Source organism: Bos javanicus, chromosome 10 (assembly GCF_032452875.1).
Source record: "Bos javanicus breed banteng chromosome 10, ARS-OSU_banteng_1.0, whole genome shotgun sequence".
In the NCBI taxonomy this organism is placed as follows: Eukaryota; Metazoa; Chordata; class Mammalia; order Artiodactyla; family Bovidae; genus Bos; species Bos javanicus.
Window position 1 is genome coordinate 26,995,099 of NC_083877.1, and position 72,089 is coordinate 27,067,187.

The window sequence follows — 72,089 nt, forward strand, 5'->3', positions numbered from 1 at the left end:
TCCCTTTTAGCTCAGATGGTAAAGAATCCACCTGCAATGCAGCAGACTCTGGTTTGATTCCTGGGCGGGGAAGGTCTGCTGGAGAAGGGATAGGCTACCCTCTCCAGTATTCTTGGGCTTCCCCGGTGGCTCAGCTAGTAAAGAATCTGCCTGCAATAATGAAGACCTGGATTCAGTTCCTGGGTTGGGAAGATCCCCTGGAGAAGGGAAAGGCTACCCACTCCAGTATTCTGGCCTGGAGAATTCCATGGACTGTATAGTCCATGGAGTCACAAAGAGTTGGACATTTTGGAGATGATAAATTTGTGGTTCAGAGGTGTCTTGTGATACATTTTGGAACTTTAGAGGTGTGTACTTAGGGCTCTTTCTTATAAAGGTGTAAAGTTACTTAAATGTATTAATCACCCAGCAGGAGACCCTAAGGAGAAAATGATTCCAAATGACAGACTTTGGGAGATTATCTACAGGACAAGGATAGTAGAAAGGATAGATATCAAGGGTCCTAGGAAGTGCTTGTCAACAAAACGTTTAGGCGTGCTTTGGATGCATGTGTCTGGGAAGAGATGAAGAGTCAGTTTAGCTCTAATCATGAAATCAACATGTTCCAAACTGGAAGAGGCATCATGGTAGAGAAGAAAGGATATTAGGCCAGGGGTTAGAAAGTGGTATTGGTCAGTATCAACTGTATCAAACAATAATTCTTTGAGAGCTCTTTCAACCAATGTATAAATTTAAGATGTTGGACTAGTTGACTTTAGTGTCCACACTAATTTCAAAATTCTATGTTATAATAAGGAATTCCTTTCTTCATCATTTTATATTTTGTCCTTTCTCCCTGGGGAGGAGAACATCATAGCTTCACTTAGCTTTGGTTTCCCTAAAAACTTGAACTAAAAAGTTTAGATTTCTGGAAATTACTTTAAGTTTCTTTACTAAAATCTATTCAGCATGATACAGTGTTTCCATTATAAAAGATCTTCCCCTACCTTACCTACCTTCCCCTACCTTGGTTTCCTTGAAACCAAGCACATGGCTCTTCTAGAGCTATTAACATACCAAGATGGTGCCTCCTACAGCTATTAACATACCACTGTTGTGTAGTACACAGAGGCAAAAAATGGCTCCTCATCAATTTTTGACACCCCCAATGGCCCTGTTCTAAAACTCTCCTGAAGCAGAAAGGACTAGCTAACAAAACTATTCATTGCTCTTCTTTCCACCTTGTTGCATTTTCTCCAAAGGACAAAGCATTTCCATGAGTCCTCCTGCTTTGTCCATTTGTGAATCCTCAAGGTGATGTACTGTAATCCTTGTGAGCAAACGAGCTCTCATGCAGTCAGCCCTAATGAAGGTAATTTCTGTTATTTACAAGTCTCTGTCTCCTGGTCAGTACAATCTAGTGACGTCAAATCACTAATTAGCTTCTCACACTTGTGATGGTTTTTCTTATATCTGTGTTGAGGACAATGATACTTGAAAGTGTAAATGGTGAAGACTGAAGTCCATAAAGACATGGGTTCAGTGCATTTGCCCCCATCCAGTGGATCCTGAAGAATGTTGTTTTTTTCCTGGTAGGTACAAATATTTTTGTACCTAGAGGTACAAAATAGAGGCTACTCTAGAGGCTAGGCACTAGAAGAGTGCTTTTTTTTCTCAGCCTTCTAATTCAGTAAGAAAAGAAAACAAAGAGAAGCAATCATACTCTACTCTTTCAATCTTGGATTATTCTATGTCCATTTTGCTTATTATTCTTGTCCAAATATCTGTATCTGAAAAGTAATAGACAGCTGTATTTCTTTGCTAAAACCAGGATGGATTTACTTTTTTGATTGAATATGCTTTTATTTTAATACCACATTTTGTAATAATTTTTATAATGGAACTAGCACAATTTGGGGATTATGCTTTCAAAAGGCAGAGAATTATAGAATCATAAAGATTAGGAAGGAGAGTTCTTATCCTCTTTTGAAAAGAAATGGTGTACCTTCATAGCGGTAAATTGCCTAAAATTGCAGTTATTTAGTGAGAGGTAGAATCAGAACATACATTTCAGTGACTCAGGCTACTTCTTGTATAGTCCATGATATCGTTGGACATCACCTGCTGATTTGGGTTTCAGGTTATTTTAAAGCTTATAATTTAGGATGGCTTTTGTTGATTCATGACAAAGAAATACCAATATAAATAAATTATGAAAATCAAAATATCCTGCTGAATATATGCCCTACTTGTGAAAAAGAAGATATGTCATATATGAGTACTATATTTTAGAATTTTACTACTACTATGATAAATTTATTACATCATAAATTCATTATGGCACAAAATGTTTGCTTCAAATATTTGATAATTATATATCTCTGAGAAGCAGGGTAAAAGTTACCTACACTTTGAATCAAGGGAAAGTAAGATAAGGGAAAGAAAAAGCCTAAATATTCCCTAAACATGGTTCTGATAAATGACACTATATTCTTGACATTTCAATATTTTTACAGACCCAAAATTATATAATAATCACTCTCATTGGTGATGCTTCCTAAAAATATTCTTGCTAATTAAAAACAAAGTTTATATGAAATTGTAGATTAAGTTCACTAAGAGCTTCTCCTTGAGAACAGTGTTTGAATCCTTCAAAAATTTCATCTATTCTCTGGACCTGTCAGATGAGGTTAAGTTGAAAGAAAGCATTCTCCTAGAATATGTGGGTAAATAATTCTATACTTAAAACTTCATTGGAGACTAAAAACCACTTCTCTTCATGTATGCTCATTGACATTTAATTGGTTTTAATTTCTGGAGATCTTTGAAAGTCATTTGTGCTAAATTCTTTGAAAAATTGTAAAATAGCATTTTTTTTTTTTTGCATTTCTTCCTTTTTATCTATTGCTTTGTCTTTTAGATTCCTGACTGCTCCAAGTACTCCCCCAGTTACTTAAGACCTACATTAGGACACAGCATCCAGGTCGATGTCCCCTTAAACAGCTCATCCTGGCTACAGACATCTTGAGTCTATTTCCTACTTATTTTAAAGTAAACTTCTTTATAACTCATTTATTCAAGGCCAGGTTTGTTTTCTTAGAAGATGTATAAGTAACAACTAAATTTGATCCATGAATTAATGGCTATAGATTATAAGCTTTCTCCACACTTTTCACTTCATCTTAGGTAAATGAAAGCATTTTGTCAATATCCTTTTAAAGATGACACACAAGCTTTCTCTCCACAGAGTTGGTTAAATCTCTGATCTGGATTTACACAGAGAAGGTAAAGGCAGCAGAAATGTTGGAAAGCTTCTAAAAGATTTATCTTTGACTGGTAGAGTTTGGTGGCCTCTGTAAACTATACTCAATTAATTTACTTCATGTACCAGTATTAAGTTCTGAGATAGAAGTATTAGAGAAATAATAATTTGATAGAATTTCATATAGAAGGGGACTGAGGGTCACCTAGTAAATCTTACATGCATGTTAATTTATCTTTAATTATTATAAGAAATGAAAAATTGGTGTTTACATGAACACATCTACTAATTGGAACTCATTCTTAAACGAGACAGATAACACCATCTTTCACGAGTAAAATAATCTGAAAATAGTAATAATTAGTTATTCTGGTCTGAAACAATACATTATTCGGAACATTTGCATATATTTAATCATTACAATTGATTAAAGATGTGTCACTGATGTAATTGGTTAAGAAATATTTGCAGTGTCTCCTTGAGAGCAACATCATTTTCAATATTTGATATTTGAGGATAATGAACCCTGAAAGACTAAATATTCAGTGTCATATAGCTGCCCAACGACAACTGTTTTTATTCCAACAGCTTTATATTTCCACTAGTACAGTAGTTTTATTTGATGTAAAAAGACAGTCTAATTCCTCTAAAAAGGAATATTGTAGGGAATGAAGGGAAATGAGGATTCATCAACTTCTCTAAATGAAAAAAGGGATTATAAATATTAATAAATGAGCTTCAGGGAGGCGAGTTATAAACCTAAGTGATCTATCACCAGCTCATGGCACAGAGCCTTGGGGAGAATGGACAGTATGTGCTTAGAGAATAAATGAACTAAAAAAGAAGGAACTTCATTAGAAGTAAAGGATTTATACTTAGAGTAATTAATTTAGTTTCTTTTGCTCACCACTTTGATCTTGTGTAATAAGGTCAGATGTTGATTGAATCAGTTTTACCAATATTCTCTCTGGAAAGCGGTATCCTTTCTTTCTCTGGGAACCCCCAAGAAGCCAACGACAGTGAAGAATACACGTATGCAAAAGATTCAATGGGAGGGTAACTCTTAGGATGATTGTCTCACATAATAGATTTTATTCTAAAGATGCCAGAATGTCTTCTCTACTCACAATGACTCCTGCTGCCCCTTTCTGTTCTAGCACCAAAAGATCTCCCTTGGAGGCTCCCTGTGCTTTGCTTTTTCTAATAGGGCAGATATGAACCCTTATTTGCTGGTTTTGTTAGATATTAAGTCCTGCCCTCTATCTAGGGGTTCAGTGCAGGATTCATGTCAGGGGTGTAAGAGTCAGGGTGTTTTCCAGGGAGGACACATCAAGGTGGGTTCCTGGAGTTGACTTGCTAATACGAAACTCCCGAGGAATGATAAGGAGGGGAGAATGGCACTGAAGAGAATGTGGTGGCTCCTTAAGTATAAAGTTGTTTCCATGTGTAGTTTTACTGGCCACCTGTTCTGACTTCAACCTCTACTTGTTAGCTTTTCGAACAGCCTGGGATCATATATTTTGATATAATCTGGGATAAAATGTGAATTAATTCTTTGGTAGATTTTCTAGAGAATTAGAGATTTGAAATATACAGGTGAGTCCCTGAACTTGGTTCCTGGGGATTGAAATTATTCATTATATACTCTGTCTTTATGTGTAAACCTTCCAGTGAAACTCAAAGAATGCTAGGAAATTTTTAATTATAATCTAAGAAGACATTAATTTAAAAAATTGCAGATGCATAGAAATCAGTAAAATGTACTCTTTCCCAAGACCTAATTTAGATCCAGAGAAAGGTTCTTCAAAATCATATGCTTCATTACATTTAATCACACAACTTTTCCAAGTTTTTTTAAAGTTAAAATAGCATAAAAGGGAGAAAGTTCTGATAAAATAGAATATAAAATAACTGAATAGGAAAGAAAAAAGAATTTTCCTATGATACAAATTTCTTACTGACTACTCTTATGCAATATAATTTTTAAGTCTTGCCAAATCAAATAAAATATCAATAATAATTCAATAATAAGTCTACATTACTAACACCAATGGCTGAGTTTAAAGAAGCTTAATATCTTTGGGGAATAGCTGGAGGAACTAACAGTATATTCTTTCTTATGATAGAACTGCATGAAGAGATGAATCACAGCTCTAGGAGGACTTACAATAAACTCTGGATTTTTAAGTTTTGCTGTGGTTTTGTGTTTTAGTTGGGATAATTTGTAACTCAATAGGGAAAGGAATAAGATTTAATTATTCAAGGCAATGAGTTCCTATGAGCTCTCTCACATAATGTAATGCCATCTTTTCTTCTCCTGTTTAATTTTTTGAACATATATCACATACACTCAAATGTACATGGAGCAGAAGTACATATCTTGATAATTTTTCACAAAGTGAATACTCCTATGTAACTATCAACATCAAGAAAGAGAACATCACCAGCAGTTCAGAAGGCCCTTCCTATCCTTTCTGTCCCCAGTTTCCCTTTAAGTATGGGGAAGGAGGAGGGTTCAGGATGGGGAACACATGTATGCCTGTGGCGGATTCATTTCAATATACGGCAGAACCAATACAATATTGTAAAGTTTAAAAATAAAATAAAATTAAAAAAAAAGAAAATAGAAAACCATAAAAAAAGAATAATCATTATTGAAGCTTTTTCAACCTTAGAGATTAGTTTCACCTGTTTTTGAACTTTATTTTAAAAGGTTAGCACAGTATACACCTCTTTGTATCTAACTGTCTTGGTCAATATTAAGTCTATGAAATTATCTTCCTTTGTATTAGCAGTTTAAAAAGAATTTACTCCCTTTACTGCAGAAAAATGATTTAGTCTCTGTAGATTCTTAGACTGGATTTCTGTGATGTCAAAAAAATTTCAGATACTCAATTTCATTGTTAAATTAGTTTATTACATTTATTAAATTTATGTAATTGGTGCCAGTTGGTTGAACATCTCTCCCCTCCATCCTTCTTGAATAGTGTTGTTATGCTCTCTATATGATCTTTGATAATATGTGAAAACTTAGATACAAATATAAACAGAAACTAGAATCCTAGGGTATGAAGCAGAGCTGGGAAATCAAACCCATGCTCAGTTCACTGATTGATTTCTGTTTCTCTCACATTCAGGTGACTAAAGAGAAGTCCTTTCCAAAGTCAATGAATGAGACAAATCATTCTCAGGTGACCGAATTTGTGTTGATGGGACTCTCTAATTCCCAGGAGCTCCAACCTTTCCTGTTTCTCATATTTTCACTACTGTATCTACTAATACTGCTGGGCAATTTTCTCATCATCCTCACTGTGACCTCAGATTCCCGCCTTCATACCCCTATGTACTTTCTCCTTGCAAACCTCTCTTTTATAGATATATGTGTTGCCTCCTTTGCTACCCCCAAAATGATTGCAGACTTTTTGGTTCAACGCAAGACTATTTCTTTTGATGCTTGTCTGGCCCAGATTTTTTTTGTTCATCTTTTCACTGGCAGTGAGATGGTGATTCTTGTATCCATGGCTTATGATCGTTATGTTGCTATATGCAAACCTCTTCACTATATGACGATCATGAGCCGTCGTGTATGTATTATTCTTGTACTCATCTCCTGGTATGTGGGTTTCATCCATACTACTAGCCAGCTGGCATTTACTGTTAACTTGCCTTTTTGTGGGCCTAATCAAGTGGATAGATCTTTCTGTGACCTGCCTCTGGTGACTAAGTTGGCCTGCATCGACACTTATGTCATCAGCCTACTCATAGTTGCAGACAGTGGCTTTCTTTCTTTGAGTTCCTTCCTGCTGTTGGTTCTCTCCTACACTGTGATACTCGTCACAGTTAGGAGCCACTCCTCTGCTAGCATGGCCAAGGCCCGCTCCACACTGACTGCTCATATCACTGTGGTCACACTCTTCTTTGGACCATGCATCTTCATCTATGTGTGGCCCTTCAGCAGTTATTCAATTGACAAAGTCCTTGCAGTGTTCTACACCATCTTTACTCCCATTTTAAACCCTGTTATCTATACTCTAAGGAATAAAGAAATGAAGGCAGCTATGTCAAAACTGAAGAGTCGCTATTTGAAGTCTGGCCAGGTTCTTCAGTCATAAGAAATATTGTATTTCTGGAAACAAAGTAAATTCACTGGACTATTAACACTGTAGCTGTGTCTCTACGTATTTACAAATGGAATCACTGTCATGTTAAAACCAATCATTTTAACCAGTGGGAAGTGTTGACTAAGTTGAAGTAAAGGTTAATGGTGATAATGAAAAATACAACAAACCTTAGTAATTTTCATCTTTTCTTCCTTCTATTATGTTTACTTGCCTTTTTTACTTCCTTTCTCCTTAATTTTTAAAACTTATATTTGTTTTAAGATAAACAGCTACTGACTGTGATATCAATGGTACAACATCTTTAACTTTATAAAGTGTAAATACATCGGGCCTTGTTTGGGTGGAAAAATTATTGTTTATACCACAACGAACAGAATTATTTTTACTGTGTATAAATAAGGCAATGCACTGTTTTAAAACAACTTTTCAAAATTGGAAGAATAGTGACGTGTACTTTCTGTTTTGTCGTTTTATGTTCGCTCTCCTGCTATCGCAGGAGAATATTGTGAATACTGTTCCAAGTCATTTGTTTGGTGACATCATTGGATTGTTAGTTTTCAAGGGGTTCCTCCACCAGCTCCATTATTCCTTGTAAACTTCCCTGCCATTTGGGTCATATGGGCAATGAATTCCAATTAAATGGAAGTATTCACAAGACACAAGGTCATTATGGGATTCACTAACAGGGTCAAATAGATGAGCAGCAATGATAACTCTAAGGATTCTGGAGGAAAATTCTTTACTCTGCAACTGAGCACCACCCACCATTTGAAAAGCAGATCATAGGACCCTCTTGGGACTTATTCTGAATTGAGTTCCTGACCATGAGTTAAGTGACTATGTGACTAGGATTTCCCACCATTTAAAAAATCACAATTTCTGTCATTCACTGTTCTTACATCAATGTCCATTATACACCATTCTCCATAGAGGACGCAGTTAAGGTCTGGGAAAAGGATAATCTGTTAGCCCACTTTGGTTCTGTATCCCCTCAGTACTTACATAATGGAGACATGAATCAGCTGAAATTTAGGCTATGGATCAGATGGTAAAGAATCTCCCTGGAATGCAGGATACCCGGGTTCTATCCTTGGGTTGGGAAGATCTCCTGGAGACGGGAATGGCTACCCACTCCAGTATTCTTGCCTGGAAAATTCCATGGACAGGGGACCCTGGAAGGCTGCAGTCTATGAGTTTGCAAAGAGCTGGACACAACTAAGCAACCCACATACACCTGAAGCATTGGATTCCCTTTCATTAAGGTTTTTTGACTATAACTACTCTTAAAACTTTACCTATAAGTAGAAGAGATTGATATTGAGAACTTGCCAATCGGTGGCAAGTATATTACATCAGACCTCCTCCTCCACAGGTGGCAGTGACTTGTCTTTACAGGAATGAAATTTTACTCTAGATATGAATTTTCTCTCTCTGCTTTTATTTCTTCTTCCAAGATCACTATCCAAGGCCTCAGAAAGGGTCTGATTTATGAATTTAGGATTCTACAAAGATGACCTGTGCAACACATTTTACTCTGAAAAATATTGTGGCAATAGATACAGGACCATGAGATCAATTTTCCTGAACAAGTCCAGGCTCAAAGAACAATTGAATGTACAATGAAATGCTCAGAAAAGAGTCTAGCATTATGATTATACCTACTTGGAAACAATGAACTCTAAGATATGATATATACATTGAATGCTGAGTGCTCAGTCATATCTGACTCTTAGCAAGCCCATGGACTATAGCCCATGAGGCTCTTCTGTCCATGGGATTTCCCAGGCAAGAATACTGGAATGGGTTGCCATTTCCTTCTCCAAGGGATCTTACTAACCTAGGGGTCAAATCCATATCTCCTGCATTGGCAGGTAGATTTTTTTTTTTTTTTTTACCAATGAGCCACTAGGGAACCTATATGCACTGAACTAGCAGTTATTTGTAACACTTTGCTGTTAACTTTTAATATACAGTTTTGAAAAGTATAGAGTAGAAATAAGAGTGTTCCTCTTTCCATCATTCTTAGTGACCTATTTATGAATTTTTTGCTTCTTGCCACTGGAATTCCAGGCTTTGCTATACTGAAGATTCTGATTGCCAGAAGAACAACACTATTGAGAAATACACTGTGATTTCCACTCAACCAAATCTTTGCCAACTGCTTGACCACATTGGGATTTTCATGTTAATAGACAAGCAGCCCACAAAAGGGGAGTCACTGCATTAACTAGAATAGATGACGTAGTTAACATGAGGAGCTAAATAATGCTAATGAGTTCAGTCTCTCAGTCATGTCTGATTCCTTGTGACCCTATGGACTGAGGCATTCCAGATTTCCCTGTCCATCACCAACTGCCAGAGCTTGCTCAAACTCATGTTAATAATGCAGACTGCAAAAACATATCAAAGTAAGACATAGAAGAAGGAAACCTATAAGAAGTTAATTAATGATCAGGTTACCAGTATAGGAACTGGGCCTTGATGTTCCTAGAAGCCTTTGATGAACCACATGTCCCAGTTCCCTGTTGATTTGATTACTATAGCTTTGTAATATAAGAAAGGAGAGGGAAATTTATTGAAAGAAATAATGACAGAAAATTTCCCAAATATGAGGAGGAAAATGTACATCCATTTCCATGATACCTAAAGAACCCAAATAAGCTGAACATCAAGAGATCTTCACTAACACATATTATAATCAAATTGTCAAAAGTTAAAGACAGAGGCAATTTTGAGAATGGCAAGAGAAAAAATACTCAAGACATAAAAGGGAATTCTTATAAGTCTATCTGCAGATTCCTTTGCAGACCAGGAAATAGTGAGACAATCTATTCAAAATACCTGAGAGAGAAAAGCTTCCAGTCAAGCTGAGGACCTTATCCCTGATCATCTTGCTGAATGTCACTCCACTCCATATTTATGTGTTTGTTCAGCCTCAGCATACATGCAAGTCAGTTTCAGAATTATCAGTATATACTCCCTGAGAAACAACTTTACCAACTGTAGTGCAGTGCTAATGTATAATTATTTTTATCTTTAAACTTTCAGGTTAAAATTGGAATGCTCCAGTTATGTAGGGTGGTTCCTTTCCCCCTTCCTCCTTCAGTGCAGTTATGTCATACATTTCTAATACAGTTAGAGCTGTTTTTCAGATTCTGAATTCTAGGAGGGATGCCCTTACAACCTGGTTGATGTTTTGCTTGTTTGCTTATTTGTTTATGTTTGCTACTAAAATTAAACACTTATTTACATGTCTATGAGTTTTGAAAAATACATAAAGTCATTTATCCACCAGACTTGTAACATATAGAACAGTATGAGGGCCTTTTTAATGTAAAACAATAAAGACATAAAGAAAAGAATAGGGAAAAAATTTTAAATACATTTACATTTCCTCCCACAGATATCAAATGTTGGTATTGTACCATAGCTGCTTCAGATCTTTAAAAGTATATATAGTATCACTGATCCAGTTGAAACAAGTTTCAGCTTACTTCCTGACTATTTCTCTTATCTTTCATTCAAATAGTACTCAGAATTTGGTGTTTATCACTTCCTTGGATGTTTTGGAACGTTTATTGTCCATAATTATTTAAACCTGTGAAAACGTGATCATTTAAATTGTGTAATTTCATTTTTAAACTTGCTTAATGTTTATATATAAAATTCGATTTTAATTGTAGGTAGTATGCCACTGTGTTAAAATATTATAATTGTTTTCATTTCCCCATTTTTATTTATTTTTAATTTATTTTAATTTATTTTTTTTAAACTTTACATAATTATATTAGTTTTGCCAAATATCAAAATGAATCCACCACAGGTATACCTGTGTTCCCCATCCTGAACCCTCCTCCCTCCTCCCTCCCCATACCATCCCTCTGGGTCGTCCCAGTGCACCAGCCCCAAGCATCCAGTATCGTGCATCGATCAAACCCAGACTGGCATCTCGTTTCATACATGATATTTTACTTGTTTCAATGCCATTCTCCCAAATCTTCCCACCCTCTCCCTCTCCCACAAAGTCCATAAGACTGTTCTATACATCAGCGTCTCTTTTGCTGTCTCGTACACCGGGTTATTGTTACCATCTTTCTAAATTCCATATATATGCGTTAGTATACTGTATTGGTGTTTTTCCATCTGGTTACTTCACTCTGTATAATAGGCTCCAGTTTCATCCACCTCATTAGAACTGATTCAAATGTATTCTTTTTAATGACTGAGTAATACTCCATTGTGTATATGTACCATAGCTTTCTTATCCATTCATCTGCTGACGGACATCTAGGTTGCTTCCATGTCCTGGCTATTATAAACAGTGCTGCGATGAACATTGGGGTACACGTGTCTCTTTCCCTTCTGGTTTCAATCCCTATCAAGCTACCAATAGTATTCTTCACAGAGCTAGAACAAATAATTTCACAATTTGTATGGAAATACAAAAAACCTCGAGTAGCCAAAGCTATCTTGAGAAAGAAGAATGGAACTGGAGGAATCAACCTACCTGACTTCAGGCTCTACTACAAAGCCACAGTTATCAAGACAGTATGGTACTGGCACAAAGACAGAAATATAGATCAATGGAACAAAATAGAAAGCCCAGAGATAAATACACGCACATATGGACACCTTATCTTTGACAAAGGAGGCAAGAATATGCAATGGATTAAAGACAATCTCTTTAACAAGTGGTGCTGGGAAATCTGGTCAACCACTTGTAAAAGAATGAAACTAGAACACTTTCTAACACCATACACAAAAATAAACTCAAAATGGATTAAAGATCTAAACATAAGACCAGAAACTATAAAACTCCTAGAGGAGAACATAGGCAAAACACTCTCTGACATACATCACAGCAGGATCCTCTATGACCCACCTCCCAGAATATTGGAAATAAAAGCAAAAATAAACAGATGGGACCTAATTAACCTTAAAAGCTTCTGCACATCAAAGGAAACTATACGCAAGGTGAAAAGACAGCCTTCAGAATGGGAGAAAATAATAGCAAATGAAGCAACTGACAAACAACTAATCTCAAAAATATACAAGCAACTCCTACAGCTCAACTCCAGAAAAATAAATGACCCAATCAAAAAATGGGCCAAAGAACTAAATAGACATTTCTCCAAAGAAGACATACAGATGGCTAACAAACACATGAAAAGATGCTCAACATCACTCATTATCAGAGAAATGCAAATCAAAACCACTATGAGGTACCATTTCACACCAGTCAGAATGGCTGTGATCCAAAAGTCTACAAATAACAAATGCTGGAGAGGGTGTGGAGAAAAGGGAACCCTCTTACACTGTTGGTGGGAATGCAAACTAGTACAGCCACTATGGAGAACAGTGTGGAGATTCCTTAAAAAACTGGAAATAGAACTGCCTTATGATCCATTTCCCCATTTATAAATACTTAGATTACCCTCTTAGTTGAAAATGTTTTAACAGAGACATTGTGCATATATCCTCATGCATGTAAAATTTTTACTAGAGTATACAGAAAACAAGGTTGATGAATGGTACAGAATCCCATCTTCCACTTTAAAAATGACCAGTTATAAATTACAGCAGAATCTCTGAGGACAGTCAGGGATGTAACACATATAAAATATCTAAAATATGGTCTAATAGACTACAGGTGTATTTGTCCAGGAAATAGAAGATTCGTCATGGAGAAAAAATGTAAGCATCTTCAAATATTTGAATAACAAATATGTTGAAGGAGGAGATTTCTTCAACTACAGGTGGTAGAACCAGTTGAACATTATAACAACAAACTAAACTGTCTTGCTGGAGAAGGCAATGGCACCCCACTTCAGTACTTTTGCCTAGAAAATCCCATGGATGGAGGAGCCTGGTAGGCTGCAGTCCACGGGGTTGTTAGAGTTGGACACAACTGAACGACTTCACTTTCCCTTTTTTTTTTAACTTTCACTTTTCACTTTCATGCATTGGAGAAGAAAATGGCAACCCACTCCAGTGTTCTTGCCTGGAGAATCCCAGGGACAGGGGAGCCTAGTGGGCTATCGTCTATGGGGTCGCACAGAGTCGGACACGACTGAAGCGACTTAGCAGCAGCAGCAGCAAACTGTCTTGCAAAGCAGTGAGCTCCTTGTGACTGGAGAAAACCTTCCCAAAAGTTGGTGATCATTTATAAGACTGTATGATGTCTCTAATGATAGTCAGAAAGTTGGGGGTCAGAAAGATTACTCACTAGGAGTTTGAGTGATAATCAAACAATATTTTGCTTTCATATATACCACTTGGTTGAAGTTTTTTTTGTTTCAGCTTCTGTTAAAATTATTATGTAAAGTATAATTATTCCCACTGCAGGATGACTTCACAGTTTTATAAAGGGTGATATTTCACTTCTCCAATGAGATCAATTTCCTGGCATCCTGGTAATATAAAATGTCTTATCTTAGGATACTGAAATTATATGGTTGAAAGAAAGAGGAGCAGAGCCTGCACTAGCTTGGCACAGAACCTGAGAGGCTTAGCACATTTCAGTTCAGAGACCAATTTAAAATCATGTCAAGAGTCTATTGAAAATGCATTCGACATGAAAATTCATGGGTTATTGGAAATTTAGAAGAGTCAGAGAAACAAGGACTAGGAGAGTTATTAGAACATCTAAGTATCATAAGTACATTTTGAACAGATTTGCTTGGAATAGAGAAATAAATAATAAGCTGTTTTCTAGATGCAAAATTAACAACTAGAATTCAGCAAAAGAAAGTCACTGTTGTCTCAAACTGAAAACTCCATCTAGAAAAAGCAAATTTCTGTTCTTTTCTCTCTGCCTATAACATAGACTCTCCTACTGCACTGGCTTTAGGGATAGCCCTGATAGGGATAGGATTAAAATTTGACGAATTGAGGGAAGTATGTTATAACCATTATCTGTGCCTTCTTTGCTCCTTTTACGCTTTCTATTCAAAGGATATTTAGACACTAGTAGCCTGGTGGGCTACAGTCCATGGGGTCACAAAGAATCGGACACGATTGAATGACTTCACTTAAGTCTATATTTACTGCCTATCAAAATTTACCTGGAATGAAGACAGGAATTGCTGTTCTTTATTTCATTTTGCTTTTAATCTTATAGGAAAGTAAGTTTTATAAGATACATTATGGACAAGAAGAATTATGCATACTCATGTTCTCAGAGTTCTATTGATATGTTCTAGAGAAATATATTAATGTAAGATTAATTCCCTAAGTATCAAACTTCACCTAAAACCAGGAGGGAAAATTTATTTTATGATCGCTTTGCAGTCTGAAAATATTTTTATGCCTGAGATTTATTGGCAGTGAGAAAATACATAATTCATTAACTAAAATGCTGCTGGACTTTCTAAGGAAATTCTAAGAAATTTGAGCGATTTTTCTGAAATTCACATGTTCCCATTACATAACTGCCTCTACATTTCTAATTTTAGAAATGAAAATAGCCTTGGAGATTATCTAGTCTTATTTTCTAAGCTAATAAATGGAAGAAGTTTATTTATCTATACTAATATATGCCTATCTAAATTATTAAAAAAGAATGCAAAATATTATATTGACCTGGTCTGTAACACTTGTGTTAATAGTAAAGTCAATGTGGAGAGGATATTCTAGTTACTTCTTTTGTTTTGAAAAGTAACTGACAATTCTATTGGGGAGATGGATATTATATGAAATTGGGAAGTTTCAGGAAATTTTTTAGAGATAAGACAATCTGTACAATAGATAATGAGTGATAACACTTCCTTGTGTAACATTATAAAACCTCGGGCTTTCTTCTCTCTTCAACTCCATCCCTGCCCTTGTCCCTCTCTCCAAACCTTGTCTCTGAGTGTCTATTATGTTCCGCATACATATCTCTCATCACTCATTACTATAGTCTCCTAATGTCAAATCCCCAATTAGTTTCTAATCATTGTAAAGGCTTTCCTTCTATCTGTATGCTGAGGGCAATAATGTTTCAGAGTGTAAATGGTTAGAGTGAAGTCTTAGAAGACTTGTAGTCTCTATTTTGGCCTTTATGTAAAGGCTTCTGCAAAATTTTGTTTCACTTGTCAAATGTAAATGCTACAAGGCATAGCACAAAGAGGGAGTTGTGCTGCCCTAGACTCTTGATTCAGTCAGAAGAGCAGAGAAGGCAATTTTTCTTTACCTTCTTCTTGGATCTTCTTAGGTTCTATGTCCATTTTACCTATTAACAAATGTCTGAATACCTGACCCTGCAGAGTAATTGATGCCTAAATTTCTTTGATGAAACCATCATGATTTTACCTTTTCTTTTTTTAAATCATATATACTGTTTCCATCAGTGTAACCAGTTACTTTTTTTTTTTTTTTTTTTACATTTAAGCAATTTGCTCTCTGGGGATTATTTTCAAATGCCGGAGAATCATAGGCTATTATGGTTAAAGAAGAATAGTGCTCATCTGCCTCCTTTTTTCAAAGAGAAACTGAGTACCTGAAAGGTTGTGTGATTTGCCTAAAGCTTGGTAAGATAGTGGAAAAGAAGTAGAAAAGATTTTATCCTAGGCTAATGCTCTGTCTACATCATATGATACTTTTGGACGTCTTTTCTTGATGTTCCTTTCAGGCTATTTTAAAGCCTGTAATTTAGAATGGTTTGCTTATTCAATCAAGAAAATATTAGTAGATATAAAATATATTTATAGCTACTAGATATAGTTATTAGATATAAATAACTAATGAAAGTAAGAATCAGTTGTACTTAATTGTGAAAAAAAAATGTACTGGAGTGACTTTAACTTTCACTTTTACCTTCCTATATGATGCCTGTGTTTGAGAATATTATCACTAATGCTTTCATTCATGTGTTCTCATTCATGTCCAAGTCTTTGCAACCCTATGGACTGTAGCCCACCTGGCTCCTCTGTCCATGGGATTTTCCAGGCAAGAATACTGGAGTGGGTTGCCATTTCCTTCTTAGGGGATCTTCCTAATCCAGGGATCAAACCCATGTCTCTTACATTGGCCGGCAGGTTCTTCACTGCTTACATCATCAGAGAAGCTCCACTAATATGGTTAAACCTATTATATTGTTACAGGATAAAATGTCTAATTCAATTATATGAAGATCATACATATCTCTGAGGAGGGAAAATTAATATGTACTTTAAAATTAAGGAGAGTAGGAAAAGAAGGAAGAAGTCTAAAATTTTTCTAAGCATTATTTTGAGAAAATGATTAAATTTCCAGACAATTCAGGAACTTGACAAAATCTAAATTTCATGGCAATAACTATAATTGATTGTGCTTCAAAAAAAATTTGGAGTGGATTTGATTAATATTTCTGACTAAAATTTTTTCTGATCAGAAAAAGAAGGCTTACATTAAAAAATTATATCTGGAATGTTTTGAGTTCCTCCTGGATATCAATGTTTTAACTATTTGATTAATTCCATTCATATCTCTGGAGGCTAAGTTGGAAGGTCACATTTCCCAAGAATATGTGGCTGGAATGTAGGTCAGGATTCAATATTCTTTATGTGACCTTTAGTGAAGTTTTATTGATTTTAATTTCTAGAAGTCTCTACAAATTGCTGTGATTGCCAACATATTTTCTTATTTACTGCTATCATGAAGAAAGCAATGTAGCAACAACTAGGCTAAATTCTGTACAACATTTGAAAATATCTTTTCATCACTTCTTTGCTTCTTTTTACTACCTCTTTTACCACTCTCAGATTTCTGAGAGCTCCAAGTGCTCCCCCAGCTACGAAGGACTTCCATCAGGATACAGCATCCAGCCCTGTCCCACATCCTTGGAGACAAGTCCATCCCAGGTACAGGCACTGTGCCTCCGACCTTCTTTAGAAGTAAAGCTGTTTTATGGCTCATCATCTGAGGGCCATGTCAGTTTTTCTTGGTAACTTGTGCCTGACAACTAAATCCTTTCCAAGACTTAATGACCATAGATAAAGATGTGTGCACACTCTTCATTTTATCTTAGAGAGGCAGCATTTTATTTGTGTCTTTCTGAGGACCATACAACAGTGACAGACCAGGAAAGGAGAAGAGCATGGAAAAAGTAGACCGTCACTGGTAGAGTTTATTGGCATCTGTAAATTATACTCATGCCTACTTTATCTTACCTATCAGGCATAATTTTTCAGCAATAAAAAGTATTGGAAAGAGGCTTTATCTCATAAGATTTAGGGAAAGGAGGAATCTGCAAGCCTCCTAGCAAAAATGCCTATGATTGCATGAATTCACTCTAAAGTATTAAAAAAAAAAAAAAAGAATTTACATGAGCCCATCCAGTAGAGTAAACTTGTTCTTTGAAAAGTTAGATAACACCATCCTTGAAAAGGCTTTATTGTCAGAAAGAAAATACTCTGATATGAAATAACACATTATTAAGAATGCTCACATAGGCGTGGTTTTCACACTTGATTAAAGATTTATCATTTATAAATTTTTTTCTTTTAACAAACGTTTTTCCATGTCTCTTTCAGGACAACATTATTCTCAATGTTTTATTTCTGAGAATAATGAGCCCTGCACAGTTAAATGACTTGTTCAATGTCATACAGCTGCCTGATGACACAGTTGTGATCTTAACCTAAAATATTTTCCCAATAGATTTATGTTTCCATTATTTTTATTGGTTATAAAAATTGTGTCTTTTTATTAAGTGATAAAGCTATTCTTATTTCATTTAATAAAGAATGTACTGGAGACGGATAGAAAAAGGTCCATCACCTTCTTTAAAAGGAGTAAAGATTATAATGTTAATAAAGAATTTTCAGGAGGGAAAGTTTTAAATCTAACTACTCTATCACCATCCTACCTAGCTCAGTGTTCTGGGAAATTATTATAAATTATTATAAAACAAGTTTACTAAAAGTAAGAATGGATTTATATTGCAAAAAACTTAGAGCTTTGTTTGCCCAAACTCTTCATCCTACATTCTTAAGAATGGAGGTATTGATTTAAGAGCTTTTCTGAGGTCAATGAGCTACTCTGTAACAGAAGAGGAAATAGATATAATCTATATGTTTATCCTTCACAGTTTTTTCCCCCACTTTGGAGCAAAGATGAGAAAGCTTAACTTTCTTCTTCTTATGTCCATAGCCCCCTATCATAAGAGAAAAAACTGAAAAGATGAAAACATTCATGTATTATGCAAATCTCAATGATTTATGACATAAAATATACAATCATCTTCCACTAATGCTGAATTGTGAAAGATAGTTTCTGAAGAAGCCAATGCCCCAAACTATCTTACTAGCAATGAGAAAATAATTTTAACTGTTACAGCAGGAGGAGGTTTTTAGAATCCACAAGGGACAGAAAAAGAAAGCCCCCTTTTTTCTGGACATCCTAAGAAGCCACTCAGCTGAATCAAAATCAGACCATTACTAGCAAACCAAAAGCCCCTCCAATGTTTCCTTCTGTCCCTTTAATCTCATCAAGGAAAACTGCTATCCTAACTTCAAATACTATAGACTTGCTTGTCTGTCTTTAAATTTCATTTAAATAGAGCAATAGAGTATTGACTCTTTTGTGTCTAATGTCTTTTGTACATTAATTTTGTGAAAATGTATTTCCTTCTGGTAGCAGTTCACACATTTTTCTCTTTTTAAGAGTTCTTATTTTATTTAGTGAAGAAAAAGTGACATTTTGTCTCTGTAGATAATAATAGTGGATTTCTGTAATGTATAAACAACTTTTCAGATATTTATTTGTAACACTCATTTGTAAATCTCACTTGCAAATTAGCTTACTTAACTTACTAAACTTAAGCAATTAATGAATCAATTGGTTGAAATTCTCTCCACCAACCTCCCAACCACCACCCTCCTCTTCCAGAAAACTTTTGGCTCAAAATCCCATCCTGACTCTGTTCTCCTTTTGATTACTAGGGCACTGTCTGTATTTAGACATGTCTGGGTCTAACAAGTACATTTGAGTAGAAACTAGACTCTCTAACTGAACTGGAAAATTAAACCATCATTAGTTCATTCACTGATTTCTATTTCTCTCCTATTCAAGTGACTGAAGAAAAGTCCTTTGCAAAGTCAATGAATGAAACAAATCATTCTCGGGTGACCGAATTTGTGTTGCTGGGTTTATCTAGTTCCCAGAAGCTCCAACCTTTCTTGTTTCTCATATTTTCAATGCTCTACCTAGCAATACTACTGGGAAACTTTCTCATCATCCTCACTGTAACCTCAGATCCCTGCCTTCATACCCCTATGTACTTTCTGCTTGCAAACCTCTCTCTTATAGATATATGTGTTGCCTCCTTTGCTACCCCCAAAATGATTGCAGACTTTCTGGTTGAACGCAAGACTATTTCTTTTGAAGCCTGCCTGGCCCAGATTTTCTTTGTTCATCTATTTGCTGGGGGTGAAATGGTGCTCCTTGTATCCATGGCTTATGACTGTTACATTGCTATATGCAAACCTCTCCACTACACGACAATCATGAGCTGGCGTGTGTGTATTACTCTCGTCCTCATTCCATGGTGTGTGGGTTTCATCCATACTACTAGCCAGCTGGCATTTACTGTTAACTTGCCTTTTTGTGGGCCTAATCAAGTGGATAGTTTTTTCTGTGACCTCCCTTTAGTGACCAAACTGGCCTGCACAGACACTTATGTTATCAGTTTACTAATAGTTGCAGACAGTGGCCTTCTTTCTTTGAGTTCCTTCCTCCTGTTGGTTGTCTCTTACTCTGTGATACTCATCACAGTTAGGAGCCACTCCTCTGCTAGCACGGCCAAGGCCCGCTCCACACTGACTGCTCATATCACTGTGGTCATATTATTCTTTGGACCATGCATCTTCATCTATGTGTGGCCCTTCAGCAGTTATTCAGTTGACAAAGTCCTTGCAGTGTTCTACACCATCTTTACTCCCATTTTAAACCCTGTTATCTATACTCTAAGGAATAAAGAAATGAAGGCAGCTATGTCAAAACTGAACAGTCGCTATCTGAAGTCTGGCCAGGTTTCTGCAGTCATAAGAAATGTTATTTTCCTAGAAACAAAGTAAATTTATAGAACTGTTATTACCACTGTAGCCTGTGGCTAGACGTTTACAAATTGAATATCTGTGATATTAAAGCAAATCATTTTTACCAATAAGGAGGACTGATTAACTTGAATTAAAGAGTAATGATGATAAAAAAAAATTGAATGAATTTTACTTATTTTTATACTTTCTTCCTCCAAATATGTGCTTTTATTCCTTTTTTTTCTATTTCCTACTTTTTGTTTAACCTCTTTAAGATACAGCCTTTGAAAACATTGAGAATGGAATTTATGTTTAAGTGATAATTAAACTGTATCTATCTCTCTCAAGATAGTACTGCTCAGATGCCAATTTTAGAGTAATAATAGGTACATAACACTTTATCATAGAGATAATAAATATATTTGCATATATAATGTATGATATACTTAAGTAAGACTGCATTTCTCACTGTACTATGTAACTGACAGCATGAAGGCAATTCTAATTATCTAGTAAGGTGTAAAATGGCCTGGTTATACAGCAGAAGGCATTTATCTTCAACATTTTCACAAATCCTTCTCCAATGTTGTTGCTTAATATGCATTATTTATGGAAAACAATTCAGAGGATAAATGTACCAGTGTGTTCTGTGTCTGGTTATCTTAATTTCTGTTTAATACTGATAAAATAATCTGGAGAATTTCAGAGATAAATTACAATTCTCTACCTCTTGTCTTCACAATGATGAGAGACTGAGTCTAAGATAGAACATACTCTCTCCCTCAGGTCTTCATGATTTCTGTATTTTCAGATAGGAGTGAAAGTCACTCAGTCATGTCCAACTCTCTGCAACTGCATGGACTATGCAGTCCATGGAATTCTCTCGGCCAGAACACTGGAGTGGGTAGCCTTTCCCTTCTCCAGGGGATCTTTCCAATCCAGGGATTGAACCCAGATTTCCCACATTACGGGAAGATTCTTTATCAGCCGAGCCACAATGGAAGCCCAAGAATACTGGAATGGGTAGCCTTTCCCTTCTCCAGTGGATCTTCATGACCCAGGAATTGAACCAGAGTATCCTGCATTGCAGGTGGATTCTTTACCAACTGAGCTATCAGGGAAGCCCTTCAGATAGGTAAGGTAGTTTTCAAATAGATACTTGGTAGAAACTATCATATTTCTATGTGGACTTTTTCTTTAGTTAACATCTTATTTTTATATTGCCTAATGCATGTCCAGAAAATGACAGAAACTTATTTCAAGGCCTTAGGAATAGTCATGAATTTATCCTCCCCAGTCACAAAATCAATATTTATTAAGGATTTCTTACTATATGCTATTTTCAGTTTTTCCTCTTGTATTGAATTCGAGACTTCTATATTTCATACTGTGTTTGATTCTACCATATGTTATAATGTTAATGGACTATTTTCTAGTCTTACCCTTTAGAGTCTCTAATTGCAGCCATGAAATTAAAAGACACTCCTTGGAAGGAAAGTTATGATCAACCTAGACAGCATATTAAAAAGCAGAGATATTACTTTGCCAACAAAGGTCCGTCTAGTCAAGGCTATGGTTTTTCCAGTGGTCATGTATGGATGTGAGAGTTGGACTGTGAAGAAGCTGAGCGCCGAAGAATTGATGCTTTTGAACTGTGGTGTTGGAGAAGACTCTTGAGAGTCTCTTGGACTGCAAGGAGATCCAACCAGTCCATTCTAAAGGAGATCAGCCCTGGGTGTTCATTGGAAGGACTGATGCTAAAGCTGAAACTCCAATACTTTGGCACCTCATGCGAAGAGTTGACCCATTGGAAAAACCCTGATGCTGGGAGGGATTGGGGGCAGGAGGAGAAGGGGACGACAGAGGATGAGATGGCAGGAGGGTATCACTGACTTGATGGACATGAGTTTGGGTGAACTCTGGGAGTTGGTGATGGACAAGGAGGCCTGGTGTGCTGTGATTCGTGGAGTCGCAGAGTCAGACATGACTGAGCAACTGAACTGAACTGAAATACTAAAGGATATTTTCACTAAGTCTCATCGAGAAACTGGGAATAAATATAATTATAATAAATCAATTTTTATTAGAAAGTGGATACAGCTTGTCATATTTTAATAGATACAATAACATTTAAATGTTGTTTTATAAATTTAGCATGTATAATTATTGACTCACTTGAAAAAATTTTGTAGTAAACTTTAGTATAGGATAGATTGTATGTGTATGTGTGTGATATTGGTAGCAAAGTATTAACTAGCATTCAATCAGAATGCTAACAAGTTGACTAGTAGTTTATTTTTATGATTATTTTTATTTGCCTGAAAAATTTTACTATAACTGCAAATTTTTCTCTAATAAAAGAACAAATAAACACAGCTTTATTAACATTTTATTAATTGAATTAGTTCTTCCTCCTCCAGAAAGTTATTTTTCTACTTCGGTTAATACAGTTGAATATTAATACTTTATTTATCTTCCATACATTATTTCAGCTGTCAACACAAGTTCTTCAAAGATTTCTTCCAGGTCTTTGATTAAATCTTACAGTCCTAAGTAATTTTATTAGATCTGCCTTCATCTCTTTATTCTAGAGATATACTATAGATCAAGTGGTTGAATACTGAAGTTAACATGGACTAGAACAGACTCAAACTTTTCTGGTTCTCTTGGATTCCCTGCTCTTGGACTCACATATACAATCACAATAGAGCCATAGAATAGGGACATCACAGTCAGATGGGAGGCACACGTAGAGAAAGCCTTAAACCACCTGTCTGCTGAGAGGACCCTAAACCAAGCTCTGATCACCAGGGTATAGGAGCTGGTAATGAAGAGTAAGGTAGAAAAAATGATGACTGAGTTACAGGTAGCACAGATGATCTCAGTGACAGGAGTTGGCATAAGGACAACTTTATAAGGAGATCTGGTTCACATAGGAAGTGATCAGTCTTATTGAGACAACAGAACTGGAGCTGAGAGATTAGGTAAATAGACAAGAGGAAGTATAAGAAGCAACACACGCAGCAGCAGGCTCCCATATTGATATAGCATTGTACCGTCATGACAGTGAGGTAGTGCAGGGGCCGGCAGATGGCAAGGTACCTGGCAAAGTCCATGGCAGACAAGCAGGTCTCGGTGGTGCCCATGGAGAAAAAGTAGAACTTCAGGAAGCAGCCAGAGAAAGAGATGGTGTTGGTCTCAGAGAGGTTAGTGAGCATATTGGACACAGAAGTGACATACCACATACCACAGAGTTTAGGTTTCTAATTGAATTTCACAAGTTTCTTTACACAACTAGAAGCATTTAAATTGTAAAATTCCAAAGAGCTGTATAACTTACATGATATTTTCTAGAAAACCATGCCTCCTATATAAGTACTAGATTCTTTTTAGTGTGGTGGCTCAGATGGTAAAGAATCTGCCTGCAATGCAGGAGACCCAGGTTCAATCCCTGGGTCATGAAGATTGTCTGGAGGAGGGTATGGCAACCCACTCCAGTATTCTTGCCTGGAGAATCCCATGGACAGAGGAGCCAGGTGGGCTACAGTCCATGGGGTCACAAAGAGTTGGACACGACTGAGCGACTATACTTTTTTTTCACTTTCAATCCTTTATCAGCAGCATTCTGAAGGAAGATTTAAAGGATGGAGTCTTTTCTTTTTTTTTGCCCCAGGAAAACACCTTTACTGGATTACTGGATTTACCTGGAGTCTAGTCGCTAAGGAATTTAGTGTGTTTCCCCTGTCTTCTTTTCTTTACCCCAAGGGATTTCCTCATGTGAAAGAAGTGAACGGATAGTTGAATAGCCACTGTAATTTCTTTTTATCCTGCATTAGTAAGCACATTTTTTGCTGCAATTTGGTCACCATCAAAATTGCCCTTATTATAACTTCTTAACTATTTAGCCATAGTTAAGTCTTTTTTCTAAACAATTTGATATTTTATATGTATTTAAAGAAAAGAATTTATTACCACACATTATTTATTTAATTATTATAGTCATTTCATTAATTCTCCATTTTCCACAATATGCCTATTTTCTTTTATATAGGTAATTTATTTTTCATTCTTTTTTCCTATCCTAGATAATGCTTGAAATGTCACTGAAAGGTACTATTTAATTATAAATTATATGAATAATTTATTTTTAAATGATTAGATAAAGATTTTATAATCTCAGGGACATAATCAAAAAGATTTCTTTTGAAAATGTGTGATAGAAAGCAATATTTTCAGGAATATCAAGACGGCAAAACAAAAAATAAGTAAGTATGCTTGTGACTCATATTGCCCCATAAATTTTGTGACAGATTTGGATATACCATAAAATACTTGAGAAACTTTTATTTTAAAGTAGTGATTTGGAGTTTGTGTTTGATCTCTGGTCTTGACAAATACTTATTAAAATATAAAATGAATATAAAAGTTGGAAAAATCATCTATAATAAAGAATAAATATATAAATAAGCATAGTAGTACGTTTTGTGACCTTCGATTAGGTAAAGATTTCTTAGATATGAAACCAGCATCACAAGTGATAAGGTAAAAAGATAAGTTGGATTTCATTAAAATTCAAAACTTCAAAGGACAATCATAAAAGTAAAAATGTAACTCACAGATTGATAAAAGATATTTGCAAATTATTTATCTAATAAGTGACTTATATCCAGAGTATATGTAAAGACCTTTACAGTTGAGAATTAGAAAGATGAATAGGCTAATGATTTTAAAAATTATCAAGGATTTGAATATATATTTCCCAGTGAAGACATGGAAGTGGCCAATAAGCACACTGAAAGATAATCAGCATCCTTATCATTAGGGAAATGCAAGTGAGCACCATAATAAGATACCTCTTCGTATATACAAGGATAGCTAAAGGACAAAAAAAAAAAAAAGAAAGAGCAAACAAGTGTTGGTGAGGATAGAGAGAAACTGAACCCATACATTTCATACTATGCTGATATGATAGTAAAGATGGCACAGTCACTTCGGAAAATAGTCTGACAATTCCTCAAAATGTTAAATAGTTAACATATGACACAACGATTCCTTTCCCTGGAGTAAATCCCCCAAAGTGAAAATATATGTTCATAGAAAAACTTGTTCATGTATAACTCATAATAGACCAATGATGGAAACAACTCAAACATCCATCAACTATTGAAAAGATAAAATGTGGGTATATCCATACTAAGAAATGCTATTCAGCCATAAAAAGGAATAAAGTACAGATAAACATGCCCAGCAAAAATGAATCTTGTACACATTATGTTAAGTGAAAGAAGTTGGTCACAAAAGGTCACATATATTGTATGATTCCATTTATATGAAATTTGGAGAATTAACAAATCTATAGAACAGAAAGTAGATCAGTTGTTTCCAAGGACTGGAGAGAGGAAGGATGGGGGAGTAATAACTAATGGATTCATGGTCTTTTTGTGGAATGAGGAAAATCTGGCTGGCAGTATGAGATGCTATTGTTCTTGACATAGTTAGCAAAGCAAATCTAGCAATTTCTGTAATCGCAACAAAACCTGAGGGTCACTGGTTGTTATCTCTAGCTTGTAGAATACACAAATGATGTATAAACAAAAGGCAGTGTATGGTTTATTTTATAGAGAATTTATTTTAAAAATAATTATTAGATTAAACATATAATGGAGAAATAACGGCAACCATCTGGATCCAAATTCTGAGTATTTAAACTAAATCTTGGTGAGAAAGTGGGAAGTACAATTATGATAAATGAACTTTTATAAAGAGGTTAATTAATCTTGTCATGTCTTTAATATTGACATAGAAATTAAAATTTAAATGTTGTTTTGTAAATTTAGCATGCCTTTTGACTTACCAGAGAAATATCAGTAATAAATATTTGATTATTGTGTATACATGTGTAACTGATATGCTAACATCAAAATTTTAATATTAAGTCTGAATGCCAGGAAGAAGATTGATTATTTTTTCTTTGATTATTTTTATTTGAATATGAAAAAATTTTACTATTAATGTAAATTTTCTCAAACAATAAAAAAATGGACAGATGGCCACAGTTAATTTAATAAACATTTCATTACATTTGACTATGTTCTTCTCCCTCCCTCAAATATATTTGTCTAATGTGGTTAATACAATTGAATGCTAATCTTTCAATCATTTGTTTCACATATATTATTTCAGTTGCACACACAAGTTCTTCAAAGATTTCTGCCAGGCCTCTGCCTAAATCTCACAGTCTTAAATAATTTTCTCAGAGCCTCCTTCATCTCTTTATTCCGGAGACTATAGATCAAGGGGTTGAAGAGTGGAGTTAGCACAGAATAAAACAAAGTCACATATTTCTGAATCCCAGCTGGATTGCCTGCTGTTGGGCTCACATATACGACCATAATAGAGCCATAGAACAGAGACACTACAGACAGATGGGAGCCACATGTAGAGAAAGCCTTATGCCGGCCTTCTGCTGAGGGGACCCTAAGCACAGCTCTGATCACCAGGGTGTAGGAGCTGGTAATGAAGAGTAAGGTGGAGAAAATGAGGACTGAATTGTAGATGGCACAGATAATCTCAGTGACAGGAGCTGGTGCACAAGACAGCTTTATAAGGGGTCCTGGATCACATAGGAAGTGATCAATTTTATTGAGACAACAAAAGGGGAGTTGAGAGATTAGATATATAGGCAAGAGGAAGTACAAGAAGCCACACGCCCAGCGGCAGGCTCCCATCCTGATGCAGCGTTGCACTGGCATGACAGCGGGGTAGTGAAGGGGCCTGCAGATGGCAAGGCACCTGTCAAAGGCCATGGCAGACAGGAAGAAGGTCTCAGTGGTGCCAATGGAGAAGAAGAAGTAGAATTGCAGAAAGCAGCCAGAGAAGGAGATGGTGTTGGTCTCAGAAAGAAAGTTGGCTAGCATATTAGGGACAGTGGAGGTGACAAACCAGATCTCCAGGAAGGAAAAATTGGCCAGCAGGATGTACATTGGAGTTTGCAGTTGATGGTCGCACCTCACAGCACAAATAATGCACAGATTTCCAATGAGTGTCAGAATATATGTCCCAGAAAAAACTGAGAAACAGAGGATCCGAATTTCCCAAGTATAAGGGAAGCCTAAAAGGAAGAATTTACTCACAGAGCTAGAGCAATTCTCTACATGGGTATACTTATTTGTTTTCAAAGCTGCAAAAGAAAGACAGAGTTCCATATTAGAATTGGCCTTACAAAACATTACTCATTAGGGCAGATGACTTGCTTTGAGCCACGTTACTTTGTGCTGTACTTAGTTGCATCCAGCTCTTTGGTACCCCATGGACTGTAGCCCACCAGGCTCATCTGTCCATGTGATTCTCCAGTCTAGAATACTGGGGTGGACATGCCCTCCTCCAGGAGAGCTTCCCAACCCAGGGATCGAACACACATCTCCCACATTGCAGGCAGATTCTTTACTGTCTGAGCCACCAGGGAAGCTCAAGAATACTGGAGTGGGAAGCCTATCCCTTCTCCAGTGGATCTTCCTGACCCAGGAATTGAATCGTGGTCTCCTGCATTGCAGGCAAATTCTTTACCAGCGGAGCTACCTACCATACACAGAGATGTTACCATGATTTTCAAGTATTCATATTCCTATTCTGGATATAATAAAAACAAAGTGAACAAAGAGCTTTCCTAATTTCCTACAGCTAACAAAGTGTTGACAATAAGTAAATATGTATAAGGACTTACCATTTTAAATAATACTGAAAAAAACACAGATTCCCTCCCCCCACCAAAAAAAAAAACAAACAAAAACACAGCTAAGTTAACTCAGTGTTTGTGACGTACAAAGACGTTAAAGATAATGCTATTCTTTGTTCTTCTGGTGAGAAATGCTTTGAGTTGAATTAAGGACAATATCAATAAATCTAAATCCTTTATACAACTTTAAATTTCTTTGAGTTAGGTTATGAGAAATATTCCTATATCTTTTTAAGAATAGATTATAAGTTAATATTAAAATGAAAATTTACAAGAGTTCACATTTCAATTCCTCCCTTCAGTAAAAACACACTATCGAAAATACATGTTAAAATTAAGTAGTATCAGTTATTAAAACATGTTTAATAATTAAACTTTATGTTTAATAATTAAAACATGACTTTAATAATAAAGTCATGTTTACTTATGCTCATAAAAAATGTCCTAAATTTTGAAATCTCGAGCACAAATAAAATTCCTTGCCTGCTACTTATTAAAAGTAACAGAAAGTACAGGGGATAGACTTTTCTGAAAGAAGGTGTATCCATTCATTTTCTGGAATTTTCCCTGATTTAGGATCAGAAAACCGTTATATAGAGTGGGAATAAAAAGGAGCACCTGGCAAGATCCTTTAAGAGTTTTAGCAAATGTTTGAAGTAACACTTTTTATAAGCTCTCATACAAAATCTCAGCTATGATTCTGGAGAAATAGTACTTTTCTAATTCGCATATTAAGTTATAAAATGAGAAGGGGTAGAAGAAAGAAATAAGGAGAGCTTAGACACATGTGAGCTTTACCTTACCTGAAGATACAAGGTGAATATCATAGAATTCTGTAGAGTTGAATGCCATTTTCCACATCTGAGTATACAGAAAAACAAAATACAACAGTTTTCTCATATCTCAGAAACACCAGATATAGTAGTGCTCCATGAATTATTATGGGAATTCATATGAATTGCTGAATAGGCTTTTAGGAACAACCTTATGGGATTAAGAAGTCAGTCTTAGGTACTCTTCAGGTTTCCCCTCTGTAGGTCTCCCTTTTTATATAAACTGTAAAGGCAAGGTGACAGCGGGAAAGAAAATCATGGTCTAGACAGAATCAAAAGGAGAATTTAAATATTGTTCCCTTTTATGTTCTGTAGAGGCCATCTTTGGAAATTGGCCCTCTAGAGAGGGAATTCATAACACAGTAGTTCTGTTGAACCTGGTTTCTTATTTTGGTCTTTATTCAGCATGCTGGATTAAGTTTCAGATTCTTACATATATTTTATTCTAATTGAAGATTTCTCTTTTGTAATAATGAGGAGGAATGGAAACAAAAAAGAATCGCAGGGAAAGTTTGCTGTTTTAGCTATGATGGAAAGTAAATTTATCTCTAGTGATTAGAAGAAAGTTGTGACTGGCAAGGAGACTTGATTTTACACTTGAAGAAAAGTCTCTGGAATAAAAGTTAGCATAGAGATTAGGAGTCTGTGTATTTAACTGTATTGAAGACCCTTTTGCATGTGTTAATTCCATCTTTGATGCCCTACCCCAAGCTCACTACTACCACCACATTGAGAGACACATTCTTTAGCTATGAATATGATATTTTAAAATAAAACGTAATTTATAAAAATTTACCATGCAGTTCAGTTCAGTCACTCAGTTGTGTCCGACTTTTTGCAACCCCATGAATCGCAGCACACCAGGCCTCCCTGTCCATCACTAACTCCCAGAGTTCACTCAGACTCACGTCCATCGAGTCAGTGATGCCATCCAGCCATCTCATCCTCTATCGTCCCCTTCTCCTCCTGACCCCAATCCCTCCCAGCATCAGTGTCTTTTCCAATGAGTCAACTCTTCGCATGAGGTGGCCAAAGTACTGGTGTTTCAGCTTCAGCATCATTCCCTCCAAAGAAATCCCAGGGCTGATCTCCTTCAGAATGGACTGGTTGGATCTCCTTGCAGTCCAAGGGACTCTCCAGAGTCTTTTCCAACATCACAGTTCAAAAGCATCAATTCTTCGGTGCTCAGCCTTCTTCACAGTCCAACTCTCACATCCATACATGACCACAGGAAAAAGCATAGCCTTGACTAGACTGACCTTTGTTGGCAAAGTAATGTCTCTGCTTTTGAATATGCTATCTAGGTTGGTCATAACTTTCCTTCTAAAGAGGAAGAGTCTTTTAATTTCATGGCTGCAATCACCATCTGCAGTGATTTTGGAGACCCCCAAAATAAAGTGAGTCACTGTTTCCACTGTTTCCCATCTATTTCCCATGAAGTGATGGGACCAGATGCCATGATCTTCGTTTTCTGAATGTTGAGCTTTAAGCCAACTTTTTCACTGTCCTCTTTCACTTTCATCAAGAGGCTTTTTAGTTTCCCTTCACTTTCTGCCATAAGGGTGTGGTGTCCAAGCCAGGCTTCAGCAATATGTGAATCATGAACTTCCTGATGTTCAACCTGGTTTTAGAAAAGGCAGAGGAACCAGAGATCAAATTGCCAACATCTGCTGGAATATGGAAAAAGCAAGAGAGTTCCAGAGAAACATCTATTTCTGCTTTATTGACTATGCCAAAGCCTTTGACTGTGTGGATCACAACAAACTGTGGAAAATTCTGAAAGAGATGGGAATACCAGACCACTTGACCTGCCTCTTGAGAAATCTGTATGCAGGTCAGGAAGCAACAGTTAGAACTGGACATGGAACAACAGACTGGTTCCAAATAGGAAAAGGAGTACGTCAAGGCTGTATATTATCACCCTGCTTATTTAACTTATATGCAGAGTACATCATGAGAAACACTGGACTGGAAGAAACACAAGCTGCAATCAAGATTGCTGAGAGAAATATCAAGAATCTCAGATATGCAGATGACACCACCATGCAGTTAGCCACTTTAATAACATTTTTGAATGATTCTGTACTAAAATATTAGTATTATTATATGGATATATATGATTTTACACAATGACTACCTAATTGTTGAGCCCTGGGAGTTGGTGATGGACAGAGAGGCCCGGCATGCTGCAATTCATGGGGTTGCAAAGAGTTGGACACAACTGAGTGACTGAACTGAACTAAGTGTGATAACCAGAGTTACAAAGATTATATTATATTAAGCCACATTCTAGAGTAAAATATTTCCAAATAATATAATATTATAAAGTAAGATGTATACCTTAAGGGCTATCCCTAATTGTATCATATGTTAATATAATATATAAATATAACATAATTTTTAATTAATAGAAGTAACATAAGAATGTCTTGATAGATGTAGAAGCAAAAATAGAAAAAATTGAAACCCGTTTTTGACAAAGCAAACCAGAAAAAGACATAGATAATTTAACTGGGTAGAAAAAAACCTCTTCATCAGAAATAATTTGCAAAATCATACTTTAGTAGTAAAACACAAAAACATTACAATTAAAATCAAGGACAAAACAAAATATTCATATGACAGAGTTATTGTTCTAACTGATTCATTTTCCTTTTTTACTAGAGGATAATATTTCTATTATAGCAAACACCCTTTTCCAACAACACAAGCAAAGACTCTACACATGGACATCACCAGATGGTCAACACTGAAATCAGACTGATTATACTCTTTGCAGCCAAAGATGGAGAAGCTCTATACAGTCAGCAAAAACAAGACCAGGAGCTGACTGTGGCTCAGACCATGAACACTTTATTGCCAAATTCAGACTTAAATTGAAGAAAGTAGGGAAGACCACTAGACTATTCAGGTATGACCTAAATCAAATCCCTTATGATTATGCAGTGGAAGTGAGAAACAGATTTATGGGACTAGATCTGATAGATAGAGTGCCTGATAAACTATGGACTGAGGTTCGTGACATTGTACAGGAGACAGGGATGAAGACCATTCCCATGGAAAAGAAACGCAAAAAAGGAAATGGCTGTCTGAGGAGGCCTTACAAATACCTGTGAAAAGAAGAGAAGCGAAAAGTAAAGGAGAAAAGGAAACATATAAGCATTTGAATGCAGAGTTTCAAATAATAGCAAGAAGAGATAAGAAAGCCTTCCTCAGCAACCAATGCAAAGAAATAGAGGAAAAAAACAGAATGGGAAAGACTAGAGATCTCTTCAAGAAAATTAGAGATACCAAGGGAACATTTCATGCAAAAATGGGCTCAATAAAGGACAGAAATGGTATGGACCTAACAGAGGCCGTAGATATTAAGGAGATGGCAGGAATACACAGAAGAACTGTACAAAAAAGATCTTCACGACCAAGATAATAACGATGGTGTGATCACTGACCTAGAGTCAGACATCCTGGAATGTGAAGTCAAATGGGCCTTAGAAATCAAATCTACAAACAAAGCTAGTGGAGGTGATGGAATTCCAGTTGAGCTATTTCAAATCCTGAAAGATGATGCTGTGAAAGTGCTGCACTCAATATGCCAGCAAATTTGGAAAACTCAGCAGTGGCCACAGGACTGGAAAAGGTCAGTTTTCATTCCAATTCCAAAGAAAGGAAATGTCAAAGAATGCTCAAACTACTGCACAATTGCACTCATCTCACACGCTAGTAAAGTAATGCTCCAAATTCTCCAAGTCAGGCTTCAGCAATACATGACTTTTGACCTTCCTGATGTTCAAGCTGGTTTTAGAAATGGCAGAGGAACCAGAGATCAAATTGCCAACATCTGCTGGATCATGGAAAAAGCAAGAGAGTTCCAGAGAAATTTCTATTTCTGCTTTATTGACTATGCCAAAGCCTTTGACTGTGTGGATCACAACAAACTGTGGAAAATTCTGAAAGAGATGGGAATACCAGACCACCTGACCTGCCTTTTGAGAAACCTATATGCAGGTCAGGAAACAACAGTTAGAACTGGACATGGAACAACAGACTGGTTCCAAATAGGAAAATGAGGAAGTCAAGGCTGTATATTGTCACCCTGCTTACTTAACTTCTATGCAGAGTACATCACAAGAAACACTGGGCTAGAAGAAGCACAAGCTGGAATCAAGATTGCAGGGAGATATCAATAACCTCAGATATGCAGATGACACCACCCTTATGGCAGAAAGTGAAGAGGAACGAAAAAGTCTCTTGATCAAAGTGAAAGTGGAGAGTGAAAAAGTTGGCTTAAAGCTCAACATTCAGAAAATGGAGATCATGGCATCTGGTCCCATCACTTCATGGCAAATAGATGGGGAAACAGTGGAAACAGTGTCAGACTTTATTTTTCTGGGCTCCAAAATCACTGCAGATGGTGATTGCAGCCATGAAATTAAAAGCTGCTTACCCCTTGGAAGGAAAATTATGACCAACCTGGATAGCATATTCAAAAGCAGAGACATTGCTTTGCCAACAAAGGTCCATCTAGTCAAGGCTATGGTTTTTCCAGTAGTCATGTATGGATGTGAGAGTTGGACTGTGAAGAAAGCTGAGCGCCAAAGAATTGATGCTTTTGAACTGTGGTGTTGGAAAAGACTCTTGAGAGTCCATTGGACTGCAAGGAGATCCAACCAGTCCATTCTGAAGGAGATCAGCCCTGATATTTCTTTGGAAGGAATGATGCTAAAGCTGAAAGTCTAGTACTTTGGCCACCTCATGCGAAGAGTTGACTCATTGGAAAAGACTCTGATGCTGGGAGGGATTGGGGTCAGGAGGAGAAGGGGACGACAGAGGATGAGATGGCTGGATGGCATCACTGACTCGATGGACCTAAGTCTGAGTGAACTCCGGGAGTTGGTGATGGACAGGGAGACCTGGCATGCTGCTATTCATGGGCACGCAAAGTGTTGGACACGACTGAGTGACTGAACTGAACTGAACTGAATATTTCTATGTTTCACAAATGTTAGACTAGGCAATGTGACCTGTTTTGCACAATAAGACAAATTTACATATGGCACTTTTAAAGAAAACTTTAAGAACCATTATGCAATGCACCATAGCTTTTTCCCATGCAATAAAGTAAACCCATGGCTGATTCATGTCAATGTATGGCAAAAACCACTATAATATTGTAAAGTTATTCAGTTCAGTTCAGTTCAGTTGCTCGGTTGTGTCCGACTCTTTGCGACGCCATGAACCACAGCATGCCAGGCCTCCCTGTCTATCACCAACTCCTGGAGTCTATCCAAACCCATGTCCATTGAGTCGGTGATACCATCCAACCATCTCATCCTCTGTCATCCCTCAATCTTCTTCTCCTGCCCTCAATCTTTCCCAGCATCAGGGTCTTTTCAAATGAGTCAGCTCTTAGCATCAGGTGACCAAAACATTGGAGTTTCATCTTCAACATCAGTCCTTCCAATGAACATCCAGGACTGATCTCCTTTAGAATGGACTGGTTGGATCTCCTTGCAGTCCAAGGGACTCTCAAGAGTCTTCTCCAACACCACAGTTCAAAAGCATCAATTCTTTGGTGCTCAGCTTTCTTTATAGTCCAACTCTCACATCCATACATGACCACTGGAAAAACCATAGCCTTGACTAGATGGACCTTTGCTGGCAAAGTAATGTCTCTGCTTTTGAATATGTTGTCTAGGTTGCTTATAACTTTTCTTCCAAGGAGTAAGCGGCTTTTAATTTCACGCCTGCAATCACCATCTGCAGTGATTTTGGAGCCCAGAAAAATGAAGTGTGCCACTGTTTCCACTGTTTCCCCATCTATTTGCCATGAAGTGATGGGACCAGATGCCATGATCTTCGTTTTCTGAATTATGAGCTTTAAGCCAACTTTTTCACTCTCCTCCTTCACGTTCATCAAGAGGCTCTTTAGTAATTAGCCTCCAATTAAAAAAATAAATTAATTAGGAAAAAAATCCTATTTGCAGGGCAGGAATAGAGACACAGATATAGAGAATGATGTGTGGACATAGTGGGGGAAGGGAAGGGTGGGATGTACTGAGAGAGTTGCATTGACATGTATTCTTTACCATGTGTAAAATAGCTAGCTAGCAAGAAGCTGCTGTATATTACAGGGAGCCCAGCTCAGTGTCCTGTGATGACTTAGACGGGTAGGATGGGAGGGGAGGTACAAGAGGGAGAGAAAATATATATACCAACCAAAAGCAGCAAGTCAATGCGAGTTAAAAAAAAAAAAAAAAGAACTTGGTGTAAGTCACTGATACTTACAGGTTCTTAAAAGATAACATAATTTGGGGAAAGTCACTTGATACATCATCATCACTGCTCCTATATACACCAACGAAATGAGACAAAGGTAATAATATACAGGCATGAATATTATGAAGAGAAATTTTGATTGTTGGCTTAGAAATGAATGACCACCAAGAAGAAGAGAATCAACTAAAACACAAAATGATTCAATAAGTTGGCTAACTACAAAAAATGTAGGTAATAAAACTTTCCTTTTATGGATGAGAAGATTTGTAAATTCTTATGGGTAAATTATTTCATTTTTAATAGCAACACAAATCATCTGGAAATAAACTTTGAAAGATAGTACATGCACCATTAAGAAAATGTGAATCTTTACAGAGGTATATAAAAGAAAACCAGATTATCAGGGAAGTTATACCATGTTCTTTCATGGATTGACTTCTTAGTGTTAAGCATAAATATTTAACAAGGCAGTACACAAATCCAAGGCAGTCTAGACAATCCCAGTCAGACTGTGGGAAAGAAACTGTTATAGAAATTTTCAACTTTAGAAAGAGATTTTAAAAATCTCCTTTGAAATAAACTCTCAGGATAATAAATGTATTTTGAAAAAGTAAAATAATGATGTAAGATTTGATCTATCAGATACACAAAATGAAAAGACAACTTATAGAATGGGAGAAAATGTTTGCAAATGTTGCCAGCATCACCCTGATATTGACATCAGACAAAAATATCACAAAAAAAGAAAACAACAGGTCAATATCACTGATGAACGTGGAGGCAAAAATCCTCCAAAAAATTTGCCAAACAAATTAAACAATGCTTAAAATGATTATACACCATGATCCAGTGGTGCTTATCTCAGAGATGCAAGGATGGTTCAATATCCACAAAGCAATCAACCTGATACACTACATTAACAAATTGAAGAATAAAGATTAAATATCATTTTAATAGATCCAGAGAAAGCTTTTGACAATATTCAACATGCATTTATGATAAAAACTCTATGCAAAGTGGATATAGAGGGATACTTTAACATAAAAAAGCCATATATAATAAACCCACGGCTAACATCATACTCACTGTTGAAAATCTGGAAACATTTTCTTTAAGATCAGGAACAAGACAAGAATGCCCTCTCACCACTTTTATTTTTCATAGACTCTTCAGTAGATGTCGTTGGAAAACCTGGATGGCTACATGCAAGAGGACTAAACTAGATTACTTTCTCATGCCCTTTATAAAAATTAATTTAAAATAGATTAAAGACTCAATGGGGTCGCAAACAGTTGGACACAACTGAGTAACTAACATTTTCACTTCACTTTTTTTTCTAAAGTGTAAAGCCTCAAACCATAAAACTCCTAGCAGAAAAAGCAGAAAGTATGCTCTCTGACATTGATCATAGCCTTAGTTTTCTAGATCCATCTCTTTAAGCAAAGGAAATAATAAAATAAATAAATGTAAATACAGCAAACTTTGCCTTTTGCATTGCAAAGGAAACCATCAACAAAGTGATAAGGCAGCTTACTAAACTGGAGAAATCATTTTCAAATAATACACATGATATGGGGTTAATATCCAAAATATATAAATCACTCATATACCTCAACAACAAAAACCAACCAGTTGAAAAATGGGCCTGAATTGACATTTTTCTGAAGAAGACATACATCTGGCCAACAGGCACATGATAGGATATTCAACATCAGAAATCATCAGAGAATTGCAGCTGAAAGCCATAATGACAGAATGGCTATCATCAAAAAGACAACAAATAAGGAGTATTGGTGAGGATGTGGATAAAAGGAAACACTTTTATACTGCTGGTGGGATTGTACATTGGTGCAGTCACTATGGAAGAAGTATGAAGTTTCTCCAAAAAATTAAAATATAACTGTCATATGATTCAGCAATTTCATGTCTGGGTATTTATCAAAGAAAACAGAAACTTTTTGGAAAAAGATATATGTACCCCAATGTTTATTGTAGCATTATTTATAATAGCCAAAATATGAAAACAACCTAAATTTCATTACCCTGACATCAAAGCCAGACAAAGACATAGGAAATGAAAACTATAGACCAATGTTTCTAATGAATGCTGGAATAAAAATCATCAAAGAATACTATCACAGAGAATTTAACAGCATATTAAAAGGATTATACACTGTGACAAAGTGGGTTTTTTTCCTGGAATGCAAGGATGGTTTAAAAGATGAAGATCAGTCAAAGTAACATATTAACTACATGAAGGATTAAACCCACATGAATATCTCAATTAATGCAGAGAAAACATCTGACAAAACTCCTCACCCTTACATGGTAAGAAACATTAAAAACAAAAAACACTAGGGGTAGAAGTGAATTATCTCAACATAATAAAGACCATTTAGGAGAAGACTCACAGCTAACACTAGAGCCAATGGTGAAAGACTGAAAACATTTCCTCTAGATTAGAAATAAGGCAAGAATTCCCACTCTTGCCTCTACTATTCAACATAAGAGGAAGTCCAGAGCTATTACACAAGAAAAAGAGGTAAATATTATCCTGAAATAGAAAAGGGAGAAGTAAAATAATTTCTGATTGTGGACAACATGATCTTATAAGTAGAAAACACTACAGATTACAGCAAACTGTTAGACCTTATGAACAAATTCAGCAAAGTTGTAGGATTAAAAACTCAAAACACAAAAAATTATTTGCACTTCTAGATACTATAAACAGTCTAAAAGAAAATGAAATATCATTCATTTACAATAGTATCAAAATTAAAATAGGAATGAAGCTAACATAAGTAGGTTGAAGATACATACACTGAAAACTATAACATACTGTTGAAATAAATTATAGAGACAAATAAATGGAAATACATTCTGTGTTCATGGATTGGAAGACATAATATTGTTAAGATGTGCATACTAGCCAAAGTAATCTATAGATTCAATACAATAATATTTAGGCTAAGTGAATATAGCAAAGTCACTACAATTGTTTAAAAAATAAAATTAAAGAAAAATAAATTTGCAGTAGTACAAAAATAACATAAAGAGTTAAAAAATAAAACTAAACTTTACTCTGAAAACTAAAACACATAACTGAGAGAAATTAACTGAAGCAATATGTTCATGTTTATGTACACATGCCTCATTGCTGTTATATGGCAATGATCCCAAACAGTTACATTGTTTGACTGATATATTAAAATTCCAATTAGTATCCTTATATATGCTAAAGGAAGTTGATAAGCTAATTCTAAAATGTAGGTAAAAAAGAATAGGGCCTGGAATACACAAAATAATACTAAAGAACAAAGGGGGAGATTTATAGTATCAGATATCAAGATTTAATGTAAATCTTAATGTGACAGTGTTGTATTAGTAAAAGCATAGAAAATAGAGAAGAAGATTGAAATGGAGGCCATATATAGTGTTATTTATCACACAGCCTCCACTGCAATCTAGCCAAAAATCAATGGTCTCTTCAGTAAATATTTTTAGGTCAATTAAATATCCATATGAAAGAAAATGAAACTTGACACCCTACCTCACACCACATACAATTAATTTTAAAAGGATCATATCCTTACATGTGAAAACCAAAAATCTTTAAGCATCTATTTTAAAATGAGAATATGTTCATGACTTTGAAAGAAGAAATATTTTCAAAAGAAATGTCTTTAATCATATATGAAAAACCTGACATTATTAAAACCAAGAGCTTCTGCTTACTAAGACACCATTAAGTGAAAAGGTAAGTGCTAATAGAATTAGATCATTGCAATGCCTATATTCAACAAGGGATTTGCTTATACATGATACAATAATTAAAGTTAGTAAGAAAATGCCCATGATCCAGTTAACAATTGAGCAAATGATTTGAATTGGCATCTCATGAAAAATATTTCTAAATAGCCCATAGATATATGAAAAAGATGTCAGTTTGATTTTGGATTTTTCCTATAACACTGAAGATAAAAACTGATATGAGAGAATAGCATGTTTATATTACAAAAAGGGAAACTAGTGATGTCAATAAAGAAAAATTTTTGGCAGTTTCTTATTGAATGAAACACGTATTCATTCTATGATTGAAATGTTTCAGTTGATATACACACGCATCCAACAGAAATGAGTGTTATGCCCATTAAAAAACATGAGCAGAAATGTTCATAGCAGCTTTACTTGTACCTGACAAATGTCCAACAACAATGTAATGTGTAAGTAAATTATGGTATGTTCATACAATTGAAGAAATAATGCAGTTCACTGGTAACAAAAAATAAACACTGATTAGCATAATTGCTTGGAGAAATTTCACAGATAGTATAAAATCAAAGTAATCAAACATATACAGCATTATCATACAATTCCCCTTATTGAAGTTCAAGAAGGCTAAATTAATTAAGAGTGATTAAAAATCATGAAAAGACTTTTAGGGTTTTTGACTGAGAGGAGGATATGAGCTAGCCTCCTGAGGTACTGTTGATATGCTATTTCTCTGTTTGTTTGGAAGTTTACATAGGTAAAACTTGAATCAATTATAAATTTAGGCTAGGGTTAAATATCAATATTTGAACTATTTGCATCTTGTAATAGCCTTGAAATTTAGAGAATTTCTATACATTAATAATGAAAACATAATAGACAGTTAAGTGATAACACGCACATGAAATTTTCAGAAGAAGGAGTATTCAGTTCAGTTCAGTCACTGAGTTGTGTCCGATTCTTTGTGACCCCATGGACTGCAGCAGGCCAGGTCTATCTGTCCATTATCAACTCCCGGAGTTTATTCAAACTCATGTCCATGGGTTGGTGATGCCATCCAATCATCTCATTCTCTGTTGTCCCCTTCTCCTGCCCTCAATCTTTCCCAGCATCAGGGTCTTTTCAAATGAGTCAGTTCTTTGCATCAGGTGGCCAAAGTATTGTAGTTTCAGCTTCAACATCGGTCCTTCCAATGAACACTCAGGACTGATCTCCTTTAGGATGGACTGGTTGGATCTCACTGCAGTCCAAGGGATTCTCAAGAGTCTTCTCCAACACCACAGTTCAAAAGAATCAGTTCTCTGGTGCCTCAGCTTTCTTTATAGTGAAACGCTCACACCCATACATGACTACTGGAAAAACCATATTCTTGACTAGACGGACTCCTTGACAAGACTTCCCTGGTGGCTCAGATGGTAAAAGCATCTGCCTACAAAGTGGGAGACCTACAGTGAGATCTTCCCAGTGGGTTGGGCAGATCCCCTGGAGAAGGAAATGGCAACCCATGCTAGTATTCCTCCATGGAAAATCCCATGTACAGAGGAGCCTGGCAGGCTATAGTCCATGGGGTCACAAAGAGTCAGACAAGACTGAGCAACACCACTTCACTTGACTAGACGGAACTTTGTTGGGAAAGTAGTCTCTGCTTTTTAATATGCTGTCTAGTTTGGTCATAACTTTCCTTCCAAGGAGTAGGCTCTTTTAATTTCACAGCTGCAGTCACCATCTGCAGTGATTTTTGAGCCCCCCAAAATAAAGTCAGCCACTGTTTCCACTGTTTCCCCATCTATTTGCCATGAAGTGATGGGACTGGATGCCATGACCTTAATTTTCCTAATGTTGAGCTCTAAGCCAACTTTTTCACTCTCTTCTTTCACTTTTATCAAGTTGCTCTTTAGTTCCTCTTCACTTTCTGCCATAAGGGTGGTGTCATCTGCATATCTGAGTTTATAGATATTTCTCTCAGCAATCTTGATTCCAGCTTGTGCTTAAAGAGTATACAAATAATTAAAAACCCAAAGATGTTCATGAATACTGCTGATGAGGCAAACACAAATTAAAATAATGAACTATTATTTTACCTGTCATATTTGCAAAATTACAATAAAGATTGATATTATCCAGTGTTGGAAAGCTTGCAAAATAGCACCATGTATATTGTTCACAGGAGGGAAAAACAGTCTGTCAACATTCTTCTCAGAAATTTCACTCTCAGGCCTATATCCCTTCCAAATACCCAATAAATACTTAAATAACTATGAGCAAAATTCAAAATTATTCATTGTAGTGCTGTTTGCAGAAGTTATAAAATAATAAATGATATGCATGTCTATTAATGAATATTTATTTCATTATAGCAGAACTATTTTTAAAATATTATGTATTATTTTTAAAAAATTAGCATTGCATATAGTATATGAAAGTATATCCATAAATCAATCTTTCTCTCTCTTTCTGTTCCTTCTTCTCCTTTTCTCTCTATTCACCCCTCTCTCTTCTTCTTTCCCCTCATGGTATGGATGTGGCAGTGGAAGAAAGGGTGAGAATTTTATTCTTATTTACATAGTTCTATAATTTAGAAAAATAAAACAATATAGAATCTAAAGTGGGAATCCTGACTAGAGAAGGCACTTCAAATAAAGAAAGTGGTGAAAAGATTTACTGTTTTTGGCAAGGCACTTGGAACCAAACTTTTCCTAATGTTTCATTATCTTTCTTATTAACCTCAGTCCTGGGAACATTTACCTCTCGGTTATATAACATTTTCACTTTTCACTTTCATGCATTGGAGAAGGAAATGGCAACCCACTCCAGTGTTTTTGCCTGGAGAATCCCAGGGACGGGGAAGCCTGGTGGGCTGCAGTCCATGGGGTCGCACAGAGTCGGACACAACTGAAGCGACTTAGCAGCAGCAGCATATAACATTTTAAAAATAGGTCTGCTATAATGAAATAAACATTCAATTAATGGACATGCATATCATTTATTATTTCATAACTTATGCAAACAGCACTACAATGAATAATTTTAAATTTAGAAATTTTAAATAACCCAGCTGACATACTGTAACTATCACCCAGCTGATATGTTGCAAAAAGGAATCTTTTTTCCTCTTTTTTTCCCCCTATCCATTGCCATTTACCCCTGCATCCCACTATTACCCTAAAACACACATATTTTTTGTGTTTGGTAATTTCTGGCAATAGATTATGATTTAAAATTTTTAATAATTCCCATTGCAATTTGATTATGAGTGCCTGAATCCCTAAATCCCTGAATGCCCAAATTTCGTACTAATGGCCAGTGTAACCTCGGGGTTCCTGTTTGTTTATTTCCTACTTCTATAGTATTTAGGATGGCTCCGTAGTGTTAATGTGCCAGGCTTCTGTGACCACAAGACCCGAGAATCTACACTTTCTATGCAGAAGGTATATAATTAGACTTAAACTCTATTATGTTGAAAGCTTTACTTCATGTTCCTGATATCTATACCCATTTGCAAGATCAGTATTTAATGGAAATTGCAGAATTTTTCAGTAGTAGATCATATTGTATATGTAATATCAATTATATAAATAAAAAATACACTTTAGAAAGCTTTCAAGAATGTATGACACACTAAAATTAATCATGTTTGCTTCTTGGTATTAGGAAAATTATTTTCCTCATGTTTATCATGTTTCTAAATTTCAGCAATAAATGTTCATTATTTTTGTAATTACAAAAATGTTTAAACATGAAAAATTAAATTGTGAAATACTTTTTAAAAAACATATTTGTCATTAAAACCTTGCTTTTAATAAATGAGGTTTTTTATGTTATATCTAGACAACAACAATAGCTCTGTAAAAAAGTTACATGGGTTATAATTAAGGGGATTTTTAATCTGAAATTTAGTAACTAAAATAAGCAACAATTAAGTTACAAATAAAAGACAAAATCCAAATATTCAGTTTTTTAATATAAAATAAGAGTTTTACTATCAACAAAGCTGTGTGGATATTTATAACTGCACAAATTCACAGAGTTATATATTAATCAAAAGTATAATTGAGTTTATTATAGAAAATTTTAAACTATCAATAAGTAAAAAGAAAGTTTCAATTGTCCAAGTAAATATTTATACTTTATTGTCTTTTCCTTTAGTATAGCTGTTTTATATAGCTTAATTTTTTTGTGTATATAAATTACTTTCATGTTTTAAGTATATTTTTGTGTGTTGTTTTATTTCCCTTTATTATTTTACCATTTTCTCTGGTTAATGAATCTTTTTGCAAGCATCATTTTCACAAAATGATACTTAAATTTGGGAGATTTTCTTCATATTATTCCTTGATAATTTTGTTAACATATAAATAACAATATTTCTATTCATATAATTGTTTTTCTTTTTTTCATATAATTTCTTTAATTGAGAAGTATATACATTTTTACTGTTTTCTTTAATTTTTATTTGGTTTAAAGTATCTTTTTCAAAACTTGCATTCTTGTTAAATGCCTAAATGAAGATATTCAGTTCATAGACTCAAACAGGGCATGAACTATGATGATAAAGTATAAAGAATATTCACTGATATCTAAACTTGAAATTATTGTGTCTTATTTCCTCAAACCATTGCTGTGTGTGTGATAGCACTGTAGACTTTGAGTCAATAGCAGCTATTGTGTGTACTCACAGTCCTCAGTAGACTATTACCCATTTCATTTCATGCAGTAGCACCTTCTAGCTATTGCTCATATGAATGGATGAAATATGCAAACACACTTCCTGGACTGCTAATTCTTTCATATAAGAGAAATCAGTTCTTTGTGCCCAATTTGATAGGAGTCAAACAAGGGAGTAACTTGAATGTTACTCTATTTAGATGATTCTATTTAGATCAATAAAAGCATACTCTGTACCCATATGTCCACAGCTATGACTTAAGATGAGAAATGTTATTATAGATAATAATAAGCTGGATGGAAGTGTATTATAACAATAATATGAAGGACAGACAGTCAGCAAACTTAAGTAAGTGTAATTACTTAGGTAATGAGCTAGCAATAAGACCAAAGTGGCAAATAAACTTCCCTCTGGCCATTTTCACAGGGTGGAGCCTCAAGAGTTATCTTCATAGAAAAGGCCACAGGGTTATTATAGTAGCCTAACCATCTACAGTGTGATGATTTCTTATCTCAGATAAAACCTTTGTAGACTCTAATGCCTGTACACTGGAATTTTAAATTCTATCTTCTAGTTTTATTTTTTCTAAAGAGTATAATTTTTTAAAAATATTAATATCTTAGTGAAATGTAATATTGCCTTGAGACAATGTAAAATAGGGGAAGGAAAATGCTGACTGATGGAAGATAGAGATACATCAAGTTGAAGTTAAAAGTCTAGTACTGGTGACTTTAAAAAATGTTGGCTACTTCATCAGTATCTCAAAGCTAGAGTTGTTGGGAAATATGTATTCATATCATCTAGGAAAAAATAATTTCTTCCAGCTAACAATCAAGATGCATCCTAGAGAAAAAATTCACTTTTGAAATAAGGGTCTTACATTTTGTGTGAAATATCTTATCCAGTTTTAACATTACTAATGCCCCATTGTTTAATTTTTTGATCCAGGTGAAACCAGATCAAATGGATGAAAACCAAACAAAGGTAGTGAGAGGATTTATCCTGGCAGGTTTTTCACAGACACAATCTATTGAAACAGGGCTATTTGTACTATTTCTTCTCTTCTATGTGTCCACTTGGGTAGGAAATGTCCTTATCATGGTCACAGTAGTCTATGATAACCATCTGAATTCATCACCCATGTATTTCCTTCTTGGCAACCTCTCTTTCCTGGATCTATGTTATTCAACAGTAACTACCCCTAAGCTTCTGGCCGACTTTCTTGATAATGAAAAGCTCATTCCCTATGACCAATGCATTGTGCAGCTGTTCTTCCTGCATGTCGTAGGGGCAGCAGAGATGTTCCTGCTCACAGTGATGGCCTATGATCGCTATGTTGCAATCTGTCGCCCCCTGCACTATACCACTATCATGAGTCAAGGATTATGCTGTGTGTTGGTAACTGCCTCCTGGATGGGAGGATTTGTGCACTCTACTGTCCAGACAATTCTCACTGTCCGTCTGCCCTTTTGTGGGCCAAATCAGGTGGACAACTTCTTTTGTGATGTTCCCCCTGTCATCAAACTTGCCTGTGCAGACACTTTTGTCATTGAATTGCTAATGGTATCTAATAGTGGGTTGATTTCTACCAGCTCCTTTGTAGTGTTGGTTTCTTCCTATGCCACTATCCTAGTCAAGATTCGCTCCAAGGAAGGAAGGCGAAAGGCACTCTCAACCTGTGGCTCTCACCTCATGGTGGTAACACTCTTATTTGGACGCTGTATTTTCATCTATGCTCGTCCATTCTCCACTTTTTCTGTGGACAAGATGGTGTCTGTACTCTACAATGTTATTACTCCCATGCTGAACCCCCTCATCTACACACTTCGGAACAAAGAGGTCAAGTCAGCCATGCAAAAGCTGTGGGATAGGAGTGGACTTACTTGAAAAAAGCAGGAGATATAAGAAGATGAAGTGAGTTTTTGCAAGCAAAGAATCTTGGGTTAGAATAATTACTTTGGGAAGAATGTGTTAGGAGATGGTAGCTTAGTTGTTTGGTTTTCTTCCATTAAATCGGAATACTCCTATTTATGGTTTTGTAACAAAATTAAGCCCAGAAAAACTCCTTTCATACTGAATTGTTCTGTTTTCTGCTTCCTTTTCTTCCCTAAAGAAAATCTGGTTTCTGTTTCCGATCAATTTAGGCTCTTCCATTCTATCCACTTATCTAATAAAATTTTATTCTATACATTTTATATATTCAGTTTGCTATTATATACAGGTACAATCTACCCTTTCTAAATTCTCATCAATTTCTTCTCCAGCTTGCCACAGGTTTTGTCTTGGTCTCAGTTTTAACTTACTCCAACTAAAAGTCTGCAATGAATTAAGTAATGAATTTATACAGGTTTCTTACTCTTGCAAAAAAAAATCAATTAGATGAGTCAGAGTGAATCAAATTTATATGACTGTGTAACAACAAACTAGTGGGATATATTAGTCTGCTTCATCACTTTACCACACTATTAATTACATCTAGAGTCAGACATGACTGAGCGACTTCACTTTCACTTTTCACTTTCATGCATTGGAGAAGGAAATGGCAACCCACTCCACTTTTCTTTCCTGGAGAATCCCAGGGACAGAGAAGCCTGGTGGGCTGCCATCTATGGGGTTGCACAGAGTGGGGCACGACTGAAGCGACGCAGCAGCAGCAGTGTAATTGAGACAGCAATTGCCCAATACTGTGGGTTCAAATACCTCTCTTTGAATTACAAGTCAAGTAAGGTCCCTATCTGTAGCGTGTATAAATTGATGCTATTTTCTAGTTCTTTGTGAGAGCTAAAAATGATGATAGATATGGATGCAGATTGGTGCCTGGTTCATAACAGGGTTTCACTATTATTTACTCATTGAAGTTGATACTTTTTCAAAAGATACAGATGGTGAAATTCTAAATTTCTTGATTTGCCTTAATGAAACAACAGTGTAACCTACTGTAACTGGTTTGTGGAGAATGCTAGAAAGTGTACAGAAATAAGTTACAACATTTCAACTTCATCAATTATTGGGCACAGTTTATATTACTGTCAATATTTTCATCAATACATTGGTTATCCTTAAAGTTATATTAAAACTAACTCATAGGTTTGTTTTTTGTTTATAAGCAAAGATAGGAAAATTAAAATGACGTTCAAGTTTAGAACAAGCTAGACACAAATTTAATATAAATGTGAAATACAAATGAAGCCTCCACGTTTTAGTGTTTTTATGTCAGTGAATTATAGAAGCCATTGCAGCAACTAATTTGTGTGACAGAGACAGAAGCCAAGAATATTTGGTTAATTCATTGGATACTGAGGTTTTGTCTTTATTATCTATACATTTCCGAGTCAGAGTCAGATTTAGTTCTCTCCTATGACAGATGAAGACTCACATGGTCCTGTAGCCAGAGCTGGTGAATGTGCAGAATAGATGCAGTGAAACTCCAAGTGAGTGTTTGAACCTCCACAAAAGTGTTTTCTTAGCACTTAGTATTGTTTAGTATCCAAGTCATGTCTGACTCCTTTTTGACCCCAGGGACTGTAGCCCTCCAGGCTCCTCTGGCATCGAATTCTCCAGGCAAGAATATTGGAGTAGGTTGCCATTTCCTTCTCCAAAGAATCTTCTCGACCCAGGGATCGAAACCACATCTCCTGCATTGCAGGTGGAATCTACTGCTGAGCCACCAGGCAGGCCCTACATATTCCCAACACTTACTTTTTAAAATGTCCAAAATAAAATGAATTAAAGATTCAATAAAAATATGCTGAATAAATGAAGGAGGCATCTGATTGATGTGGCAATGATTGGGGAAGAGATATTTCAAAGCTGAGGATTTTTTCCCCCTTACTTGGAAAGAGAATTTGCAAAGTTTTAACTGAGACATAGGAAACATTTTGAGATATATGACAGAGCAAGAACAGATCCAAGTTGCTTTAGTTCTTAAAACAGATATAAAAACATTTATAGATACACCACCTGTTGTCAGTGAAGACCAGATAGACACCTCAATACTCAGAAGATAATTAGGAAACCTGATTCATAACACAAATAACTAGAAAGCATGTGACTTCATCTATAGAAAAAATGACTATTTATAATGACTATAGTTGAATTATTTGTCAGTCTTTTAGTTTTTATTGCTTAATAACAGTATTACTAACAGGAGATAGCGAAGGTTAAAATTCAGCAGGATTGAGGCAATTTATCATAAAGACATAATGCAGTTTATTTTTTTCTAGAGATTAAGAGAGAGGATCTCTCTTGCTCCTAGACATTTTCCACTAATCAATAATATATGGGAAAAAGTGATACTTAGGAATTTAAAAAATGGTTCAACATTTTGTAATAGGAGGAGAAGATAAAAGTACATAAAATAAAATCAGTATTCTTAGAAAATATAAAGAAACAGTTCAGTTCAGTCGCTCAGTTGTGTCCAACTCTTTGCGACCCCATGAACCACAGCACGCCAGGCCTCCCTTCCATCACCAACTCCCGGAGTCCACCCAAACCCAGATATAACTATAAATTCTACAGGATAAATGAGAATGCATGTTTAAACAGAAATACAAATAGAGCTCTCTAGAATTCTCAAGAAAGCAACTGCCCCAATAAAATATCCCTAATACTACTCTTTGATGACTTTTACTGCTTCTCCTGTCATGACATTACCACCATTTTTGCAACACCTGTATATCTGTATTTTAAAATAAGAAGCTTAAGAAGTCCATTGTATTTCTATACACTGACAATACAAAAATTGAAAATGTAATTAAAAGTACTAAAATTATACTACATGTAAAGCATCAAAAGCAAAAAGATTAAATAGAAAATAAAATAGTTATATATTTAATTCATAATTATGGAAAGGATACTTGATGAAATTCATCACATTCAAAAATAGCAGGAAACTCTTTATTCTTAGAGAGGATATCAATAAATATCTACTGAACACATCATCATGTGAATTTTTAAAAAGCTTTCCCATGAGATATGAAGTGTGCAAAGAGTCCCAATTTTACCGTTTAAATAATATGCTGCTAGACGTCCTATCTAGGCAATATCACAAGGAAAAGAAACTAAAAAGCCATAAATGTTGGAAACAAAGAGACAAAATTGCCTTTTACAATGACATAATTTTAGCACAAGTGCATACTCTATGATTTCATTCTATAAGCTCAAGAAAAGAAAAAATAATGTATCCATTAAAAATCAAGACTGTAGTTATCCTTAGTGGGTGGAGAATGGAAGGGGGAGTGAGGGAACTTCTGATACTATGTTCCTCAATCTGTGTGTTCATTTTGTGAAATTTTGTTGAGCTATATAATCATTATTTGTATACTCCTCTAAATATATGCAATTCTTCAGTAAAAATGTTTATCTATAAAAGGTAAAAATAATAAATAAAATGTTACTTATTTGAATAGTATTAAAATAAACATCTGGCAAGATCAAAATAAAAATAAGGCAAAAAATAATTGAATTTTGGTAGCATAACTGTCCCTCACTTAATCCCTCTCTCAATACACCAGGCTGTTAAAACTTCATGGATGATTTTGCTAAATTTTCTGGAAAATACATTTCTCCCCCTGTGCAAAAGTATTCCAGAAAAATAAAACTTCTCATTCAATACCAAATGAAAGAGAAAAAGTAAATAAAATTATAAACAAATCTTACTAATTATTATGAAAGTGAAAGTCGCTTTGTCATGTCTGACTCTTTGCGACCCCATGGACTGTAGCCTGCCAGGCTCCTCTGTCCATGGAATTCTCCAGGCCAGAATACTGGAGTGGGTAGCTGTTTGTTTCTCCAAGTGATCTTGCCAACTCAGGGATTGAACCCAAACAGATTCAAAAAGATAACACTTTTACAAACTCAAGTTAAGGCTGTATTTGTGTTCCTTTATCAAGTAGAATTTATCTGAGTATTATTTATCCAAAGATGGTTCAACTTTACAGAATTTCTCAGCATAATATTATATTGAGCAGATTGAAGAAGAAAAATATATTATCCTAATGTATGCAAAATATGACGACAGAATGTAAAGAAATTATCATTCTGTTGATATATTTCAGAATTTGGCAAGAGAACCACTCTCTACTATTTAGAGTCAATACTTTCAGTTATAACTGAACAAAACTGTGAATTTACTTTTGAGTTTTCTTATTCCCCTTTCAACATATTCATGATGAAACTCTTGACACCCAACACCTCTGCTAGCATCTCTACAATCTTACACTCATTTTATTTTCAGGAAAAGAATATTTATACCAATCACACAGACCATGCTCTCTGCTTCTGCTTAAGATGCAATAATAAGGATTGGATTTACTTTTCCTTCTAACGTAACTTAACATAAAATACACAAAACAATAGTTCTCAGAATCCTGGACATCAGGCATCGAAGGACAACAATGGTCCCTAAGAGGGAAAACATTGAGTCCTACAATTGCCCAGCTTTTTGCTGTCAGGGATTTTTCTGGGATGCAGAGATATACTTCTGAGAACACATTCTGGTCCATTAGTAGAGATTTCTCTCACAAGAAAATCCTTCGAACAGTACCTTAATAGCAATTACTCCTGCAGATTGATAATGTCAACAATTGTTCTGTGGTTCTCAATCATGGTTGTGAATTATAATTACCTGAGCCAGCTTACAGTTAAAAAAAGAAGCACATATTATTTGCATTTAAAAATCATTCCAGGTGATTTTTTAGTATAAGCAGCTTTCAGATTACACTTTGAGAAACACTGTATTATGTATTTAATTTACTTTATCTCAGAATAGGAAAATAAGTTTTATAAATGGTTCCTCAAAACTCAAAGAAGTTCCTCTATTTGGAATGTATGACTTCCTATGAATTGACAGTGGTGAATTTCCTGCAAAAGTTTAGTCTGTGGAAAACAGACACTGATGACTCCTTTCACACTAGTTTTACTAACACATCAAGTATCCATGTTTATGTCCAGACAGCTTAAATGCAGAGATTTCTCCACCTAGACTGATAATACAATGGTCCACATTCATCTTCATGGATCTGGCATAAGCAACACGAAGAGTCGAGCAGATATTAGAGACGGGACATAGCCATTGGATAGTTTATTAATAAAAAGAAACATATGATTTAGCATATATTTGGGAACTTACTATATGACTGAGTCATGCTAAACTAAATGAAATATGTGTGTGCACATACATGTGTGTGCAGTAATATAACAGAATCCAGAATCCTAGGAGATAAAAAGCTGAAATAATAAGGGAAATCTTTTCTGAATATCAAAACTGAACTAGGTTTCCCTCTCATTTTCTCTCAGAGCATATCATGTTTATTCTTACCACAACTTTAATAATATGTTTTGATTGTGTGTATAACCAACTTCATTCCACTAAACTGGAAATGTGTGTTCTTAACCACTCTATCTTCACTCCTAGTGCAGTGCATTGAATCTTAAATATGGAAAGTGCTTGACAAACATTTGTCAACTGAGTAAATAAATCCATGAATAGTATTAGCTATATCTTTGATGATGAAAAGAGCTATGTCCAAAATCTGTAAATCAAAAAATCAGTATTACATCAATAAAAACTAAGGAAATTAATCCCCAAACAGATATTGATTTCCTCTTAAGCTTTTTCATTGTTCACCAATGCAATGAACATGAACTTGGGCAAACTCCAGGAGATGGTGAGAGACAAGAAGGCCCTGCGTGCTGCAGTCCACGGGGTCGCAAAGAGTTGGATACAAGTGGGTGAATGAACAACAATGTTCACATACACAGGCATAGTCATAAAAATTGACTATGTCCAAATTTATAAAGTAGAAACACAGTATTATCATAATAGCAAGCAAGATGACTATAGAGAAAATATCCCAAGGAAGAAGTTGTTTCTTTTCTATGTTCTTTTATTGTTTAGGCACATGTGTAGGATTATAGTCAGAAGGGAAAACAGAAGCACTCAGGAGCATGCTTCTCCTGATTGACAACAATGTCCAAAATTATTGGAAGTTTCATCCAGTTACTCAAATAATTTATGCATTACCCAATTCTGTCCTTTGGCTTGATGTTTCTGAATCAACTTATGAGAAAATTGCTTGAATCCTCTAAACATTAACTTAGTTAATATCAAACTTAATTCTTGCTTATGATTGTCTTTCAGGATCCAAAGACATTCAAAATTCAGCATAAGATCTGAATCTGTGTTATTCTGACAAATGCTTCCTAATAGATGACTCCTTAAGGGACAGCATCAACTCAGTAAGATGCAATGTTTATTAAAAACCTACTATGGATGAAAATGTATTAATTAAATAGTCCAGTGTATATCATATAGTAAGTTTATGTTTATACCATGAAATATGTGGCCATAAAATATTGATTTTCTCATGTTAAAATTGACTTCTATAATTCAATACCATCAACATGCATTCAGTTTTTAAATAAAAAGTTTAAATATAATACCAGGGGCTGGCGTGAGGAACTCCACCCATAGCAAAGGTCATGAGGAAGGATGCTCGACATACGCAAAGGCGGGATCGAGCCTCGGGAGTCCCCCTGGAAATTCTCGAGCATCTACCCCCATAACCAGAGCCTGCCTCCTTTACTACTTTGTGTTCTCACCTACACCTCTGACTTTACGGGGGCTGTCCCCCACCACCTCTTTCGGAGAAGGAGTTAACTTAGAGCTCCAGTTAATAATAATTCCTGGGCGTGATAGGAGTGTTTTAACCTACAAACTCCTCTGAAGTTTCTCTAGCCTGCCTGACAGGCTTGTCCGGCCATGTGTGATTGCTCACAGCCTCCCAACCGTGAGAGGCACGAGATGCTTTAAACCTTCTAAAAACAGGTTCTTTAGAGAAGTTAGAAAACTATTAGTATAGTACAGTGGGCTGATTAGAAATTGTATTGGTGAAGGGTTTTTCATTTGTTGAGCCAATGTTCGCTGCTAAGTCTCCACATCCCCTGCCCTTATACACATTAATGAATATATAGAAGAAATAAGTATTAACCTTTGATATTAATCACGTTGGACCTTAGGCTAAGTAAATTCTTTCCTTAATTAAAACCCACTACACCCTCACCCTATAGGAATGTAACTTTATCTGGTACCTTCGGAAGGTGGCGTCTGTTTTAAGAATAATCACTCTTGGAGAAATAAGTGTTCTGGTTGACTGACCACTGTCACAAGGAGAGGGCCATAAACTGTCAGCAGGCCCCCTGGCCAGAAGATGATGTAACACCCTTATGACCTCTGTATACATCTGTATGAAGCACCTGACTTTAATAAAAGTCAGGACTGCTGTCCCCACGTGACTTTTGTATAACATCTCAGTGTACAAAAACAGACCCTGCAAAATAAAGAATGGGATCAGTTCCTTGAAAGACTGGTCTCCCCATGTTGCTCGTTCTCTCACCTTCTGGCTGAATTATCTGGAACGTGGAGGCTCATCAAGCCTACTAATTATGCCTGGGCTTCTAAGATCTGACCGGGGAGGCCTTAGTGTCTCCTCTCCTTTGGGAGAACGGGAGGACGCCTGCGGCCTACGTAGGTGATGTAAATTCCTTGCCTTGGAATTTTATTAGCTTTCCACGTAAACCAAGTTATTCAGTCTCATTTCTCCACTGAATTTTCCTACTGAGCTATCCTCATTCTATTACTCTTTATATCTCTAATTAATATTTAATTAAAGCTATCGTATCCTGATCGCCGAAGCCATCTCCCCTTCGAACTCCCTGGATCAGCCGGGGCTGGACCTCGGCAATACACATTCAAAAGAAAAAAATGATATGCTTTTCAAAGCAATACGATCCTGAAATTGTAAAGTATTTTTTCCTCTCAAGGTTTCAAAACTAGGACAAAGATTCACATGGTATTATTTACTCTCAAGCTACTTTCCCTGTGCCAAGTATCTCATGTCTTGAATATCTATGAACTGAGAGCCCTTGCTGTGTTGGACTATAATTGTGTATGTGTGTATGTGTGTATGTGAGTGTGTGTGTGTGCTCAGTCATGTTTGACTCTTTGCAACCCCATGGACTGTAGCCCACTAGGCTCCTCTGTCCATGGGATTTTCCCAGGCAAGACTACCTGAGCAGGTTGCCATTTCCTTCTCCAGGGGATCTTTCCCACCCAGGGATCAAACCCATGTCTCTGGCATCTCCTGCACTGGTAGGCAGATTCTTTCCAACTGTGCCACCTGGGAAGCCCCACTGGACTGATTGGGAAATAAAAATTCATTTTTAATCAATTTTGTTAGACAAACTATTAAGAGAAATCTGGCTTAAAAAAATTTGTGGCGTCCATTCCACGGAGGATGCGTGGAACTGAGTAGACATAAGCATGCGTGCCTGCTTAGCAGCTCAGTTCTGTCCAGTTCTCTGCGAACCCATGGACTGTAGCCTGCCAGGCTCATCTGTCCACGGTATTTTCCAGGCAAGAATACTGGAGTGAGTAGCCATTCCCTTCTCCATGGGCTCTTCCCAGGCCAGCGATCAAACATGTGTCTCATGCACTGTAGGCAGACTCTTTACCATCTAAGCCATTAGGGAAGCCCTGAGTAAACATATATTGTATGAGTAATTACATATGCATATATATAATATCACATGCAAAATTATGTATATATTTTGTTGAAATCAGTAACTACTTCTCTATAATGTAACACAATACAAATTATACCAATGTAATGTCAGAATGAAATATTTGATCAGAATTTTAAAAAAAGAAATATTTGACCAGAATTATATCAAAGAAAGATATCTTCTGAATGAATAAGAACATATAACTTTTTGGAAAGCTGGACTTCAGTGAAAAGTCACATGTCGGTTTCTCAGTTTCTTCATAGATATTTTCATCTCCTTGTTTCTCAGTGTGTAGATAAGAGGGTTCAAGAATGGAGTAAAAATGGTGTAAAACACAGAGAGGAGCTTGTCCACAGAGAACCTACTAAAAGGCCACACATAAATGAAAATGCAGGGCCCAAAGAAGAGTGTGACTACCATGATATGTGCAGAGCAAGTCGAGAGTGCTTTGGAGACCCCACCAGCTGCACGCTGTCGGACAGTGATAAGAATAACAGTGTAGGAGATCAGGAGGAGAAGAAAACAGCTCATGGAAAGCAACCCACTGTCTGAGGTCATAAGTATACCCAAGACATAGGTGTCCAGGCAGGCAAGCTTGATCACAAGAGGAAGGTCACAGAAAAAGCTGTCCACCTCGTTGGGGCCACAGTAAGGTAAATTTACAGTAAAGGCTACCTGACTGATGGAGTGCACAAATCCAATGACCCATGAAACCAACACCAGCCCCACGCAAGTCTGCCAGCTCATAACTGTCATGTAATGCAAAGGCTTGCATATGGCCACATACCTGTCATAGGCCATGATAACAAGAAGTACCATCTCAGCCCCACCAACAAAATGCAAGAAGAAGATTTGAGCCATACATCCTCCAAAGGAGATGAGCTTTTGATCACTAAGGAAGTCCCTGATCATCTTGGGAGTGGCAAATGAGGCCAGCCATATGTCCAGGAAAGAGAGATTCCCCAGCAGGAAGTACATAGGGGAGGAGTGTAGGTGGGGGTCAGATATTACAGTGACCACAATGATAAGGTTGCCCAGAACAGTGACCACATAGATCTCAGAGAAGAATACAAAGAAAAATTTTTGAAGATGTTGTGAAGTGCAGAGTCCATGCAACACAAATTCTGACACCAAGGAATAATTCTGTAGGTCCATTATCACTGGTCTCAAATTTTGTTATGAATCTACACAAAGAAAAGAGATATAAGTGAAAGTGTCTATCATTTCCCAGGCACATGAAAGTGCTCAACTAAGTGTGATCTAAATATAATTTTTAAGTTGTAAGAGACAACAGAAAATATGATATATATAAGACTAAAACCAATTCCCTACCAACATATTTATTCACCTTTTTCAGACCAGTGTTTCCTTAGGTGCAGTTAGACATTCTGGGAGACTCCAGCATAGATGAGAGCTGTGGGAATATTTTTTTCTCCATTATCTAGCCTTTGCCCATGAGCAAATGTAGAATCAATTATGTATAGAATGTGAACCAAAAATCCTTGTAGGACTGAGAATATAAGGATTTTAATAGTATTATAGTCTGTCCACCTGTCATTATCAGCCAATGTGTAACTGTTTTTAAGTAACAAACCTAAGAATTGGAATTAAAACTTAATTTAAAATAATGCCATCAATGACAATTGAATGTACATTGCCAAATCTCCCCTTCTCTTTTTTCCATTTACCTGCGCTGTGCTTAGTTGCTCAGACATGTCGGACTGTTTGCAACCCTATGGGCGGTAGCCCTCCAAGCTCCTCTGTCCATGGGGATTCTCCAGGCAAGAATACTGAAGCAGGTTGCAATGCCCTCCTCCAGGGGATCTTCCCAACCCCAGAATCGAACCCAGGTCTCCCTCATTGCAGATGGATTCTTTATCCACTGAGCTTCCAGGGAAGCCCCTCGCATTTACCTGCATAAACTCAAAACAATATCTGGCAAAGACTTTTGATGGATGGTCATATCTATATATCTAAATACCAATCAACATGTCACCAGAAGCCAAGAGATAAAGTAAATTTCATTCCTTCACAGCAAATTAAAAGGAAAAATATTCCTTCAAACTAAAAAGTATGATTTGGGTTAAAAACATATTTGAGATGATATATAAATATAGGATAACTGCCAGATTGTGTTGTATATGCTGTTTGGTAAATTGGGGGGTAGTGACATTATTGTGCTATATATGAGTTATAGAATGGCACTTATCATATTTTCTGTTACTGTCTTTGAGCAAAATTTGATCTAAATAGTAGCCCAACTATATACAATTTTAATCTAAAGCATGAATCTGTACCATCAAGGAGAACAGCCTCAGTTGAGGCTACTGGACTCTTTCCTAAACTTTGCTCTTTGTCAACATCTGGAGAAAACATAATTATCAAATCTACAAATGACAGAAATCTGATGGAGTTCACTTATAAAATATTTCAAAAGGCTAGAAAAATGGGCTGTAGTCAGCAAATTCCATATATGGAAAAAAGAGAGAAAAAAGTGTAGACTGATAGTTACCATGTTAATAGGGATATAGACTATTATTCATGCACTTCTTTATAATTGTGTTTTTTATGCTTTTAATTATAGTGTGACTATATTTTTTTCTTTTATCATTTGGAAGTAAGAGAAAACTGTTTTTGTCAAAAAATGAAAAAAACCCTTACAGTATAGTTTGTTATAATGCTTGTGATTAACTGAATGATAAAGAAGATCTGGTTCAGAAAAATTATATCTTATTTTCCAATTAATATTCAACTCAAGATATGGCTTCCCAAAGAGTAATAGAGTTAGTATCACTTTCAGGTTAAGCCTATTTGGAATTTTTTTCTGGTCTTATTTATTAAATCCAATTTATCAACTATAAAATTCACCTATTTTAATTGCAAAAACTCTATGATATTTAGTAAACATATCTTCTGTACTAATTTACTCCTTCACACACTCACTATTTCAGACCATATCTATATAACACCAACAGAGTTTCCCATTCTCACTTAATAAAGTATATAGAAACCAACCAATATGAAAGAAAATAAATAAATTTATGTAAGATTTATACAGTTCCCCTGATTCCACGCATTTAAAAAAATTACTGCTTTTGTCATCTTTTTCAATTTGGTTTGGGAATAAAAAGCTAATGGTCTAATTCATTTGTATACGTAATTTTTTAAAATAAATTGACTATTTTGAAAGGATTTTAGGATGGCTTTCAATGAATGAGAATTTTTTTAGTACCTCTCAACAAGAACTAGAACATAAAACCTATGAAATAATTTGGTAAGGTTGGGGGAGAGGCTGCTTTCACAATTATATATAAAAGATTGCTAAATTCAGCATTTGATTTAAAAATGTAGCTTTGAACTCCCCAGAAATACAATGAGATGTTTGGATCCCACTTTTGATTTATCATGAGAAATAAGCTGGTGTTTCGCTTTCCTCACAAGAGGAAGTTACCGTATAAATCTATTTGTAAAGGCATTGAAAAGAGTTCTTTATGAAAAATTTTACATGTAGAACCGTCCTTTTAAGAGTTTTATTATGCTTATCCTTTATAAAATTGAAAACATAAGGTGTTTACAGGAAACTAAAGTAACATAGGGGCTTCCCAAGTGGTGCCAGGGACAAGGAATCTGCCTGCCAATGCAGCAGACTCGAGAGATGTGGGTGTGATTCCTATGTTGGGAAGACCCCCTGGAGTAGGAAATGGCAACCCACTCCGGTATTCTTGCCTGGACAATTCCATGGACAGAGGAGCCTGGTTGGCTACAGCCTACCTGGGGCCCCAAAGTGTCAGACACAACTAAGCAACCAAGCACATAAAGTAACACATTCCACGCTTGAAACATTCTAATGATATTAATAGGATACAATAATAAAATTTTAAAATATATAGGAATTAATGATTTTATCTGTTTTAAACCACTCAAATAGCACTCAACAGACTTTTGTCAAGATAATAAGGACTCAGAACTTTTTTATTCCTCTTGAACTTTTATAAATGCATTATATTTAATTGCAACACCTTTGGTAATAGACTGGGGTTATAAATTTGAAGTTAAGTGCTTCATGGACGGAATGGTCACAAATCACAATTCAGGAACCCTTCATAAATATAGGTGGATTACCCTGACACCCATGGTAGCATACACAGTACAGACCATAATGGCAGTATCTTTATTCATATTTCTTTCTCTTTATGACCACAAAAAATTTGACATGTAAACCTAAAACATAACTATGTTTAATTTAGTGTTTTATAAAAATTAAGAGAATAAAATGTTGAAATAATCAAATGGAAAACTCAGGAAACAAAAGTTAAAAAAACCTTTTACTTGCTGTTGAATCAAAATGTTCCAAAATTAGACATTAGTGATGGATGCACAACTCTGAAATGTAAAAATACTAAAAACCATTGAACTGAACACTTAAAATGAGTGAACTCTACAGTATATAAACTATCTCTTAATAAAGTTTTTTAAAAATAGATACTAAAAGAAGTAGAATAAGAAAAACTTAGTGAACTCGCTCAGTCATGTCCGACTCTTTGCGACCCCAAGGACTGTAGCCTACCCGGCTCCTCTGTCCATGAGATTTTTCCAGGCAATAGTACTGGAGTGGATCACCATTTCCTTCTCTAGGGGATCTTCCCCACCCAGGGATCGAACCCGGGTCTCCTGCATTGTAGACAGACACTTTACCGTCTGAGCTGCCAGGGAAGTCCTTAAGAAAAACTTTCTAAGAAAAACTTAAGTAGGGTTCTAGTTTCAGAGACTCATGATTTGCAAGGGCTTTTTAAAGCTCATTAAACAAATGTTGAATTTGTAATCAGGAAAAAAAATGAGGTTGATTATGTATATCTACAAAAGATACTTAAATACAGCAATGACATTTTAATGTTAATAAATTTTACTCTAATCATTTAATACACAAAATAATAGAATAAATCAGTCTCTATCTGACTTTTATGCATAGACACACATTCACTTAAATATACATCAAACGATTTTTACTAACCTGGAGTTAAAGTATTCAGTACTGACACTGTAGATCCCTCAGTTTGAATTTTACATCTACTATACTTAAATAAAAATTTTATATTTTTATTCCAAGAAGACTTAATTATCTCTTCTTCCTCCTAAAAAAAAATTCAGACAAACATCATTTTAAAAAGATAGAGAACTTCAGATCTGAGTCTCTCCCAGATTTCAGATATAAATGTCTATATCCTTTTGCCCATTGAATTAAGAATCCTTTAAAGACTGGCTATTTTTGGCCAATTATTATACTGGTGTCTGGGGAATAAACCATTTTCTAGTGGAAATTTTTGGTAGTGAATCATGTTCACTTCCCCAGTTGATAATGGAAGAAACATTTTAAATGTCTGTCAGATTATAGTATCATAGTTGCAATTATTTTAATAAGTCAACTAGTATAATAAGGCATCATTATCTAGTTTTAAAAGTATAAAATATTCTTTCCTCTTGGTCGGTGGTTGAGTTGCTTAGTCGTGTTCGACTTTTGCGATCCTATTCACTGTAGCCTGCCAGGCTCCTCTGTCCATGGGATTCTCCAGGCAAGTATACTGGAGTGGGCTGCCATTTCCTCTCCAGAGGATCTTCCCAATCCAGAAATCAAACCGTGGTTTCCTGCATTGCAGACATATTCTTTACGAACTGAGCTATGAGGAAAGACCTCAAAAATATGCATGCTTAAATAGTTAAATTAATAAGTTGCATTCTAAAAATACACTGAAAATCTGCCAACCTCATACATTACTTTTATGCCATCTTGATCGAGCATAACACTTCGAAGAAGGCTCATTCCTACCAGCAATATCAGATTTATATACAACAAAATACCTGCTTTCTCAAAGTCAGATTCATGTGATCATGTATAATGACCTGTTGTCTGGGTTACTTGCAGATCATTTATAATTAGTGTCCCACTTACTTCCCCCAAAACATTTTAAGTTAAATCAAGTTTCTTATTCTAATGGTTGTATGATGATTGCAAAAATCCTAGAATGTTCTAACAAATGGTAATCACATTTGCAACTATCTACATAACATTGAATTCCATATTAGACATATACATGCAGTCAAATTTATAACAAATTTTTCTTCCAAGATAGCACCTACTTGTAATGAAAAAGACAAGTTCCAAATTGGTATTACATAATTCAATAAAGAGAATAATAAAACCTAAGTTTCTGTTTCTCTATTTAAACACAAAAATAATAGTTGCTAAATAATGATTGTAGAAGTAAATTACATACATCAGTGTCACTTGTTTCTGAAATGGAGCTTTTATGTGGGTACAGCTATATTATGTAAAACAAAGAATTACAGAGAAACTTGTGAAAACCCACAGAAGTGGGTACTTGATACAGAGGTATCACTAAACGTGATAATTAATTTTATGTGTCAATATGGAAAGTGTCTTTGGATGAGAGAGATGTTAAATTGGTGAACTCTAAGTAAAGGAGATCACAATCCACAATGTGGGTAGGCCTTATCCAATCAGTTGAAGGCTAAATGAATAATCTAGATTATCCTCTAAATCTTTGAGATTGAATAGAAGAAGAAGAAGAACAACAACAACAAAAAACAGTCTTGCCAAGCAAGAAGAAATTCTCCTGTGGACTACCTTGGACTTCATCTGGGCCACCAGCTTGCCTGGGATTCCAGCTTGCCAGTCCACACTTCAGATACCAGACTTGCTAGGCTTCAAATCACATGAACCATTCCTTAGAATAAATCTCTTCTCTTCTTGTCCTTTTCCTTCCCTTCCCTTCCCTTCTTTCCCCTCTCCCGCCTCTCCTTTCCACAGTGGAAGAATTAGAAAGTAGAAGGATAAAATATCAAAATATTAAAAAAAAAAAACTTTGTATTTGAGACATCATCACAATAATATTAAAATCCACCTACAAACCGGTTAACTGTATGTCTAAACTTGTGATATGTGTAAGCTTTAACTACTCAAGTCCTACTGGCCAAAGGGTCTTTGGGGGCTGACATCTAGCCTTTGCCCCACCCATCCAACGAACCATATATGCTCACCAGGCCTGAGTCTGCCAAAATAGAATCACATTGTTTTCCAATCCACACAAAGTTCCAGAGTGGCCGTTATAGCCCTGATCACAAAGACCTAATATCTTTGACACAGAAAAAAAAAAAATTTACAAATCAGTAAGAATATTTGAAGAGAATAATGAACAAAGAGTATAAAAAAACTATTTTTTTAAATGATTTTAAAGTTTATTTGATTAATAGCAAAACCCACTAATTCAATGAAACATTCTTTCTTTTTTTTTTTCCTGTAACAGTCTTTCCATATTGTTACTTCTATATATTTTTTTCATGACCTATCCATCTGATATAATCTCTTTCTATTTAAACCTGTGATAGTCAGTTTTGTGTGTTAACTTCGCTAGGCCTCAGTACCTACTCATTTGGACAAACACTTCTCTTGATGTTGCTGTGAAGATATTTTTCAGATGAGATTATCATTTAAATCAGTAGACTTTGAGTAAAGCAGATTATCTCCCCTTTAAAGTGGAAGTCTCCATCCAATTAGTTGAAGGTCTTAAGAGTAAAAAGATTTTTTTGCTTTCCTGGTGACTCATATGGTAAAGCATCTGCCTGCAATGCAGGAGACCCAGGTTGGATCCCTGGGTTGGGAAGATCCCATGGAGAAGGGAATGACAACCCAGTTGTCATAAAAAAAAACACTATTTTTTAAATGAGGAGAATAATAGCCCAGTGAACATTAAACATCTTACCTCAATAAACATCAAACATAAAAATTAACAAGATATGACTTTTCAGAACAGATCAGTCGCTCAGTTGTGTCCAACTCTTTGCGACCCCATGAATTGCAGCACACCAGGCCTCCCTGTTCATCACCAACTCCCAGAGTTCACCCAGACTCATGTCCATCGAGTCAGTGATGCCATCCACCCATCTCATCTTCTGTCGTCCCCTTCTCCTCTTGTCCCCAATCACTCCCAGCATCAGAATCTTTTCCAATGAGTCAACTCTTCACATGAGGTGGCCAAAGTACTGGAGTTTCAGCTTTAGCATCATTCCTTCCAAAGAAATCTCAGGGCTGATCTCTTTTAGAATGGACTGGTTGGATCTCCTTGCAGTCCAAGGGACTCTCAAGAGTCTTCTCCAACACCACAGTTAAAAGGCATCAATTCTTCGGTGCTCAGCTTTCTTCACAGTCCAACTCTCACATCCATACATGACCACTGGAAAAACCATAGCCTTGACTAGACGGACCTTTGTTGGCAAAGTAATGTCTCTGCTTTTCAATATGCTATCTAGGTTGGTCATAACTTTCCTTCCAAGGAGTAAGCGTCTTTTAATTTCATGGCTGCAGTCACCATCTGTAGTGATTTTGGAGCCCAGAAAAATAAAGTCTGACACTGTTTCCACTGTTTCCCCATCTATTTCCCATGAAGTGATGGGACCAGATGCCATGATCTTCCTTTTCTGAATGTTGAGCTTTAAGCCAGCTTTTTCACTCTCCACTTTCACCTTCATCAAGAGGCTTTTGAGTTCCTCTTCACTTTCTGCCATAAGGGTGGTGTCATCTGACGTTATTGGTATTTCTCCCTGCAATCTTGATTCCACCTTGTGTTTCTTCCAGTCCAGCGTTTCTCATGATGTACTCTGCATATAAGTTAAATAAACAGGGTGACAATATACAGCCTTGACGAACTCCTTTTCCTATTTGGAACCAGTCTGTTGTTCCATGTCCAGTTCTAACTGTTGCTTCCTCACCTGCATACAAATTTCTCAAGGGCAGATCAGGTGGTCTGGTATTCCCATCTCTTTCAGAATTTTCCACAGTTTATTGTAATCCACACAGTCAAAAGCTTTGGCATAGTCAATAAAGCAGAAATAGATGTTTTTCTGGAACTCTCTTGCTTTTTCTATGATCCAGCAGATGTTGGCAATTTGGTCTCTGGTTCCTCTGCCTTTTCTAAAACCAGCTTGAACATCAGGAAGTTCACAGTTCACATATTGCTGAAGCCTGGCTTGGAGAATTTTAAGCAACACTTTACTAGCGTGTGAGATGAGTGCAATTGAGCAGTAGTTTGAGCATTCTTTGACATTGCCTTTCTTTGGGATTGGAATGAAAACTGACCTTTTCCAGTCTGGTGGCCACTGCTGAGTTTTCCACATTTGCTGGCATATTGAGTGCAGCACTTTCACAGCATCATCTTTCAGGATTTAGAATAGCTCAACTGGAACTCTATCACCTCCACTAGCTTTGTTTGTAGTGATGCTTTCTAAGGCCCACTTGACTTCACATTCCAGGATGTCTGGCTCTAGGTCAGTGATCACACCATCATGATTATCTGGGTCGTGAAGATCTTTTTTTGTACAGTTCTGTGTATTGTTGCCATCTCTTCTTAATATCTTCTGCTTCTGTTAGGTCCATACCATTTCTGTCCTTTATCAAGCCCATCTTTGCATGAAATACTCCTTTGGTATCTTTGATTTTCTTGAAGAGATCTCTAGTCTTTCCCATTCTCTTGTTTTCCTCTATTTCTTTGCATTGATCACTGAAGAAAGCTTTCTTATCTCTTCTTGCTATTCTTTGGAACTCTGCATTCAGATGTTTATATCTTTATAAACATCTCCTTTGTTTTTTCTCCTTTGCTTTTTCTTCTTTGCTTTTCACTTCTCTTCTGTTCACAGCTATTTGTAAGGCCTCCTCAGAAAGCCATTTTGCTTTTTTGCATTTCTTTTCCATTGGGATGGTCTTCATCCCTGTCTCCTGTACAAGGTCACGAACCTCATTCCATAGTTCATCAGGCACTCTATCTATCAGATCTAGTCCCTTAAATCTATTTCTCACTTCCACTGTATAATCATAAGGGATTGGATTTAGGTCATACCTGAATGGTCTAGTGGTTTTCCCTACTTTCTTCAATTTCAGTCTGAATTTGGCAATAAGGAGTTCACGGTCCACAGTCAGTTCCTGGTCTTGTTTTTGCTGACTGTATAGAGCTTCTCCATCTTTGGCTGCAAAGAATATAACCAATCTGATTTTGGTATTGACCATCTGGTGATGTCCATGTATAGTCTTCTCTTGTGTTGTTGGAAGAGGGTGTTTGTTATGTTCAGTGCATTTTCTTGGCAAAACTCTATTAGTCTTTGCTCTGCTTCATTCCTTATTCCAAGGCCAAATTTGCCTGTTAAAAGTAATAAAAGATATTACTTTTATTCACATACAAAATTTGAAATGAATACACTACATCTTTGGTTAAGTATGAGGTATGTTTTAGTTAGTTTATTTTTCCAGGGAAAGAGATGAGTTCAGGTTCTTCCTACCCTGCCATCTTGGACTCCTCTGTCTTCAGCTATTTTTTTTGTCTTTTTTTTTTTTTTTTTGAGTGTATACCTCACTCTGGTCATGCCTGTAACTTTCTAATTCCTCAATGTATGTACATAGTCACTTCTGAAAGAAACAATTTCCCAAAGAAACTCTCCCCAAATTTTTTCCATAAGTTTTGGTGTTCTATTGTATACCTCAATAGTAAACTTTTGTCTGAGATTGCTGTGGATTTTTTATTTGCATTGCAATGTTTTTGAGGAATGTTGTCTGCTTTTCTATCTTGAGTGAATTACTGCTGCTGCTGCTACTAAGTCGCTTCAGTCGTGTCCGACTCTGCGACCTCACAGACGGCAGCCCACCAGGCTGTCCTGTCCCTGGGATTCTCCAGGCAAGAACACTAGAGTGGGTTGGTATTTCCTTCTTCAACGCATGAAAGTGAAAAGTGAGAGTGAGGTCGCTCAGTCATGTCCGACTCTCAGCGACCCCATGGACTGCAGCCCACCAGGCTCCTCCATCCATGGGATTTTCCAGGCAAGAATACTGGAGTGGGGTGCCATTGCCTTCTCCGGGAGTGAATTACTAGGTATGTGAAATAAAAACAAGTGCTACTCCTTCAGATAGCCTAAAGACAAGTAAAGGTAGAGAAATAATATTTTAAGAATAACATCTGCTTTGTTCCCTCTAGACCTTAAAGTATGTCATTCCATTGCTGGCATCTATACTTTTTGATGAGGTACGAGCTGTAAACATATTGAGAGTAACTTGTGTGTGATGTATGAGTATTTTTGTTTTCTGGTCTCAAGATCCATTACTTAGTATTTAAGAGTGTGACTAACATGTATGTAGCTGTGAACTTGAATTTATTAAGGTAACTGAGGGCTTCCCAGGTGGTGCAGAGGTAAAGAATCCACCTGCCAATGCAGGAGACAGAGGCAATACCTGTTTGATCCCTGGGTCAGGAAGATCCCCCAGAGAAGGAAATGGCAACCCACTCCAGTATTCTTGCCTGGAAAATTCCATGGACGGATGAACTTGGCAAGCTACAGTCCATGGGATCGCAAAGAATTGGACATGACTCAAGTACTGAGCACTCACACATGAGATTTTTCGGCATATATATTAGTGTTTCTCATCAAGTATAGGAAGGTTTTGGGTCTCTTGTTGTTATTTCTTTAACTATTCTATTTCTTTCTTTCTGTCTTGTTTCCCTTCAGAATTACCATTATATATTTTAGTACTTTTAATGATGCTCCTCAGGTCTCTAAAGCTCTTTTAATTTTTCTTTATTCTTCTTTGTTTCTGCTCCTTGATTGGATAATCTCAATTGACTTATCCTCAAGTTCACTGATATTTTCTTCTGAAAGCCAAGAGTGCAGTTGAATGTTTCATTTCTACTAGTAAATGTTTCATTTCTGTTATTGTATTTTTTCATCCCCAAATTTCTTTTTTTCATTATTTCTGTCTCTTTATTAATATTCTCAGTTATTCTTCTGGCGTAATAGCTCTTGCACCTATGATATAATGTTAGCAAGATACTAGGTCACAATCCTGACTATCTTCTTGTAGCAGATCATATTTTCCAAAGATGGTTACACCAACACTGAAATCAGATAGATTATATTCTTTGCAGCCAAAGATGGAGAAGCTCTATACAGTCAACAACAACAACAACAAAAAACCAGGAGCTGACTGTGGCTCAGACCATGAACTCCTTATTGCTAAATTCAGACTGAAATTGAAGAAAGTAGGGAAAACCACTAGACCATTCAGGTATGACCTAAATCCAATCCCTTATGATTATACAGTGGAAGTGAGAAATAGATTTAAGGGCCTAGATCTGATAGATAGAGTGCCTGATGAACTATGGAATGAGGTTCATGACATTGTACAGGAGACGTGAATCAACTCTTCACATGAAGTAGCCAAAGTACTGGAGTTTCAGCTTCAGCATCATTCCTTCCAAAGAAATCCCAGGGCTGATCTCTTTCAAAATGGACTGGTTGGATCTCCTTGCAGTCCAAAGGACTCTCAAGAGTCTTCTCCAACACCACAGTTCAAAGGCATCAATTCTTCGGTGCTCAGCTTTCTTCACAGTCCAACTCTCACATCCATACATGACCACTGGAAAAACCATAGCCTTGACTAGACAGACCTTTTTTGGCAAAGTAATGTCTCTGCTTTTGAATATGCTATCTAGGATGGTCATAACTTTTCTTCCAAGGAGTAAGCGTCTTTTAATTTCATGGCTGCAGTCACCATCTGCAGTGATTTTGGAGCCAAGAAAAATATAGTCTAACACTGTTTCCACTGTTTCCCCATTTATTTCCCATGAAGTGATGAGACCAGATGCCATGATCTTTGTTTTCTGGATGTTGATTAGTGGCTCTTGACGAAAAATGCAATAAAAAGTCAAACTTTTAATGATAGTATCATGTAGCATGGACAGTGTGTACACAAAAGGGACAGTGGCCAGGTTAAGGTAAAAACATCATTGAGGGCATAGAACTACCTGCTCAACTTTTTTTTAGACTACTATTTATTGATTATTTAACATTAACTACTGACTATGTTAGTTTGTGACTGATAAGAGTCGCTGAAGTCTGTGAAAGACTTTAATGTAGAGGATCTTTCTCTAGTTCGACTGCTAACAAATTTACTCAAATATTAGTATTTAATTAATGTTCTCTCATTGAGACTGTATGGTTTCAATACCCTTTTTATGGGTTTTACTAAAAGCAAGCATAACACTGACAAACATCACATAATAAGAAATTTTATTTATTAATTTGTTTATTTAACACACATTTCATTTCTATTCTATGACAGAATTTTCTAAGCATTATCATTGAGAGATGTTTTAGTCTGGGGTAATTTCAAACAGTTTCAGTCTTTCAGGATGGAGCAATTCTGATAAGATTTTTTTTTCTCTACTACTTTGTGTCTTTGTGCCACATTTTCTTGGAAGACAGATATTAAGGAAAATATATTTTTTTAAATAATTAAAAGGGATCCCAAAGCTCCACACTGAAATGAGAAATGGGCTGCCTTATTAGATACAGAGCTCCGATTCCAGGGGAGGGTTTCTTTTCCCTGGGACCTCAGAGCTGTAATGCTGCAGCCAGAGGTTACCTCCATCCACAGCACAGCCTTCCCTCGCATCCCTGCTTGCTGCTGCTACGTTGCTTCAGTCGTGTCTGACTCTGTGCAACCCTGTAGAGGGCAGCCCACCAGGCTCCCCCATCCCTGGGATTCTCCAGGCAAGAACACTGGAGTGGGTTGCCATTTCCTTCTCCAATGCATGAAAGTGAAGTCGCTCAGTCGTGTCCGACTCTTAGTGACCCCATGGACTGCAGCCCACCAGGCTCCTCCATCCATGGGATTTTCCAGGCAAGAGTACTGGAGTGGGGTGCCATTGCTTTCTCCGAAATAATGCCATAATTCTCTCCAAACTGGTTTCTCCCACTAATGTTGCATGAGTCCTATATTTCCACATTCTTGTTGTCAATTTGCATCATTCAAAATCTGATTTTCATGTTAATTTCTTGGTGCAAGTTTGTATTTAGCCTTAATTTTTTTCTAGTAAATGAAGTAAGTTTCCTTGGTTATATTAGTTTCCTAGGGCTCATGGAGAAGGCAATGGCAACCCACTTCAGTACTCTTGCCTGGAAAATCCCATGGATGGAGGAGCCTGGTGGGCTGCAGTCCATGGGGTTGCTAGGAGTCGGACACGACTGAGTGACTTCATTTTCACTTTGCATTTTCATGCATTGGAGAAGGAAATAGCAACCCACTCCAGTGTTCTTGCCTGGGGAATCCCAGGGACGGTGGAGCCTGGTGGGCTGCCATCTATGGGGTCCCACAGAGTCGGACATGACTGAGGCGACTTAGCAGCAGGGCTACCATAACAAATTGCCACAAGCACTGTGGCTTAAAACAAGAGAAATTTATTGCTCCACATTCTGTAGGTAGAAATCTGAAATAAAGGTGTCATCAGGGCCATGCTCCCTCTGACAGTTCCAGGAAAGGATCCCTTCTTGCCTCCTCCAGCTCTGGCAGCTCCAAGTGTTCCTTGGCTTGTGGCAGCATAACTCCAAACTCTGCCTATTGTGTCTTCACACGGAATTTCGTTTGTGTAAGTGTGTGTCCTTTTCTGTCTCCACAGGGCACACTCATTGGATTCAGGGACCACCCTAATCCAGTATGACCTCATTTATACCATTATCTTTATTGTATCTGCAAATACACTATTTCCAAGCATGGTCACATTCTGAGATTTCAGGTGGATATGAATTTTGGAAAATGCTATTCTGCCAACTACACCTCTATGGCAAAATTATAAATTATTTACTATTTACTGTTTAGCTTTTTACAATCAACACTACTTGAAAATTTCATCATATTTATCATATATGGTTATTTCAAAACCTCAATACTTTTGAGCAGGTAAGTCTTACAGTTGAAGTGTTCAATATCACTTTTTCAAAAAATCTTGAGTATATAGGAAAATAAATTAGCTTTCACATTATTTGTCCATGGACTCAGCTTCCCTCTGTTATGTTTTAATCTCTTTCAGGATTTTGGGAATGGGTTGTTTATAAATGTGGTGTCCAGAATTTGAGTTAAAGGTAGAGGTAGCATAAGAATTATGAAGAGGTGCATGGAGTCTAAAAACAGACTGAGTTTGAATCTCAGTTCTTTACTTACTAGGTATGGAAACTTAGATAAATTATAAAGCCCCTCTGTGACAGTTCCCTCATACATACAAAATGGGGATAAAAACATCAAGTAGCTAATAACACTGAGATAGCCAAGTTATTTTGGAGAAGGCAATGGCACCCCACTCCAGTACTCTTGCCTGGAAAATCCCACAGACGGAGGAGCCTGGTAGGCTGAAATCCATAGGGTCGCGAACAGTCAGACACGACTGACCGACTTCAATTTCACTTTTCACTTTCATGCATTGAAGAAGGAAATGGAAACCCACTCCAGTGTTCTTGCCTGGAGAACCCTAGGGATGGTGGAGCCTGGTGGGCTGCCGTCTATGGGGTCGCACAGAGTCGGACACGACTGACGTGACTTAGCAGCAGCAGCAGCAGCAGCCAAGTTATTTACTTAGTTTCTTATTTTTAATTAAAAATTAATATAATTCTATTAATTTTTCAAAATCTGTCTTTTGAATACTGACTAAAGAATTGCCTTTGACCACTCTTTCTGTAGTAGCCTTAAACAATTCCTATTTTTCTTGGGACATATTAACCAATCTGACCAATTATGCTCAAAATAAAATCTTGCAAATTAAGACTATAATGGGTATTATATATATTTGTTCCTCCTGAAATTTAGAAGGCTCATCCACACTTTTAGAGAACTTAAAGAATTAGTTTTGTAAATCTATGGTAGGTTATAAAATTTTTCAGTCATAAGTAATAGATAATTTCTTGCTACTACTAATAGTTTGACTTGCCTTTTTCACCCTAATGGTGACTTAGTAGGTTGTGATGTCTACTGGGATTTTAGACTTGGCTGATGGGTAGTAGAGGAAAGAAAGCTCTCAAAATAATGTTAAAACTTGTCTGTGAAAATGGCTATTTTTTGGTAATGATGAGAATAATCAGCCTGACTTCCTCTTTGGAAGGTACAGGACTTAGAGCTGAATCTACTGAGGGGATTGGGCAGAATTCAGTCCATTCTTATAAATTCTCCTTCCTAATTCTTGATTTCTTGTTTAAAGCCAGGAATAGAAACAGGAGGTTGCTCTCTCTAGATGGCGCCCAAGCTCCTTATATATTTGTGTTAATTTTTGCTAGGCGGTCTTTCAGCTTTATTATTTTTTTTTTATTATTTTTTTTTCTCTAATTTTATTTTATTTTTAAACTTTACATAATTGTATTAGTTTTGCCAAATATCAAAATGAATCCGCCACAGGTATACATGTGTTCCCCATCCCGAACCCTCCTCCCTCCTCCCTCCCCATACCATCCCTCTGGGCCGTCCCAGTGCACCAGCCCCAAGCATCCAGCATCATGCATCAAACCTGGACTGGCAACTCGTTTCCTACATGATATTTTACATGTTTCATTGCCATTCTCCCAAATCTTCCCACCCTCTCCCTCTCCCACAGAGTCCATAAGACTGTTCTATACATCAGTGTCTCTTTTGCTGTCTCGTACACCGGGTTATTGTTACCATCTTTCTAAATTCCATATATATGCATTAGTATACTGTATTTATGTTTTTCCTTCTGGCTTACTTCACTCTGTATAATAGGCTCCAGTTTCATCCACCTCATTAGAACTGATTCAAATGTATTCTTTTTAATGGCTGAGTAATACTCCATTGTGTATATGTACCACAGCTTTCTTATCCATTCATCTGCTGATGGACATCTAGGTTGCTTCCATGTCTTGGCTATTATAAACAGTGCTGCGATGAACATTGGGGTACACGTGTCTCTTTCCCTTCTGGTTTCCTCAGTGTGTATGCCCAGCAGTGGGGTTGCTGGATCATAAGGCAGCTTTAGATACATTTTCTTAGATTTCTTACACCACCTAAAAGATTTACCTCTACCAACAGTTGGAACTGGACATGGAACAACAGACTGGTTCCAAATAGGGAAAAGGAGTATGCCAAGGCTGTATATTGTCACCCTGTTTATTTAACTTATATGCAGAGTACATCAGGAGAAACGCTGGACTGGAAGAAACACAAGCTGGAATCAAGGTTGCTGAGAGAAATATCAATAACCTCAGATATGCAGATGACACCACCCTTATGGCAGAAAGTGAAGAGGAACTGAAAAGCCTCTTTATGAAAGTGAAAGTGGAGAGTGAAAAAGTTGGCTTAAAGCTCAACATTCAGAAAACGAAGATCATGGCATCTGGTCCCATCACTTCATGGGAAATAGATGGGGAAACAGTGGAAAGAGTGTCAGACTTTATTTTTTTGGGCTCCAAAATCACTGCAGATGGTGAGTGCAGCCATGAAATTAAAAGACGCTTACTCCTTGGAAGGAAAGTTATGACCATCCTAGATAGCATATTCAAAAGCAGAGACATTACTTTGCCCACAAAGGTCCATCTAGTCAAGGCTATGGTTTTTCCTGCGGTCATGTATGGATGTGAGAGTTGGACTGTGAAGAAGGCTGAGCACCGAAGAATTGAGCCTTTGAACTGTGGTGTTGGAGAAGACTCTTAAGAGTCCCTTGGACTGCAAGGAGATCCAACCAGTCCATTCTGAAGGAGATCAGCCCTGGGATTTCTTTGGAAGGAATGATGTTAAAGCTGAAACTCCAGTACTTTGGCCACCTCATGCAAAGAGTTGACTCCTTGGAAAATACTCTGATGCTGGGAGGGATTGAGGGCAAGAGGAGAAGGGGACGACAGAGGATGAGATGGCTGGATGGCATCACTGACTCGATGGACGTGAGTCTGAGTGAACTCCGGGAGTTGGTGATGGACAGGGAGGCCTGGCGTGCTGCGATTCATGGGGTTGCAGAGTCGGACACGACTGAGCAACTAATCTGATCTGATCTGATTGT

The 72,089-nt window shown here is 36.4% G+C and overlaps 5 protein-coding genes and 1 pseudogene across 5 annotated transcripts; 3 read left to right on the forward strand and 3 right to left on the reverse strand.

The window, feature by feature from the left end:
• The first annotated feature begins 6,408 nt into the window (after window positions 1-6,408).
• On the forward strand, window positions 6,409-8,854 carry LOC133255382 (olfactory receptor 4K15). The gene is made up of 2 exons (XM_061429840.1): window positions 6,409-7,315; window positions 8,817-8,854. Exons 1-2 carry the CDS (start codon window positions 6,409-6,411, stop codon window positions 8,852-8,854), a joined length of 945 nt encoding a protein of 314 aa, XP_061285824.1.
• A 10,555-nt stretch (window positions 8,855-19,409) lies between these two features.
• LOC133255383 (olfactory receptor 4K15-like) lies at window positions 19,410-20,399 on the forward strand. The gene has a single exon (XM_061429841.1). The coding sequence runs from the start codon at window positions 19,425-19,427 to the stop codon at window positions 20,397-20,399; it is 975 nt and encodes a 324-aa protein (XP_061285825.1). The 5' UTR covers window positions 19,410-19,424.
• Window positions 20,400-22,958: 2,559 nt separating this feature from the next.
• Window positions 22,959-23,605, reverse strand: LOC133255197 (olfactory receptor 11H6-like; annotated as a pseudogene).
• A 2,955-nt stretch (window positions 23,606-26,560) lies between these two features.
• Window positions 26,561-27,579, reverse strand: LOC133255198 (olfactory receptor 11H4-like). The gene has a single exon (XM_061429745.1). The coding sequence runs from the start codon at window positions 27,563-27,565 to the stop codon at window positions 26,561-26,563; it is 1,005 nt and encodes a 334-aa protein (XP_061285729.1). The 5' UTR covers window positions 27,566-27,579.
• Window positions 27,580-44,604: 17,025 nt separating this feature from the next.
• On the forward strand, window positions 44,605-45,608 carry LOC133255385 (olfactory receptor 4Q2). Its single transcript, XM_061429843.1, has one exon. It carries the CDS (start codon window positions 44,605-44,607, stop codon window positions 45,526-45,528), a length of 924 nt encoding a protein of 307 aa, XP_061285827.1. The 3' UTR covers window positions 45,529-45,608.
• A 7,756-nt stretch (window positions 45,609-53,364) lies between these two features.
• On the reverse strand, window positions 53,365-55,359 carry LOC133255384 (olfactory receptor 4K14; the record flags this gene model as incomplete). The annotated part of the gene is made up of 2 exons (XM_061429842.1): window positions 54,442-55,359; window positions 53,365-53,376 (listed from the first exon to the last, which is right to left on the reverse strand). Coding segments are annotated over exons 1-2 (930 nt in total), but the record flags the coding sequence as incomplete, so codon positions are not given.
• Window positions 55,360-72,089: the final 16,730 nt, after the last annotated feature.

Bases quoted from the DNA above. Each gene is read 5' to 3' on its own strand.
- LOC133255383 (XM_061429841.1), top strand. From the start codon at position 19,425: ATGAATGAAACAAATCATTCTCGGGTGACCGAATTTGTGTTGCTGGGT.
- LOC133255382 (XM_061429840.1), top strand. From the start codon at position 6,409: ATGAATGAGACAAATCATTCTCAGGTGACCGAATTTGTGTTGATGGGA. The intron at 7,316-8,816 runs GTCGCTATTTGA...TCTTCTTCCAAG, and splicing joins AGCTATGTCAAAACTGAAGA to ATCACTATCCAAGGCCTCAG.
- LOC133255385 (XM_061429843.1), top strand. From the start codon at position 44,605: ATGGATGAAAACCAAACAAAGGTAGTGAGAGGATTTATCCTGGCAGGT.
- LOC133255198 (XM_061429745.1), bottom strand. From the start codon at position 27,565: ATGGAACTCTGTCTTTCTTTTGCAGCTTTGAAAACAAATAAGTATACC.